This window comes from Phallusia mammillata, chromosome 4, assembly GCF_965637545.1.
Source record: "Phallusia mammillata chromosome 4, kaPhaMamm4.hap1.1, whole genome shotgun sequence".
Classification (NCBI taxonomy): domain Eukaryota; kingdom Metazoa; phylum Chordata; class Ascidiacea; order Phlebobranchia; family Ascidiidae; genus Phallusia; species Phallusia mammillata.
In genome coordinates this window covers 17409996-17478557 of record NC_137255.1, presented here as the reverse complement: position 1 = coordinate 17478557, position 68562 = coordinate 17409996, and the positions used below count along the sequence as shown (strand labels likewise).

General features: G+C 38.4%; 9 protein-coding genes across 12 annotated transcripts; 4 read left to right on the top strand and 5 right to left on the bottom strand.

Moving 5' to 3' along the window:
• The first annotated feature begins 11470 nt into the window (after positions 1-11470).
• LOC145222078 (evolutionarily conserved signaling intermediate in Toll pathway, mitochondrial-like) lies at positions 11471-13537 on the top strand. Its single transcript, XM_080088089.1, has one exon. It carries the CDS (start codon positions 11851-11853, stop codon positions 13333-13335), a length of 1485 nt encoding a protein of 494 aa, XP_079944215.1. The 5' UTR covers positions 11471-11850; the 3' UTR covers positions 13336-13537.
• LOC145222079 (solute carrier family 33 member 2-like) lies at positions 13534-14803 on the bottom strand. Its single transcript, XM_080088090.1, has one exon. The coding sequence runs from the start codon at positions 14801-14803 to the stop codon at positions 13535-13537; it is 1269 nt and encodes a 422-aa protein (XP_079944216.1). The 3' UTR covers position 13534.
• Positions 14631-15792, bottom strand: LOC145222081 (UPF0598 protein CG30010-like). The gene is made up of 2 exons (XM_080088092.1): positions 15285-15792; positions 14631-15163 (listed from the first exon to the last, which is right to left on the bottom strand). Exons 1-2 carry the CDS (start codon positions 15581-15583, stop codon positions 14806-14808), a joined length of 657 nt encoding a protein of 218 aa, XP_079944218.1. The 5' UTR covers positions 15584-15792; the 3' UTR covers positions 14631-14805.
• A 2581-nt stretch (positions 15793-18373) lies between these two features.
• On the top strand, positions 18374-39671 carry LOC145222077 (S-adenosylhomocysteine hydrolase-like protein 1). 3 transcript variants are annotated; one of them, XM_080088087.1, is made up of 15 exons: positions 18374-18633; positions 24962-25052; positions 31453-31508; positions 33250-33438; positions 33627-33729; positions 35423-35624; positions 35919-35988; positions 36127-36173; positions 36236-36388; positions 36902-36972; positions 37375-37469; positions 38415-38582; positions 38691-38769; positions 38911-39031; positions 39180-39671. In XM_080088087.1, the coding sequence occupies exons 1-15, from the start codon at positions 18511-18513 to the stop codon at positions 39184-39186; spliced, it is 1575 nt and encodes a 524-aa protein (XP_079944213.1). In that variant the 5' UTR covers positions 18374-18510; the 3' UTR covers positions 39187-39671. The 3 variants fall into 3 exon arrangements, with proteins under 3 accessions (XP_079944213.1, XP_079944212.1, XP_079944214.1); XM_080088086.1 differs by lacking the exon at positions 18374-18633 and adding an exon at positions 23907-24164; XM_080088088.1 differs by lacking the exons at positions 18374-18633; positions 24962-25052 and adding an exon at positions 27388-31347.
• A 156-nt stretch (positions 39672-39827) lies between these two features.
• LOC145222080 (GDP-D-glucose phosphorylase 1-like) lies at positions 39828-41498 on the bottom strand. Its single transcript, XM_080088091.1, has 4 exons — positions 41258-41498; positions 40735-41160; positions 40339-40544; positions 39828-40249 (listed from the first exon to the last, which is right to left on the bottom strand). Exons 1-4 carry the CDS (start codon positions 41454-41456, stop codon positions 39938-39940), a joined length of 1143 nt encoding a protein of 380 aa, XP_079944217.1. The 5' UTR covers positions 41457-41498; the 3' UTR covers positions 39828-39937.
• A 599-nt stretch (positions 41499-42097) lies between these two features.
• Positions 42098-51321, top strand: LOC145222689 (uncharacterized). 2 transcript variants are annotated; one of them, XM_080088870.1, is made up of 21 exons: positions 42098-42540; positions 43795-44007; positions 44083-44218; positions 44356-44535; positions 44758-44978; positions 45132-45300; positions 45364-45456; positions 45519-45616; positions 45799-45904; positions 45964-46055; positions 47142-47223; positions 47358-47536; positions 47600-47786; positions 47848-48023; positions 48196-48420; positions 48578-48708; positions 49010-49227; positions 49493-49713; positions 49885-50613; positions 50727-50838; positions 50900-51321. In XM_080088870.1, exons 1-21 carry the CDS (start codon positions 42251-42253, stop codon positions 51002-51004), a joined length of 3963 nt encoding a protein of 1320 aa, XP_079944996.1. In that variant the 5' UTR covers positions 42098-42250; the 3' UTR covers positions 51005-51321. The 2 variants fall into 2 exon arrangements, with proteins under 2 accessions (XP_079944996.1, XP_079944997.1); XM_080088871.1 differs by lacking the exons at positions 45799-45904; positions 45964-46055.
• LOC145222692 (transmembrane protein 232-like) lies at positions 48575-57236 on the bottom strand. Its single transcript, XM_080088873.1, has 15 exons — positions 56978-57236; positions 56682-56874; positions 56507-56612; positions 55972-56129; positions 55561-55779; positions 55307-55464; positions 55127-55223; positions 54761-54987; positions 54369-54459; positions 54001-54258; positions 53709-53840; positions 53468-53559; positions 52701-52898; positions 52084-52207; positions 48575-51875 (listed from the first exon to the last, which is right to left on the bottom strand). The coding sequence occupies exons 1-15, from the start codon at positions 57028-57030 to the stop codon at positions 51723-51725; spliced, it is 2259 nt and encodes a 752-aa protein (XP_079944999.1). The 5' UTR covers positions 57031-57236; the 3' UTR covers positions 48575-51722.
• A 76-nt stretch (positions 57237-57312) lies between these two features.
• LOC145222691 (cation channel sperm-associated auxiliary subunit epsilon-like) lies at positions 57313-63316 on the top strand. Its single transcript, XM_080088872.1, has 19 exons — positions 57313-57664; positions 57730-57949; positions 58013-58123; positions 58207-58327; positions 58403-58582; positions 58652-58813; positions 58872-58975; positions 59042-59237; positions 59362-59526; positions 59587-59733; positions 59859-60058; positions 60167-60310; positions 60370-60513; positions 60641-60766; positions 60911-60969; positions 61248-61282; positions 61343-61500; positions 61743-61813; positions 62703-63316. The coding sequence occupies exons 1-19, from the start codon at positions 57606-57608 to the stop codon at positions 62833-62835; spliced, it is 2535 nt and encodes an 844-aa protein (XP_079944998.1). The 5' UTR covers positions 57313-57605; the 3' UTR covers positions 62836-63316.
• Positions 63317-63858: 542 nt separating this feature from the next.
• LOC145222693 (uncharacterized) lies at positions 63859-68204 on the bottom strand. Its single transcript, XM_080088874.1, has 5 exons — positions 67635-68204; positions 67353-67473; positions 67053-67193; positions 64407-64595; positions 63859-64239 (listed from the first exon to the last, which is right to left on the bottom strand). Exons 1-5 carry the CDS (start codon positions 68091-68093, stop codon positions 64172-64174), a joined length of 978 nt encoding a protein of 325 aa, XP_079945000.1. The 5' UTR covers positions 68094-68204; the 3' UTR covers positions 63859-64171.
• Between the last annotated feature and the right edge of the window lie 358 nt (positions 68205-68562).

Here is a 68562-nt window from a genome sequence, read left to right as displayed (position 1 = left end):
GTGGCGCACGTCCTTGGGAGGGCAAAGTGAGGGGGTGCAAGGTCGAGAGGAGGGATAGACCTTTCCAACGGTACCCGGATTGTCGCTCTGCGCGTTCTACTTTTTGCGTAGTGGGCTCGCGAATTCTGGTCAAGAAAGTACACTTGGTGCAAGCATAGGCCTTTTACGTTGTTGAAGTCCGCGATTGCGTCACTTCGAGATGCCCCCCTTGGGGCAGCTCTTAACGACACACCTTTTGAGGTATCAATTCGAAATTTTGTACGAACTATCAAGAAGTATTACTCTTTCCATCGAGCGCGGTCCCATAATTTTACCATAATCCGTTGTGACGTCACAATGCGACGAAAATCACCTTTGTTTAAACAATCGCTGGGTGGCGCACGTCCTTGGGAGGGCAAAGTGAGGGGGTGCAAGGTCGAGAGGAGGGATAGACCTTTCCAACGGTACCCGGATTGTCGCTCTGCGCGTTCTACTTTTTGCGTAGTGGGCTCGCGAATTCTGGTCAAGAAAGTACACTTGGTGCAAGCATAGGCCTTTTACGTTGTTGAAGTCCGCGATTGCGTCACTTCGAGATGCCCCCCTTGGGGCAGCTCTTAACGACACACCTTTTGAGGTATCAATTCGAAATTTTGTACGAACTATCAAGAAGTATTACTCTTTCCATCGAGCGCGGTCCCATAATTTTACCATAATCCGTTGTGACGTCACAATGCGACGAAAATCACCTTTGTTTAAACAATCGCTGGGTGGCGCACGTCCTTGGGAGGGCAAAGTGAGGGGGTGCAAGGTCGAGAGGAGGGATAGACCTTTCCAACGGTACCCGGATTGTCGCTCTGCGCGTTCTACTTTTTGCGTAGTGGGCTCGCGAATTCTGGTCAAGAAAGTACACTTGGTGCAAGCATAGGCCTTTTACGTTGTTGAAGTCCGCGATTGCGTCACTTCGAGATGCCCCCCTTGGGGCAGCTCTTAACGACACACCTTTTGAGGTATCAATTCGAAATTTTGTACGAACTATCAAGAAGTATTACTCTTTCCATCGAGCGCGGTCCCATAATTTTACCATAATCCGTTGTGACGTCACAATGCGACGAAAATCACCTTTGTTTAAACAATCGCTGGGTGGCGCACGTCCTTGGGAGGGCAAAGTGAGGGGGTGCAAGGTCGAGAGGAGGGATAGACCTTTCCAACGGTACCCGGATTGTCGCTCTGCGCGTTCTACTTTTTGCGTAGTGGGCTCGCGAATTCTGGTCAAGAAAGTACACTTGGTGCAAGCATAGGCCTTTTACGTTGTTGAAGTCCGCGATTGCGTCACTTCGAGATGCCCCCCTTGGGGCAGCTCTTAACGACACACCTTTTGAGGTATCAATTCGAAATTTTGTACGAACTATCAAGAAGTATTACTCTTTCCATCGAGCGCGGTCCCATAATTTTACCATAATCCGTTGTGACGTCACAATGCGACGAAAATCACCTTTGTTTAAACAATCGCTGGGTGGCGCACGTCCTTGGGAGGGCAAAGTGAGGGGGTGCAAGGTCGAGAGGAGGGATAGACCTTTCCAACGGTACCCGGATTGTCGCTCTGCGCGTTCTACTTTTTGCGTAGTGGGCTCGCGAATTCTGGTCAAGAAAGTACACTTGGTGCAAGCATAGGCCTTTTACGTTGTTGAAGTCCGCGATTGCGTCACTTCGAGATGCCCCCCTTGGGGCAGCTCTTAACGACACACCTTTTGAGGTATCAATTCGAAATTTTGTACGAACTATCAAGAAGTATTACTCTTTCCATCGAGCGCGGTCCCATAATTTTACCATAATCCGTTGTGACGTCACAATGCGACGAAAATCACCTTTGTTTAAACAATCGCTGGGTGGCGCACGTCCTTGGGAGGGCAAAGTGAGGGGGTGCAAGGTCGAGAGGAGGGATAGACCTTTCCAACGGTACCCGGATTGTCGCTCTGCGCGTTCTACTTTTTGCGTAGTGGGCTCGCGAATTCTGGTCAAGAAAGTACACTTGGTGCAAGCATAGGCCTTTTACGTTGTTGAAGTCCGCGATTGCGTCACTTCGAGATGCCCCCCTTGGGGCAGCTCTTAACGACACACCTTTTGAGGTATCAATTCGAAATTTTGTACGAACTATCAAGAAGTATTACTCTTTCCATCGAGCGCGGTCCCATAATTTTACCATAATCCGTTGTGACGTCACAATGCGACGAAAATCACCTTTGTTTAAACAATCGCTGGGTGGCGCACGTCCTTGGGAGGGCAAAGTGAGGGGGTGCAAGGTCGAGAGGAGGGATAGACCTTTCCAACGGTACCCGGATTGTCGCTCTGCGCGTTCTACTTTTTGCGTAGTGGGCTCGCGAATTCTGGTCAAGAAAGTACACTTGGTGCAAGCATAGGCCTTTTACGTTGTTGAAGTCCGCGATTGCGTCACTTCGAGATGCCCCCCTTGGGGCAGCTCTTAACGACACACCTTTTGAGGTATCAATTCGAAATTTTGTACGAACTATCAAGAAGTATTACTCTTTCCATCGAGCGCGGTCCCATAATTTTACCATAATCCGTTGTGACGTCACAATGCGACGAAAATCACCTTTGTTTAAACAATCGCTGGGTGGCGCACGTCCTTGGGAGGGCAAAGTGAGGGGGTGCAAGGTCGAGAGGAGGGATAGACCTTTCCAACGGTACCCGGATTGTCGCTCTGCGCGTTCTACTTTTTGCGTAGTGGGCTCGCGAATTCTGGTCAAGAAAGTACACTTGGTGCAAGCATAGGCCTTTTACGTTGTTGAAGTCCGCGATTGCGTCACTTCGAGATGCCCCCCTTGGGGCAGCTCTTAACGACACACCTTTTGAGGTATCAATTCGAAATTTTGTACGAACTATCAAGAAGTATTACTCTTTCCATCGAGCGCGGTCCCATAATTTTACCATAATCCGTTGTGACGTCACAATGCGACGAAAATCACCTTTGTTTAAACAATCGCTGGGTGGCGCACGTCCTTGGGAGGGCAAAGTGAGGGGGTGCAAGGTCGAGAGGAGGGATAGACCTTTCCAACGGTACCCGGATTGTCGCTCTGCGCGTTCTACTTTTTGCGTAGTGGGCTCGCGAATTCTGGTCAAGAAAGTACACTTGGTGCAAGCATAGGCCTTTTACGTTGTTGAAGTCCGCGATTGCGTCACTTCGAGATGCCCCCCTTGGGGCAGCTCTTAACGACACACCTTTTGAGGTATCAATTCGAAATTTTGTACGAACTATCAAGAAGTATTACTCTTTCCATCGAGCGCGGTCCCATAATTTTACCATAATCCGTTGTGACGTCACAATGCGACGAAAATCACCTTTGTTTAAACAATCGCTGGGTGGCGCACGTCCTTGGGAGGGCAAAGTGAGGGGGTGCAAGGTCGAGAGGAGGGATAGACCTTTCCAACGGTACCCGGATTGTCGCTCTGCGCGTTCTACTTTTTGCGTAGTGGGCTCGCGAATTCTGGTCAAGAAAGTACACTTGGTGCAAGCATAGGCCTTTTACGTTGTTGAAGTCCGCGATTGCGTCACTTCGAGATGCCCCCCTTGGGGCAGCTCTTAACGACACACCTTTTGAGGTATCAATTCGAAATTTTGTACGAACTATCAAGAAGTATTACTCTTTCCATCGAGCGCGGTCCCATAATTTTACCATAATCCGTTGTGACGTCACAATGCGACGAAAATCACCTTTGTTTAAACAATCGCTGGGTGGCGCACGTCCTTGGGAGGGCAAAGTGAGGGGGTGCAAGGTCGAGAGGAGGGATAGACCTTTCCAACGGTACCCGGATTGTCGCTCTGCGCGTTCTACTTTTTGCGTAGTGGGCTCGCGAATTCTGGTCAAGAAAGTACACTTGGTGCAAGCATAGGCCTTTTACGTTGTTGAAGTCCGCGATTGCGTCACTTCGAGATGCCCCCCTTGGGGCAGCTCTTAACGACACACCTTTTGAGGTATCAATTCGAAATTTTGTACGAACTATCAAGAAGTATTACTCTTTCCATCGAGCGCGGTCCCATAATTTTACCATAATCCGTTGTGACGTCACAATGCGACGAAAATCACCTTTGTTTAAACAATCGCTGGGTGGCGCACGTCCTTGGGAGGGCAAAGTGAGGGGGTGCAAGGTCGAGAGGAGGGATAGACCTTTCCAACGGTACCCGGATTGTCGCTCTGCGCGTTCTACTTTTTGCGTAGTGGGCTCGCGAATTCTGGTCAAGAAAGTACACTTGGTGCAAGCATAGGCCTTTTACGTTGTTGAAGTCCGCGATTGCGTCACTTCGAGATGCCCCCCTTGGGGCAGCTCTTAACGACACACCTTTTGAGGTATCAATTCGAAATTTTGTACGAACTATCAAGAAGTATTACTCTTTCCATCGAGCGCGGTCCCATAATTTTACCATAATCCGTTGTGACGTCACAATGCGACGAAAATCACCTTTGTTTAAACAATCGCTGGGTGGCGCACGTCCTTGGGAGGGCAAAGTGAGGGGGTGCAAGGTCGAGAGGAGGGATAGACCTTTCCAACGGTACCCGGATTGTCGCTCTGCGCGTTCTACTTTTTGCGTAGTGGGCTCGCGAATTCTGGTCAAGAAAGTACACTTGGTGCAAGCATAGGCCTTTTACGTTGTTGAAGTCCGCGATTGCGTCACTTCGAGATGCCCCCCTTGGGGCAGCTCTTAACGACACACCTTTTGAGGTATCAATTCGAAATTTTGTACGAACTATCAAGAAGTATTACTCTTTCCATCGAGCGCGGTCCCATAATTTTACCATAATCCGTTGTGACGTCACAATGCGACGAAAATCACCTTTGTTTAAACAATCGCTGGGTGGCGCACGTCCTTGGGAGGGCAAAGTGAGGGGGTGCAAGGTCGAGAGGAGGGATAGACCTTTCCAACGGTACCCGGATTGTCGCTCTGCGCGTTCTACTTTTTGCGTAGTGGGCTCGCGAATTCTGGTCAAGAAAGTACACTTGGTGCAAGCATAGGCCTTTTACGTTGTTGAAGTCCGCGATTGCGTCACTTCGAGATGCCCCCCTTGGGGCAGCTCTTAACGACACACCTTTTGAGGTATCAATTCGAAATTTTGTACGAACTATCAAGAAGTATTACTCTTTCCATCGAGCGCGGTCCCATAATTTTACCATAATCCGTTGTGACGTCACAATGCGACGAAAATCACCTTTGTTTAAACAATCGCTGGGTGGCGCACGTCCTTGGGAGGGCAAAGTGAGGGGGTGCAAGGTCGAGAGGAGGGATAGACCTTTCCAACGGTACCCGGATTGTCGCTCTGCGCGTTCTACTTTTTGCGTAGTGGGCTCGCGAATTCTGGTCAAGAAAGTACACTTGGTGCAAGCATAGGCCTTTTACGTTGTTGAAGTCCGCGATTGCGTCACTTCGAGATGCCCCCCTTGGGGCAGCTCTTAACGACACACCTTTTGAGGTATCAATTCGAAATTTTGTACGAACTATCAAGAAGTATTACTCTTTCCATCGAGCGCGGTCCCATAATTTTACCATAATCCGTTGTGACGTCACAATGCGACGAAAATCACCTTTGTTTAAACAATCGCTGGGTGGCGCACGTCCTTGGGAGGGCAAAGTGAGGGGGTGCAAGGTCGAGAGGAGGGATAGACCTTTCCAACGGTACCCGGATTGTCGCTCTGCGCGCTCTACCTTTTGCCCAGTAGGCTCATATACTGCGGTGTTGGATTCAGTGTATACCTCTTTCGTACTTTGCTCGTATGGGATATAAGAGATAAAAGGAACCCAATATCGTCATAATTCGCGGATTCATGGAAATCATATACCTAATTACAAAATGAAGCGTTTTTGATGATTTATTTTGTATTAATAATATTTGTCAATGTCAGAAGAAGAAGAAAAGGCGAGAAACCTGCTTTTGTTGTGACGCTTTTGGGCAAAAGGAGGCTGTTTTGTCGTAAAATTTGTGTTGAATGGTACCTTACTCCTATTTTACGGCAGAGACGCGACTGTTGTGCTTGCGCTGGTCGCGTCACAGGGTTAACTTAGTTTAAGGTGTAAAAAAGTTGTGTTAATGATGAGCGATTGACGTCATTTTTTGCATGACGTCATCAGAAGGTGTGATGACGTCATGTATAAAGTTTGGGCTCGCTACGATGAGTATTTCACAAAACGGTGTTTTTTAGAAGTCCTGTAAAATTTTATGATGACGTCATAGTGACGTCATTATGTGTGTGACGTATCCGGGTTATGACGTAGTTCATTATATATCAATATCGTAAGGTTGCGTCATAGGGTTCGGAAGTTATTGCGTTTGGTCAAGAAAGTACACCAGACCCAACAAAACAACACCACAGTAAATCTATACTAAGCTACTAACGCGAGAAAGAAACTAAGAGTGAGAACTCACTTCACACAAAGTTTGCTAAATACCGATAGTGGCGCAAAGTGAACAGATTTTTTAAACAGGGATAAGGTTGTGAAATAAATAAAAGCTAAGGAACTAAGCGTTTAAAACCAAAATCCAGCCCTAATAGCCCTAACCATCAGCTATTTTATAGAACATGGGTCGACCACCCCTGGCAAGGTTGGCATGCGAAGTGGTTTTTCATGGCGCGGCAACCGATTTGCGTGTTTATATTGAAGTAACAATTTAACCTGTTAAACTGCTTGTTTTCAGTTTTTATCACGCCATTGTCTTAAAATTCAGCCTTACATGCACAAAACGCTCTGCTTTCTCTTTATTATTGATATCAGCTGACACGAGCCACTGTTATTTAGAAAACCGTTGGCACGCTTCGCCTAAAAGGTCGCCGACCCCTGTTCTAGCCTAAAAGAACAATATTAAATGGTGGGGCACGAACTTGGCCAAATATTCCGGCGCGTCCGGCTCAAACAAAGACATAAAAAATAAAATACTTTGTTTGTCCTATAGTTTCGAAACCCATGAACAGCAAAACATAGAAAGATACTTTTTATTCTATATGTTTCAGTATTCGTCCTGATTTCGAACCCCACGAACAGCAAAACAAGCTCTTATTTCTGTTTTTTTCGTCTCATATTCAAAGAGAAAGATGTTTGGAATAATTTTCTAACATGCTAAAATGTGATTTGGTGGACATATAAAATTACTAACGGCTATTGGGGCTGTTTTTCGCAATGAGATTTGCCCGCGAAGTAACTTTTAGAAGTTATGTGTTTTACTCAGGCGTAATACCCTGTCACACCAGTGAGTTCACATGATACAATCATTATCTATTAGTGCTATATGCCAGTGCTTTTCAATCGGCATAGGGTGCACCAAAATATGCATGGGGTGCACCAGTACGAAAAGGTATACAAGGGTGCATCATAAACTTTTAATACACCAATATTTGACTTTCAGAATATTAGAAAAAAGATGTAGGTTTCAAGTGATGTATAAATGAACCTCTGTATTTTTTACAAATGTTGATGTCTAACTAACACTTTCAGTGCGGTTGAATCAGGCCCCACGAGAGGGGGGTGCAGCCGGTGCGCCGCACCGGGGCCCATGAGAGTCTAGGGGGCCCATTATTATTAAGTTTTTATAATTGCTTTAAAACGAAAAAATGTTGCTGATTGTCGAATGTGGAGTTTGATTTGTTTGTAGTGCAACTCTATGCAACAAGTTTTATGATTGTTATACGTTGGTGCATGCGCGAATTGTAGCGAGATCTCTTTTGGATGTTTCTACGTTTTTGTGCCACAGTTTTTTTTTTGTCCGTTGTGTGGTAAGAATGCTGCACATTTGCGCTGACTACATAGTGCTGGTGAGTTTTATGGACGTTATAATAGCATTTGTTGTTTCGTTATACATTTGTTTATAATAGCACGTGTTTGATTTGGTTACAGCTTTGGTAGTAAGCGAGGTACTTTATTGCAGTGCTCTTCAACCAGTGTGCACGGTGCACCCTAGGGTGCACCAAAATATGCACGGGGTGCACCAGTACAAAAAGGTATACAAGTGAGCATCACAAACTTTTAATGGTCCATTATTATTTGTTTTTCCGGATATTAAAAAAATATAGGTTTCAACTAATGTATAAATGAACCTCTGTATTTTTTTAAATGTTGATGTCTAACACTTTCAGTGCGGTTGACGTATATCTACGTCAAAAGACGTTTTGTGTAGAGTGCGGATTGACGTTAATTTACGTCAAAAGTCTCACGGGCACGACAGTGTGTAATACTTCGGCAGTTCCGCTCGGTTTAATTGACATAATGATATGATAATAATTTTTCATGTCACTTTTTACCTTAGTTTACCTTTTGGGTAAACAGGGTGCATGAGTTCGTCACAACAACTTTAAGGGTTCACCAAGCCAAAAAAGGTTGAAGAGCATGCAAAAACAGGAGATATTTTACCAGATAACCTGTTCAGTTGGCTTTAACTAAACAATAGCAGAACTTTACTGTGCGATTTGTAGGTATTTTTGTTGGTATACCGAGTATATATATTTTATATTTTTGAGGTCATTTCATCCGGCCCTCGACCATATTTTTATGGTTTGCGAAATTGTATTGATAACTTTGTAACATTCAAAAATTAAACTACTTCCTACGAAAGTTTTCCTGTCGTGATATGTGGAATTGATATTGCCTATAGTTTCATGGGATTACAATGCCTATGATTGATTCAAAGCTAGTTTGTTACGTCACATACAAGACTACAAGTGTTAATTGTACACAAACAATTGCCTTCCTATGTTACTTGTGACGTAATATACAAGCATTGTTCGTCAGATGAGACTAACTATACCAGGGGTCGGCAACCCCTGGCACGCGTGCCAAGGTTGGCACGCTAGGTGTTTTTTTATGGCACGCCAACCGATTTGCGTGTTTATATTGAAGTAACAATTTAACCTGTTACACTGCTTGTTTATAGTTTTTACCATGCCCTTGTAGCGACTCTGCCGACCCGCATTTATCAAAGCGTGTTAAATGTGCCTTTTTCTCGCGTTCTCTTTCTTCGCTTGTATGACGCGTTGTATTTAGTCATTCTATTTTGGACGTCGCGAAATAAACAGTGAACGCTCGCTACATTTGGTGACCCCGACGCTTACAAACGGAATTTGTAAGAATACTATGTCTAATCCAGAAGAAGCCCAACAGCAACATGCAGTCACATTGAAATTGCCAACTTTTTGGACCTCCAATCCACGCGTATGGTTTCAACAGGCTGAAGCACAAGTTGCCCTGAGAAACATTACATCGGAAAGCACCAGGTATTTCTACGTGGTTGCAGCGCTTGATCACGAAGCTGCAAAACGCATTATTGATGTGTTGGAAAACGAAGAACACAACTACAAGGAGCTTAAAAAGCGTTTGCTGCACACCTACGCCATATCTGACCAAGAAAGGGCAGCAAAGCTAATTAACATGCCCGATCTCGGTGATAAAAAGCCATCTGCTCTCATGGATGAAATGTTAAGCTTGCTTGGAAACCACAAAGCCTGTTTTCTGTTTGAATATATATTTCTTGAGAAGATGCCAGACGATATACGCGTCGTTCTCGCAAATGAAGATTTTAGCGATCCTCGACGCCTGGCGCAACGAGCAGATGCACTGTGGCTTGCACGAAGCCCATTGCCACAATTAGTCTCGGAAGTTAGAAAACCGTCTTACTGGCAAACCAGACGACGAAGTGACAAGGAAAATGAAATTGGTGACAGTTGTTTAAAAATTCAGCCTTTGGCACGCCTCGCCTAAAAGGTTACGACCCCTGAACTACACAGTTTAACAGTCGCATTACCAGATTTTGGGATTTTAGAAATACCATGTCTTGGCGCTGAAAAAAGTTTGTGGTGACCCCTGGTTTAAGCAAACACAGTACATGTCAAGACCAATCTTTGCTTTTGAGCGTTTACTTTGCTGTACGAACGCTATAGTGCATGCAGTAAAAATGTAGGAATTTTAGGTTTCTAAAACTCTGAAGGTTTGACGTTATTGTCCAAGCTGTTAATGAGTGCGGCTAGCTAGCTTTTGTTTGTTCTTTTGACGAATAAACGTATTAAACCAGTGGTTCTCAAAGTATGGGTCGCGACCCAAACATGGGTCGCGCAGGGTCAAAAAATGGGTCGCGCAATGGTGATTCAATTCTGCCCAAACGAATTTTCTTAAAGCAGTAGTAAAGTCACCTCACTCGACCACGTTGTACAGTAAAATAAACCAATTATTACCACATACAGACAATAGCCTTCCAACTTTACTGTTACGGATGCCGCAAGCGCATGACGATTGTAACGTCATGGTACGGGAAATAATAGGTCAATTGACCTAACTGAAGTTAATCACGAGAAGCTAAACGTGGAGATGTAACAGCATTTGAGCATGAGTAAGTATTCGTACAAGGACAAATTTTCAGATTTGGGATTCACTTCTATCAATGATCATGGTGCTGCAAAGTCGCAATGTGTGCTGTGTTATGCAGTGTTACAACTGGTTGTCTGTGTCTTTTTTTATTTCATGCATATCAGAAATTTGTTTTTGATGTTTGAGGCTTGGGTCGTGAGATGTTCATAAAACTCAGATTTGGGTCGCGGTCAAAAAAGTTTGAGAACCACTGTATTAAACGCTTGATCATCAGCACATAAATAGTGTTCAAAGGGGGCCCCAGAAATTGACTTGCACCAACATATTTTTTTCTCTCCAGGTCCCTGGGTTGAAGTATATGTATATATACGTCAAAAGACGTTTTGCAGAGAGCGTGGATTGACGTTAATTTACGTCAAAAGACGTTTTTTTTATATCGCTTTTTACCTCAGTTTACTTTTTAAGTAAACAGGGTGAGTTCGTCACAACAACTTTAACGGGTTCACCAAACCATAAAAGGTTGAAGAGCACTGGTATATGCAAAGATGATCGAAATGACCCATCCTCAGAATAACAATTGCGATTGTTGCGTTATTGTATGCCATTGTTTTCAAACAAAGCAATAAATCACAGTTGGTTCTTTCACACTGCTACACTGTATATCTGTTTGTTATTTATGACAATTTTGTTTTTAATGTACTTAATAGCATTAATGAACATTTTACTTTTTAATCGTGCAATGTTTTTTGTTGTCATGTTACATTGTAAGTTGTAACGAATGTTTTATGTTTCGATAGTGCGGCCCTCGACATACTTAAAAGTTTGTTTTTGGGCCTCAAAGTTGTTTGGGTTTGACACCCCTGACATAGGCCGTGTTGGCTAAGTTAGCCACCTAACGGCACTTCAGTTTGTTGCGAGTAACGTGATAAAGGGTAGAGCTACTAACACTGAACTTTGGCTTGGACCCGGTCTGGAAATTTCTGGTAAGTGGCGCAACGGAGCATAGGCGTTTATGGTGCTGACTCAGCAATTTGGGTTTATGGTAAAATGATTGCCGAGTCAGCACCATAAACGCCTATGCTCCGTTGCGCCACCTACCAAACCGGGCGTAAGGCCGTAAGCCAAAGTTCAGTGTTAGTAGTTCTACCGTGATAAAGATCTATACTTCTATACCGTCTGCAGTGGTGAAGTGTACAAACGACTAAACGTTACGCTTACGAGTTACGACTTTCATTTGGTCTACAACAGCATGTCTCTTGAGACATGAGTCAAGTGTGGCGAGGCTAAGACCAAACTTACAGAGTGATATCTAGTATTGACTGCCTATTGGCCCAGGCAGCAGCAACCAATATTAATTTATGTCTACCTATTACATATTCTATTACTTTTGTTTAATTGCATGATTGATGTTTTTAATTTTTATCCAACATTTGCTGCTTAAATGCTGTTTTTAGTTCACAAACATTTGTTTAAAAATGTGATAAACAAAAAGGTAAACGTAACAGATTTACATCATGCAGTTACCAAAGGCATGTGAAGCCGTTTGTTGCAAGTTCTTCAGGCTTTTGCAACCACTTTGTAAACCTATTGTTGGAAATAAAGTTTTGGTTCAACATAATGGTGCACAAGTGTTTAAGCGAAGCATAAACACAACGCAGGTAACTTGGCAAAGATTACAAAAAGAGTCAACAGAGAACGAAATTGATGATGAATCGGAAATAGTTGCAAAAGATTTGGAACCAATTGACAGTTCTTTAGATATAGAAGAAGATGCAAGCTTGTTGGAACACTACATCAACAAGGCAAAACATGATTTGGGTAGTTTTGAAGACATTGAATATATGGATGTATTTGACCCAAACAAAAAATTGTACTACAAAATGGTGGACTTATGGTTAAAAGAGGCAGGAGAAACAAGAAGGGGTCATCGTGAGTTCATAGTCACTGTTATGCATGCCATGTCAAGGTTTAATGTGGAATCTGATATTTCAGCATACACAAAGCTTTTAGATTGCTTTCCACAAGGAGAACACACAGGCCTTAAAAGAGATCATTGGTTTTTAGCAGCCTTTAAGGATAAAATTGCTGATCACTTGCTTGGGGACAAACTGATTCGACTAATTGCAGAGAATGGTGCTATCCCTAATGAAGAATTGCATAACAAAACTACGGACCTTTTTGGGAAGTTCAGCCCAACCACATTTGCTGCACGGTCTATATTGTTTTGGTATGGTAGACTTGTCTCATTTAACAAATACCCAATGAGCGTCAGTGACTTTAAACAACTGTCACCAATTGAAGTTGCTTTCTACGGTTTACGGCAAATAAACCCTGGTCTGGACGGCAACTATCAGTGCTTCCCTGTAGATAAAACAAAATGTACAGAAATACTTGATGCTGGAAAAATTGACAGCATTATCAGTGTTCAAACACCAGAACAACAAACACTCCTTGCTAAACATGACCCTATGGTGCCTATTTTTATTGAGGGACCAAACCTTTGCTACTTTCGTGAAAAGACTGTTCAATATTATGTCATGAGAACTGATCCCAGAAACAAGGAACCGGATACTGCATCAAAGAGCCATATATTAGCAACAAAAGATTGGTGGACAGACTTTTATAAAACAGATTGGAAAACTGACAAAAAATTTCAAAAGGACAGTGGAAAGCTCTATTCATCAGAATGGCTATTTCCCACAATACACTGTGACAAAAATTTATCATCTAAAAGTGAGATTGAAAGAGATATTTGCCAGATTGAAAAGGACACTGAGGCAGTTGAAGGGCCTGTATATGCCATTGCTTGTACGGATTATAATTCTCCTGCCGCACTACAAGGCTGGATAAAGGGTCTTGTGCAAACTAATAAGAAACTTGCACTTTGTAGTGTGGTATTTAGGGAAGAGAAATCCTTTATGTTAAATGCTCCCACTACTGACCCTACTGAAATAGACATACATGATCCAAATTTCCTTGAGGATGCCGGATTTCAGTAAATTGTAAGGTCTGGTAATATATGTTTGTTGTGATGTGGCAGCAAAATAGTGTGTTGTAAAGAGGATAATTTCCTGCATTGCAAATTTACTCTTCTGATTTATCTGTAAGTATGCATTTTGTGGTGACTTTTGGCAATTGAGCAAAAACTACTACCTTTTCACTTTTTTAGAAAGTCCAGAATTACACATTTTCATACATTCATTCTTCTTTCCTTTTAGTTTCCATTAACACACATTTATAAAACCACAGTAAAGCAAACATAGGTAGTGTTACTAAACCTGTAAATGTCATGTACACATGTAACACACCTATTAATGTCACCAAATATCCAACAAAGCATGAAAAAACAAGCTTTCCTAGCACTTCACATGATGACAGAATTGCATATACTGTCGCTTTTTGTGTGTCTGGAACTTTGTGAGAGGCAACCATCATGAGGGTAAAAGTTAATGTAGTCAGCATGCCACCAAAAAAACTTAGCAGTGCACTTGCCAGTGGCCACAATGAATCAATTTGTGCAGATAATACCAAGTATTGCAAACCAATAGGTGCCACTCTTAACCCACATGCAAATGCAATCATACAACACAAGGAAAAATAGGGCTTTTTGGGCTGGTGAAAAGACCAAACGCAACCACCAATGATTGAACCAAGAAATGACAATGGTTCATTTAGTAGTGAACTATACATGGCCACATGGTGCCTACTTACATTTTTGTCAATGAGTAGCAGCGGGTAAATTGTCAAAGAGCCATTTTCACCAAGTTTGTATGTTAGTATAAAAATACAAAGATATTTCAAAGAACTTATTGAAAACATAGAAAAGCTGATTGTTGGCCTGGTAATAGCCTGTTCCTGCTTGCTTTCTGAATGTGGTCTGTCTGTAGCTGAAATTAGATAGGAAACAACAATTAAACCAGCTACATTTAAAATAGCAATCACAAGAAACCCATATGCAATGTTGACAAACAAAGACAAAGCTATGCCACCAAACATGGCACCAACTTTATATGCCACAACCTGAACAGTATTACTTATTCCTAAAAACTTTAAATCTGATCCAGATTGCGCGGATGTTATAGCAAGCCTATCTGTGGATATATCTACAGCCACTGAAGCAACATTAATGATAAACAATGCAAACATATCAAGGAACGACACTATAACATTATGTTGAGACCAGAACAGAAAAGTAAAACTCAGCAGCAAATTTAAAAGTATGTTTCCAGCAATTCCAGTGTATATTAGTGTGTTTGCTGCTGTTTCTGTTGTTACATAAGCACTTAGCAATGGCTTTAAAAAAATCCAAGGTGTCATAAGCAAACCAGTTTTGGTGACGGCATTCATTGTAAAATTTAAAGATTCATACAAGTACAAGGGTAATGCTTTCATCTGCACACCGTATGGTATTCCTTGCAAAAAATACAAAATACACAGTGAAGCCAAAGCTCTAATTTGGGACTGCATTGTTATTGAGCACGATTTTGTCCAGCCAACTCAACTAGTTCATTCGTTAGTTTGTAGACTTTGCCTTTCCATGTAAATGTGGTTGGCAAGTTGGCACTGCTTGTCACATCAGATCCTTTGTGGTAACCGAAGTACTGACTCAACTCAATCGCAAGTTTTGATTTAACTAAGCCAATACCACCACACTTTGCATGTGCAGGATGATAAACCCTTCCACTTTCAGACAGCATGCAAAGTTTCATAGGTTCAAATGCTACAGTGAGTTTGTCTCCTGTGTTTCCGTAGGACAAAAAGTATTGCTCCCCAGTTTCATTGACTTTAGTGATTAGGTGTGTGTAAACAATAGGCAAATCATCACACCTGCAAATTCAAGAAAACCAACATTGTATTTATACTTTACCTGTTTAAATCGATTTTTTATTCAAAAAACGAAAATGCAAAAGTTCATATTTTTCTTACAAATTATACTGTTCTTCTGTACCTTATGAAGTTTCTTTCCCTTCCACACGGTGAAAAATATGGAAATTCTTTTTCATAACTGCCTGTTTGATTTATTCGAACTCTACTAAAAAAGAATGCAAGGAATTCTTTGTCTTGGAAGCATGAAATGAAGTTTTTAACTTTTGCATCATCAAGGAATAGTTGGCCCTGATGGTCAATATAGTAGAAATATTCCCGGGTGTTTGGCTTTGGGGACTGCCCTTGAACATAAAAAAGAGTGGACTTCGAAAATTTCGTGGCTGATAGCGATAAAAATCGACTGCACCCCAAAATCAGCATGTTAAAAATTACCTATGCATAACTCAACAAATGTATGTTGTACAATCCATTAGTTAAGGAAACATATATTCCTACATATTTGATGCTTTCGGTCGGTGCGACATAATTTTCTAAAGGTTAGGACTCAAAAATGTCGCCGTGTTCACAACTAACACAAACATTTGTTCATTTTATCGCATTGTTTCCATTTTTGCGTTGCGACATCTACTGATACATTTATTGTTACGGTTACGGTCGAATGCTTCGAATCAGGTGATACGTGATAGTCGAGTGAACGCACCTAAAGCGTGTTAAGCGGGTTGTCGACTTTGTTCTCGAATCTCGATATTCAATGAAACTATTTTCCTACTGATAGTTTTGTTTGCTTTAACTACAGTATATAATCGCGTCCGTATGCAGATCACCTAAACAGCACTGTATGCCAATGCCACCGCATGGTGGACATATGTTAACAAATTATTTGCAGAAATGGTTATTTCGTTATTTTAAAATTCTTGTTTTGGGTTACTTGGTCAATTTAATTCCAAATTCTTGTTTGTGTGTTTTACGGTCTAATATGAAAACGATAAATACCATTATACTTTGAGAAATTGGGGTTTAAAGGTACTACAGACAAATAACCAGTTGCCAACTTTTTCTAAAGGGCCCAGCTCTAGGCTGTCCTTGAGTTTGAAACTGTGTGTTTTGTTTGCAACCACTAGAAAATTGCTGCGGATGGGAAACGAAACATTATGCTACCAAACACATCTGTAGTACTTAATGACTATTGACTATCATCATTTGTGTGTCAAAGCGCAAATAGCAAAAATAACATATGAGTGCAATTTAAGGATTTTCTCTTTTACGGGTTTTGTCTTTTCAGAGCTGTGAAAAAAACTCACCATCTAGATTAAAAGGTGTTTTTGCTTTAGGCATGTAATGTATATTTTGTTCCAATATATATATATATATAATCCAATATATAAATATGAAATCAAATATTTCCAGTATATCCTGAAAATGTCTTAAGGATCTCTGGGATTGTATATTTACAAACATTAAAAATTTAAAGTTATAAATATGCTATTTATTTAATGGAAATATTTTTTGGGTACTGTGACTACTGTCCTTTGGAAACTTTTAATACTTTTTAACTCAAACAAACATGTTAACGAGAAAATGTAATTATTTTGCTTTGGGTTTGGGTCAAAATTAATGTTTTGTCATGACTACAAAAACATAGAAACAATGTTTTGTTCTTGATCCAATTTAATTGTTAATATAAACTGAAAAAAATGCTTTTAGTATTGCATCAGCATGTATGTGACTGGTTTTAATAAACACAGCTAATTAATATGACTTGCAGAACTCCTCGTTATCACGGCAAATATAGGGTAAGGAACACTATACATGGAGTTAAAATGTAATTTAACTACACCTTTGCTACCCAAAAACTTGTGTATGTACAATATGTCTGTACCAAATTGTATACCACTACCACATATATGTACACAAGTTTTCTGGCAGTTCGGTTTTTAATCAAATATTGGGTAAATTTTACACATTCGCGGTTTTTTAAAGAGTTAATCATTTCAAGGAAACAAATTATTAACTTTCTTGTGGATTTGTATTATTTCATGTTCATGGTACTAAATTGAGTAAGTTAACAGGTATTGTCTGTATTATATTCCATAAAACTTTCATATTATGTTGCTTTTCTGTGTCGTAATATAATTTAAGGGAAAAAGGTAGATTTTTAGCATAAAGTAAGATGTCCATGACTATATTTTCACATTCTATAAATGTATTCATGTGTAAATATGTTTTGTAGAATTAAATACTTTACATAAGTTTTAAGTAGCCTACTAGCAAATTTTATGTAAATAAATAAAACAAAAGCAGTGGTAAATTATTTTTGTTACTGGATGCAGTTTATGAAAACGACTTGGTAAATTTACTGTAGTTTTGCACATGACTGGACTTGTTAATTATATGTGACAAAAACATTATGTATTTTCCTTAGGCTGCTAAGACTAAAATTAGCTTAGCTTTACCTTCCTTATGTGCATGCGAGTTTCCCCTGGGACAAATTATTGACATTTCCCTTAGATGATGCATGCACATTAGCTGTTCAAAGAAATTTAAGTGGCTTCAATTTTAGCTAAAATATGTTAAATACCAGTTACAGCAACTAATAATATCTAAAATTCATCATGATTGTGTTGTTTAAAATGACTAAATAATTACGATGTAAAGGAAGGTTTGTTTAACAAGCAATGTTCAAAATGTAATTTGTCTGTGTGCAAACCTGTTCAGTTTGTCTGGTAGCAGCTTTCCATTGATTTCTTTTAATGTGCTGCCATCAGCTATTTTATCTTAAGGTCAGATTTGTTTTGTTATAAATACTGGGAAATTCGATACGCTTTCCCTGAATTGTGCTGGCAGAACAATGTGAGAGCAAACAGTGACTTGTCAGCAGTAAACTGGGCCCAGGCATGCTATCCAAACAAGGCGGCAGGATAGCCCTGTCATGGTGATAAATTAAGTGTTCAGATTTACTGCTGAGAAGTTAGCATGTATGGTAGTTAATGTACCCAGAAGCACAAAAGGGTTATGGACTTATGGTTAATATTTGATGGTGCTGTATGTCATTAATTTTAACCTGAACACGACATAAGAAGTAGATGCTATAAACTATATGGCTAAATTGTTGGACAGCTCTTTGCAGTATGGTCTTGTTAGGCCACTGGCATGTTCTGGTGTATCAGTATACATCTATTTTACTGTTCTGTTTTTTTACATCGTCTTTGGTTTGTTGCAGGCAATTCTGGCTGCTTGGCTTACCAATCTGTTTATTTATTTAATTTATTAAAATATATAATCTGTATTATAAAATACACTTTTAAATATACATTTAAACTATATTGCTGTTGAGCTTATGCCCCATCATGTCAACAAAGAAACAGTCTCCTGAAACTCATGATGACAGACAAGTTCTGGAAGCACAAAAGTCATCCCAAGCAAGTTCCAATGTCAAAGGTCTTCAGCCGGAGATTGCCAATCGCATTCGGGTAAGTTTCCTTAAGCATGTGTATGAATGTGTGTTTAATATTCTGTGCAATCAGCAATAACATTCCAGTGTGGACCTGTGCTGGACAAATGCGTAGTTTAGTGTTTAAAATTTGGTAAGTTTTTAATACTTTTCTTTTTGAGATAAATTTTATGAAACAAATCTTTACGTTTACGATATATTAGAAAAAGTGCAAGCGCTTTTATACCACCACACAAGTTTTGAAAGATAAAAGTTTCACCTTAGTGGGTTTATTTCGTGGATAAAATCTCATGGGAGTTTGAAACGTTATTTTCTTGGTATTCGGTTGTTACCGCATGCTGGGAGTAGCGAGCTGGTGGTGTTTTGTAAAGTGTGATCTTTGACGACTTTGCTGAGAGTTTTCGACGAACGTTCACCTCAAGCAGAAACGGCGTTTTGAGAGCGATTACTATTCATTTGTCGCAGTTGCACTGAAAAGTTAGTGTCGAAAGATCGGATAGTCTTTAGTAGATTTAAAAGCGCGTTTCGATGTAGCACCTTTACAACTAATGAGATTTAATAGGTTCACCCGCAGCATATTGGTTGGTTTTTCGAACATTTATGTTTATCGTTTCAAACGAGTTAATACCTGGATATTTGGCTGCATATTCACATTAGAGTATTATTGCAATAGTAATACTTCATTGCTCTTTAAACCCTCGTCCAAATAGAAATGACATACCGTAGTTTATGAACCATAAATCCAAGAATTAAACATGTTAGGGAATCAAACGTAATTTAGGTGTAGCAAAACAGCCCATAATTTTCCTCAACAATCAAATACTTGCTATGGGTTAGTAAACTGTTTGCTTTCGTTTTTTCGCCACCCGACAGTCAAACGCTATATACACAGCGACGGCGCATGTTTGTCATCATGCTGGACTACGTGAACATCTCGCGAATACCTCCCATCGAACGCATAACACGTGTTTTTGTTTCTCCTTCGATTTATGTACGTCCATATTTACATTAATTTTTATCCCACGTATGTTAGATTAGCTAGCATAGTTTTGCAAGCACTCCCAATATTTGTATTACAGCTCGATAACCTCAATGGTTCTTACTAGTGATGCACCGAAGTTTCGGTTGGCCGAAACATTTCGGCCGAATCAGCTGTTTTTCGATGTTTCGGTTTCGGCCCGAACTTTTTTCGAAAATTCGGCCGAAACCGAACTTTTTGATTGCATGAAATTAATACCCAAACTTTCATTTTCGCCAATACGAAACATCATAAATTAACTATTTGTTGTATCTATAAAATACTTGCCACATTGTCTGCGAAATATTACAAGTTTAGTGAAGCTTTCGCATTGTGAAAGGGATTTTGGCTTGTCATAATTGAGTTCACTTGCATCAACTACACACGGTTCAGTTAAAAACACCCATATGAAATGCGGTTTTAGGTTCGGCCTGATTCGGCCGAAATTATTCGGCCTCGTGGCCGAATATTCGGTTTCGGCCCGAACCTTTTTAGGCGGGTTCGGTGCATCACTAGTTCTTACCACTGTTCTTGCCCCCAGTAACATTCTACGGTAAAACCTGCCACCCATACCAATTTGACACGAAACCAGTAAGCCATGCAGGTACAATGCGTACACAAAGTTATACCTATTGTGTCTAATTATGGGTAGAAATTTTAAACGTCAATATAATCAATATTGCGGCATTCGCGCTCGTACATTGTTTGATCCTCGGGGAAATGGTTTTCGCGTAAATTACAAATCCTGCTCCTGATCGATGTGACTTTGAAAAAGCCATTGTAATTGTTTAGTGAGTTAGAAGAACGTTGAAGGTTATGTGACAGGTCGCAGTCATGTGTTGTTTCGACTTTCGTAGGAATACGAAAGAAACTAAATATGGAGTGCAAAATCAGCGTATTACATTTATTGCATCTTTTGGTGAATTTTATATTACGTTGGTGCTTTATTGTGTGCCATGCTCCGCAAATGCGTTTTAAATGTTGACAGCAAATTTCACAATTGTTCCAAGGCTCCACCCGTATTGAAAGGAATTCGGAGCAAGCAAACACGTTGTTAGGCCGGAACGGGGAGTTACGCATGATAACTCTGATGTTATTTTCTTGTGAAATTTAGGTGGGCGGGCGTTGCGGTTTTGTGATAGAATATACTTCCAGGCCAGACGTAGAGCACGCGACGGTGTATTGTGTCAAATAGTTACGAGCGCTGGATAGACTGGGTTGGTGTAATTGCAAATCGCCTAAAACGCGCTCTCGTTTTAGGGTACATTACATCGAATTTATTGGTTCGAGAAACGACCTCAGATCGATATCTGTGGAACTCTTTACTATCGATTTAGACATGATAGTGCACATACACGTCAGGGAGAAAACATACGCCTTTCTTGAAATGAAACTGAAAAGCGGCTTGAATGTTGTCGGGGTAGTGACAATGGATTAAACACGTTCAATCAGTCCGGTCGCATAAAAGCTTCAGAAACTGTATCAGCAAATTCCGCAGATTGTGTGTGTTACGGTCTAGGACAGGAGTGACATTGACTGTGGGCTATCTGGTCTTTGGAGCTGTCGCCAGTGTTTTGACTAAAAATACGTTCGGTTCCCGCTTTGTCTGCACCGAAACGTGTTTGGAAAGACTGTGAATTTCATAGTGCGTTAAAGTGCATTGATGGGTGTGGAATAAAACCTCTGAGTTAATATACGTTTAATAGCAAGCGAAAGGAAATTTAAACGTGTACAACGTCCCATTGTATTATGGCCTGTATTCTTATGCTTGCGTGCGTGACTGGAAGAGTAGTACAGCAACAGCAACAGTTCGGTGATGAATTGAAGCGTGAAAGCGTTGGGGGCAAACGCCGGAACGATTCACATCCAGTCAGTGCAGGGCTTATGTCGCAGGTTTACAAAACGTCGTTGCCTCATTCAAATCAAAGCGCTCAGATGGATATAGATAGTTGTTTTGGCCTATTACCAGATTAAAGTCTTGACCGAACCCAAGGGACGTTTTTGCATTGTGATTTGGTTGTCAGCCATGATATGTAGTCGCCAGTGCTGTGGTTGCAGATCGCCCTATTAAATATTTAGCTGAGTTTATGCAGATAGGTGTTTTAATGTGATCTGATTATTTAACGTCGTTGTCAAAATGGTCTATGTTATAACAGTAATATCTAGTCTAGTCTTGTCTTTTGTTTTATCAGTGTCGACACGGTAAGTGCACAAAATATCACTTTAAAAGGTTTTTTGTTGCTGCCTACAAAGGGTTTTAGTCGTTTGTGTTTAAAGTGAGCATCGCGACCGAGACGTTTGTCCGAAGGCATACAGACTAAATCGTTGAAAAAAGACACGTTGATTAAATGGGATGAAAATCGTACTAAATACAACCACTTAATGAACGTAATAACAAGTTCCCAACAGTTCATTCACATCGAAAGCGAAAGTAAATACGTTTCCGCATATGTCAACAGGAGCATCTTAAGTTATGTACACAAACCCTAAACCCATAGTCGTTTAGCGTGAATTTGAGTTATTCCTACACAAATCCATCGTTAGCATCCGGTTCACACTTGGTTCAAGATGGAGTGTTTAGCATACAAAGTCGTTTTTCATTAATTCAACAAGAGGCGTTTTTAAGGCTTTTTAATTTTTGTTGGTCGCTGTAGAAATGTAACTGTCTACGGTGACTATTTTCAAATTCCGGATCACACGTCCGGTGATTTTAAGCTGTTGCCTATCCTGCAAGACACCATTAATCGTGAAAATGTGTGAGGCTTCTGTATGTTAGTCGTATGTTAGACTTGGGAATCATACTGTCTAGATTGCCAAGTGTTGATGGGAATAGCTCCGCTATTTTTGTCACATCCCGAAAAAAACGAAAGACTAAACTCTGCGGTAGACCGGAGTCAGTGGTATTTGCTATATGCCTCAAGGAGCACGGACAGACCATGTCAACCACGGTAAACGTAGCGAGGAGGCCGAATTTTAAGTGTCCCGATGCCTAGCTGTAAGGTTAGTTCTACTCCAAGCGAAACAACCACTAGAACAGAAAACCGCTTGTTCGCGAGAGCGCCCTTAAAAGTACTTGGCTAGCACACGAAGAGAGTGATTATTCGATATACTGTTGATATGTGTGTACTTGTGATAAACTAATAAGTGCACTATAAGTGACGAGTTTTTAAATCTGCAGGAGACTGAATTCGCTGAATCGTAAGTCAGAAATAGATTTTGAAGACCCCCCAACCATTCCTCATGCAAAATTTGTAGTAGGCAAGAAATACACCGCATTCAATGGATGTTTTAACGACTGCAACGTATTAAACAAATACGCTGTATTGTTGTGTTTAGTACTTCAGGTAGATGCCTTTCTTGATGTTTTTGACAAGAGTTACGTCATGTGACGAGGTGCAATTCAGACCACTCCAGATTGCCCATGACATCACAGAACAGGAAGGTCTGACAGTCGTCTGCGCCAGTTGCAGCGCGTGATTGAGCCCAGGCAGGCACTATTTGCCTCCAAGTTTTGGACAGACAGTTTTGGACAGTAGTTTGCCTTTACTTAAAATAAACAAAACAAAGCTTTTCTGATATGGGTGCCAAAATTTTAAAAGAATTGCATAGTTTAAAGGTATACATGTGGCAAACAGAAAATTGGTGTTGCAAATCACATTGCTTGTGTCTATTGTTACATGGATAAAATGACAGGTGTTTGATTTCAACTATTTCTGTTCATCTATTACAAGTTAGATTTCCAATAAAATATGTTTGTTGGCAGGTAAAACATCAGCATAAAATGTAATGCATCAGTTCAGTAAAATCCTATAGGTCACATTACTAATTTATGCAACACAGGTGTGAGGGGAATTTTGTTTGATGTATGGCATTTGGTGACAATAGTAGATTTGTATATGTTGTCAGTACTAATGCAGACTTTTTATAATCCTTACATGTATTAGTAGTATGTTGTATGTACAATGTGTAATGTTTTTATTTTATTTTAGTGAAAGTCTACTTAGGTTTTGTTTCATGCTGATTTGGTTACAACAAATTTTTGTTTTATTATGGCACTGGGAAGTACATCTATTTAGTGATTTGTGTGTGTGTTTTTAGGGTAACATGCATTGACTACCTCTATTTAACATAAACAAGTGGCAAACACCTTGACCAGGACATTTCTTTTGCTAACTCAGCAACTAGTCCATCAAAATTGATTTTGTTCATGTTATTTTTTTGCAATGTTATGTATAAAATATTAATAATGTGTAATTTTCTGGTTAACAGACGTAAATTGAATAATTGGCATTTGAAAAACCTATAATGCAATGAGTACCATGGAGGAGCAACACAGTATGGAACTGCGTCCATTGTCGCCAAGATGTGATGTTGCAGCAAAAGCTAATGACCAACATGTGTCTCAAGAGCTGGAGGAGAAAAGGAGACAGTTAAGAAGACAGATCAGCAAAAATCGGAGGCTGTTTTCACGTGGCCTCTCTGTAAGCAGATTAGACAGTATTGAGAGTACAGCTAGTGTAGACAGCACAGAGGTAATATACTTTTCTGGTGATGCTAAAGTATGTATAATAACTTAAGACACTAACAACTTAAGCTTGCTATTTGCCCCCCTTCTGATTCCTTCGAAAAAACTGCAGTTGATCATTTTGTTACCTTTTCTTATGTATTTTATGCATCCTGCTGCTGCAGGGTTATGAATTTAATACAGGTCATTGGAAGCGCATAGGGAAGTTCCAAGTCGTCCACAGTTGCTCATCTGCATGTCATTGACGATTGACTATTCCTATAGCAATACGTCATTAATGTGTCATCAAGTAGCACAAAGTTATAATAGACTACTTTAGTCTTGACAAGTATATCAAGTCATGACATTACATTTCTGCATAAAAGCTGGCAACCATATGTTAAGAATTGGACTACAACTGTTTAGGCTTAACATTAACAACACATATGTGAACGTACATTTTTAACGGATGTAAGCGCATAGTACTAAATAATGTCTTTTAGAAACTTTGACTACTGTCGTGTTGAAAGTTGTCTTACAAATCCTATAGTTAAAGTACATAACTTAACATACAAATGAGACATTGCCAGAGACTGACGCTGGTAATTGGGGGCAACTATGCGGAACGCGTGTTTTAGCCCAAAAGTGGTGGGCTGTAACTTTTGTGGTAAAATAAGTGTTATGTGCCTTTAGAGTTTCACAATACCTAATAGCCTGCTTAAGGATGATCTTCAGTAAACCCCCGCAATTCTCTAAACAATAAGAAGTAATCCTGAACAAACGCGAATTGACACCAAACTAAATTCCACATCTTTACTTTTGCAGCAAATCTCATTCGTTGAGGACAAAAAGGTCCGCAAGAAGCGATCTATGTCAAGATCTGTGTCTGCTTCGTCAGCGGACAGCTTCAGCTCAGGTGCGTAAGATTTCTGTTGCTGTAGTTAGCTACGTTTATGTTAACATAACTCATTAAGGGTAAAACATACATTTGGGTTAGATCACGAACTCTCACATAAAATATTATAACGTTAGCCAAATAGCTGCTGCAGCAGAAGACTTCCAAAAACTTTACAGTCGTATCTCAAATGTTACATGTTGTTTTTTGAAATCTGATGATATGTTTGTCCGCGCAATACTACGTGTCTCTCCTTAGTGGTTATAGAAACAGAGCTAGCATACCCACAAGGCGGCGCTACTGCGTCTGTTTACGTCGATCAGTGCAGCCTAAGAAAGATGTACTGGGAAACGAGTAAATGTGTCAAATCAGTGCGTCGACATGCAAGGCTCGTTAAATCAAGTCGTTTAACGATTTCCTTTGCAAATGTGAGATGTGCAGCTAGTACTGGTGCTATTTATGTTGGTTTCCAGTAAATATCTGTTAGTTTAGCCAATAAAATTCGGTTGAAGTTTTTGCCAACACATGAAAACAGGGCAGCGTTTTATTTAACCCAAAACTTACTGATTACAAACTGTAAGTTGCAAGGCGGCAGTTTGTGTCAAGTGAAAGTCAGCTTGAAAATTTGCTTCGACCTAGTACCATCTTACAACATCCTTGCTTGACTTTTCTTTTTCGCTCTACCACAATGGGTTTAAACTCAAATTTAAAGAGGCCAGTTATTGTGCACTTTGCGGTTATGTATTTGAGAGTACGTGCATATTTTAGTCTTACTTTTGATACAAGTTTTATTCTTCACCACTATTTCATTACAAGGCAAACGCTTGTTCCGCAACATGTGCAGGGCCTACAAAGTGAAATATGATCTTGATTAGTTATTACTATCAGTAGCCTACCGACTTCTTTGGGAACCTTCATCAGTGGTATTTTAGTTGTTTGCTAAACTATGTGTAAGTTATTGCAGAGAGAATACTTTGAAGCTTTTATGAGTTTACCAACTGGCAAACAAACACTCTCGAGTTGAGATTCCTTTAACCCGGCGTTTTTCTTGATGGCGACGCCCGCGTCTTACTGACGCTTAACTCGAAATACCAAGTCAAAGGCACAAAGGAGCATGGATTAATTTTTAACTGAAGGCCGCCCGAAGGCATTGTTGCACGGATTTCTGCTACAATCAGCACCTACCCAAACAGTTTCACAGCAAAAATATGTTTTTCTTGGTACTACAGATGAACTTTATTGTGGTAGTATTGCAATATTTTTGCCCTTGTTGCTGGAAAAAGATAATTACAGAGGTTTTGCTTAAGTCTGACCTGGTCACGTTTAGTTTCGGATCTAAATATTGATAACCAAGAGACTGATGGATATTTTCAAGTCCGTAGAAGTCTAAAAGACTAAAAGCTGGCATTGCGTGAAATCTACGATTGATTTGTTTAGTTTGTTTTTTCAGTCAGTTTGGTCAGTGCGTTATGACTCGTATTGAGGCCAAGTCTTTAAAAACAGGCTAAGCGAAAATGGAAGTTTTCTTTGATCTCATTGATATGAAAACTTTGTTGATTTTAAATCAAAGTCACGATGGTAGTGATGCGTGCATTCTTAAGAGCCTTTAGCGGTGGCCAAGTGGCAAACAAAGTAAACTGGATGCTTCTGTGGTATTTGCTGCTAAAAATTGTTTTTCTTGGTGGTTTATTCCCATACCACTGGCCTTATTTTCTTAGTCCTAAAACACTAATCTAGCACGTTTTGTAGTTACAATCCCGTTGCAATAATCACGATCAGTTGCAATTTGCAAAATAGGGAATTTCCCCCGTTGATTTCGTGGCTTTTCGCCCCGGCTTCGACCACACAATGAAGTATTGAAAGTGTGCCATGAATAATTCACCACAATAATTGCTGGCTGGCATCTTTGATCTTTTGCGTACTTGTAACCTCAAGGACGAACGAAATATGTGTACCGCGCCTTATATGAAAAGTTTTACATTGCAAAGATGTTTCCAAGCGCTGGTTAGTATTATAACACCCGAGTAACAGAATGTTTAAGGGTATCTGCGCACCCTGTGATACGCTTTGCTGCACCAGGGCGTTCTGCTTTTGCTCAGTCAGCGAAAAAGGAAATGAGCCTTTTGAACTTGATGTAGCTGTGGTTTTTGGTACGGTCGAGCAATTGAGTGTATTTCACTTTCAGCCAAATGCCACAACAGAGTTTGCAATACACACGTACATTGAACGTAAAGCATGGTTTAATACAAGAAATGTTAGTTGTTGTTACTTCTTGGCTTCAGTTGTGTTGACGCTATCGCGTTAACTGCGAGGCCCTAAATTGTAAACACACCTGTTAAATAATTTTTTTGTATTGTGAGAAAGATTACTGTTGACGTAAAGAACGTATTGACGAAACCTGATACTATATGGCACTTGGTCTTTTGTGTCTTCCTGTCCTATGTGTGCTTGTCATGAAAACAATATGCCCGATGACCTCAAAACATTGCCTACGCGTTGACACCAATCATCTTTTGACCACTGGTATGACCTGCTGCTTTCAATGGTGAATTCAACTTTTTACAGTTTACCGCTTGTACAAGGATCAGTAGAAATAAATGAAGCATGCATTGACAATCGATAATGCTAATTTCAATTCTTGCACTAGATTTGTAAATCGCGTCCTTCGGGGAACCGCCAGGTCACTTAAGGTTGAATTCTGGAATACGGCGAACTCAATGCGCCATCTTTCTCTAACTTTCTACTGGGAATTGGTTTGGATCGATATTTACAAAGAGGAAAGTCATGTTTAAACCCAATAAAAATAGCACATCTAGATTACGGTAATACTGTATGTAAGGCAATCTGCAATCTGTATTTCTGTATTTGTGAGATGCAAACTAAACGCAACGTTGGTTTTGCGAGGTTTAAGAGGAACTGAGCAGTTTTAAACATGCAGGATAATAATTACCGTGTATTTCAGAAGAGTTTTTATACTTCATAGTTTAAAGTCAATGCTTTTTGTGTTGTCACACTGGTGTGCTAGAATGTTGGATATTTGCAAAAGGTTTGTCCGTTTTCCATGAGTGCACCGTTTCATAAAGCTGTCAGTTTATTGAGGCGCGATTTATTGTCATTCGGAATTACGCTACATTCCTGGGCCTGATAACACCGAAAAACACGCGAGTGTGTGTTCTTACGCCCATCGGCTTGTACTGAAAAGCTAGTTTTGGTCAACACAGCTGTCGAAGACAAAACTCCTTGAGCTGATTTATGGGCGCACTGTAGCGCAACAGTGGCTTATGTGCCTACAACTCTTTACCTCTGTACTGTGATGGTACACCAGGCAAGTTATTGTGCGTTCCTTACTTGAACAGTGTTCAAATTCAACAAATATTTCTATGTTGCTTTTAATGCAAACTCGACTAGATTTTTACAGTTTTGGAAAGAATAAACGTTTTAACTTGGGAGATGGCAAAACTGGGTTTGTTTGATCCACCCATTGTTGCCTGGGTCGGTCTGTTTTGCTTCGTGTATTTTTCTTTTGCAACGTCAATTCAAGTTATGATTGAACAAGGGTCATTAAGTTCATGGGCAAACACCATTCGGCGCCCTAGAACGAAATGGATTTATCCGTATTGTTTCCATAGCCCTGCCTTTCAACCGAGTTGCACTACTTAAAGTTGGCGTCCCGCTGGTGGCATCACGCTGTCCGCCCTTGGGTATTTTTTATTATTTGTTGCTAGATTGGCCAAAGCGGATTTTTGCAAAGCCAAGTTCAACACAAAAAGCTGGAATTTCAATTGTAAATTGCACAATACAGGGAGTGCATTTTGAGTTCACAGATCGCTGAGTTGTGATAAATCTCTAGGCCTTTTCCCAAGCAACCCATGTCCGTTGGGCCCGTCGGCTTCGTTCAAATAAAAGTATGGGCAAAAAAGATGAAGTGACCACAATACACGGGTCTGTTTATGAGAAAGATAACGGCCCAAAACACGTGGTCGTGAAGCTATTACCAATGATGACAGAAGCATTTGTCAAGCGTCTGACAATAAAACTTGTGGCATTTCATCTAATTAAGTCGTTGCATTCCTTATTTGCCTGATGTGAAAAGGTAAAACGCATTTAGCAAACGTGTAGCGTTATGTTTTTGTTTGGCGATCATGACCGACGTTGTTGCTACTTACCGCATAACATTTTGTCGCCTACATGAACCCATATAACTCATAGGAAACATCAGCGCTTGTACCAATAATTTACGGCGGTGCTGACAAATTCTGTGAGTAATTGCCTCGTTTTACGACTCAATATTGCCTGCTGGGTTTTGGTGGTTGGGCATTTTCGCGAAGGCGTCACACTGTCTTGCATCGTTTACGTCAAAATATGCAATTCACACACGGTGTAACCATCCTTGGCGGGGTCAGGGCTTTACAGGTTACTGTTGGGTGCCTTAAATGTTCATTGGGACAATACTTACTTCATATTGACCCTTTTGTCCTTGTCAACTAATGCATACAAGGGGCGCCTAACCAACGAAGTTTGCGCAAACCATTGCAGCGATTTAAAGCAATTAAAATCCAAAGTTGATGTCGTTGCCCCGGGGCTTCTTTAGTTAAGCAGCGGACAAGCTCAACCGTTACTGCGCGATTGGGGACAGTTCCTGTTGCTAAGCAACATGTCATGTTTGCCTTTCTCACCAGGGTGGCGGATCGGCGCTGGTTATAACACTGTCCGGGAAGAACATGTTGACATTCTGTCAGTGGCATTTTTGGGGTTAAACGCACTTCTGTTTTGCTGTGTGCTACGGCCTGTAAGATTAGGTTGCGATTTTGTGTCGCTCCTAAGAAAATCTGCAAAACACAAAGTGGATGAAATGTTTTGGTAGAAGCTCGGTTCCAGTACAGATTAGACTAAGATCAATATGTAGAGCACAAAAATATTGGCGTTTGTTGCAATTTTCTGATAACCGTGGTTTAGATTATGGACAGTTTGATGAAGTCATCGATAAGATTTCTAAGCACACAGAGAGAAAGCCCTGTGCTCCACTAATATGCTCTAGTCCGTAACTTGCGTCGGCTTTGTGCTAAAAACAGATAATAGATCAACGAATCTACGCCCCTCAACCAATTTATCGCAATGCATCGTTCATAAAGTCAATTAGAAAAACGACACAAGGAAAATTGCATTGGTTCTGGTGAAGAGATCAACGCAGACGTGGCCCTTACATTTGTTTGATGGAAATCGCATTCCGGCCGATACGTACAGCGATAAAGCTTGGGCGCGTCTTTGATTTATTAGTGTCTGTATCTTCGTGTCGTAAAAACACATAATGGCGTTTAGCGAATGTGCAAAAATTGCCACAAAAACTTGAATTTGTCTTTTGTTGTAATAAATGTTTCCCAGTTCTGACCCCAACGAACTTCATTAAGACTGCATGTCTAGTCGATCTCAATTCGTCCCGAAATATTGATTGCAATCTCTTGCTGTGTTTATGGGCTTGGTTCCAGTTTTCTAATCACCCTTCAAATTTACAGTGTTCGAATTTGGTTCTGTGATTGGGTGCAATCGGCAGTGGACTGTTCTGTCTCCCAAAATTCCCACTCTGCCCTGTCTTTGAATCTAACAGCAGTATGCGCTATGAGATCGGGGATATTCTCAAACCCTAAATCCAGGCCAACAATGAGTATAATCTGAAAATTTTCATTTCAACGACCACCCTTGGCTGGTGATTGTATTGATCGAGGCTTTCTGGAGATAGTGAGTGCCTCGTTCGTCTCGGGCCACAACATTGAACAGTGTCTTATGCGCAAGGGTTCCATCTGTTCTAGCGTATTTCGTTTTAGCCATTTAAATGTGTGATAAGTGTACGTTCGTGTATGTGATTTTCATAGCAGAAAAAACGGAATATATGCATTAGAGAGCTGCTTGTCAATTAGATTTGCAAACGAAACAACGTCAGAATAGTGAAACAAAGCAACATCCGTTTTGGAGTCTTCTGGACTATACCGTTTTTTCGTTTCCTGTACTGTTGCTACTTGTCATCTTCTGGTCTGTTTTTTAGCATGTGTTTTAATTCTTAGTGTGAATAGCCACACATAAATGGCAAGTTAAAATCTAGAAACAATCTTGCTGTAAAAGCTACTTCCATGCAAAATGACAGAGGGGCAAAAAATTAAAAATGGGTTTCTTTCTGAACCGCTTGAGGTTCATTTTGACGTTGCAATATCTGACTCTGACAGCGATGAGAAAAATCCACTTATAAACACAAGACGAAAGAGCAAAGAAATTCGAAGGCCAAGTATAACACTATCCAGAGAGTTTTCAACAACGAGTACAGGTAACTTCAGGGATCATAAATCTAATTAGGGTCCATAATGATTCTTTTGATCCTTTTTAACACCCTATTTGTAGTGTGAAGTCATAGCATTTTTACTTTTTTTAGCATCCTACTCAAGTTCAGAAGATGAAGATGATGTTTCACCAAGAGAAAAAAGTCAGGTTCGTACTTGGTACTTTGCACGTTTAATTTTCATTTTAATATGTTTGTGCATTTTTAATTATGTGTTTTAATTGTTGTGAATTATCTGTCATCTGTATTAAAAATTTTATTATGGGTCCCCTTCCCTGAAGGGGACACATTGTTTTTGTCCGTATTTTTTTTTCTTTTTTTCTTTTTTTCTTATTTTCTTTTTTTCTTTTTTTCTTTTTTTCTTTTTTTCTTTTTTCTTTTTTTCTTTTTTCTTTTTTCTGTCTAACGCTGGTTTGTGAGACGCATTTGGTCAAGAAAGAGTGCTTCAAATTTATTCAAATTTGGACATATGTTAGATATTAATCCAAACTTGGTCCACCTGAAGTTTGACCCCAAATTACCCAGCGGTTCACCCACAGGCCCCCGAAACGTAAAATTTTTAACGCTGGTTTGTAACGCTTGTTTAGTGAAGAAAGAGTGCTTCAAATTTATTGAAATTTGGACATATGTTAGATATAAATCTGAACTTGGTCCACCTGAAGTTTGACCCCGAATGACCCAGCGACACACCCACAGGCCCCCGAAACGTAAATGTTTCTAACGCTCATTTGGTCAAGAAAGACACTGTAGGCAGAAGTCCCAAGAGAGTACGTTTACGAATAATAGGGCAGAGCGGGAGGGCTCAGCTTGACGTTGGACAGACGTTTTACGAGACGTCGTTTCGGTGATTAGAAAAATCAGCTGTTTTGCACAGCAATGCTATGTCGTTTTATTAAGTTATCACTCACATTTTCAGTTTTGACAAAGGTTTCACACCTATGACGTGATTTAAACCTAATAAGCGTGCTTCGGTTTCGTATATGTCAAGCAAAACTTTGTTAAACAAACTAAATATGAAAAAATAAACTTGACTTTTTTGCAAGATAAAAGTTTTTTTTAAATGCTTAGTGTCAGGTTGGCCGCTGCATGACCACGGGTTACTTATGGTCAATTAGTAGGTATTACTAACACAGTTCAGAACTTTCTTACGTCATAACGTAGCGTTTTTTTTTTTGAATCAAATACTCAAGGCATGTATATATTAGGTCAAACGGTGTTGTTGAACACCAAGGACGGCGTGTTATTGAAAACGGTGTCAAAAGGTCAAACAGTCGTTTGGTGTGTACACCCTAAAGGTTACTACAGGTCAATGGTACTCGTTTGCGAAACAAAGTTAAATGAAAAACTCGTTTTGCGAAACAAAGTTAAATGAAAAGTTATGTATACACTTGCAGCAAATCGCTTTTTAATTGTCTGTAACACAACTGTTACAGCTTTCTAGAAAAAAATTGTGTTTAAAACCCGACCTTGGACGACAATATCTGGGTCAAAGCAAGAGATTAAATTGAAAGTATTTGTTTCGTTCTTTTTTATTGTTTTTGTAATTATACGACAATAATAGTGCAAAAAAATACAAACAAATTTTTTTTATTGTTGGGTTAATGCTTTCTAAAAATTTGTCCTTAAGAATTAAAAAATCACCGCAACATTTGTTTACCATAAATCCGCAAAAACACGCATGTGGGGACCCATTAGTTTTTGTTTACAAAAACAATCATATGTGTAGATCAAATGATATGTATAGTAAATTGGTAAATAGCGTATAGAATATATAAAATGGAAGTATATCAGAAAGCCACCATTCTAGTATTTAAAAAAAGTAACTTTTGTCATAAAACCCTTGTAGGTATATTACTAGATTAAATATGCTGGTGACTTTTATTCTTCCAGAGCAACTCCAAAGGCTTTTCTGACTTCTGCATCAGGAACATAAAACATGCTGACTTTGGAAGGCGTGAGATTGAGATCGCTGAGCAGGAGATGCCAGCGTTGACTGACTTACGGCGCAGAGCACAGGCTGATAAACCTTTAAGTGGTGCCAAGATTGTTGGATGCACTCACATCTCTGCTCAGTCAGCTGTAAGTAATAACTATTTGAACGCCAAACATTTGTCCTAAATGAGGAGTTGACCCCCCTTGATATTTTATGAAATGTATATTTGGTCTGCATTAAAATACTCCCTTGGTACTTCATTATATTTATTAATATGGATAAGGGGTTTGTAACTGATTACCAATGACTGGCATCTCTATACCAATTTTTACAGGTACTTATTGAGACACTGACTGCCCTAGGAGCTAAAGTGCGGTGGTGTGCCTGCAATATTTACTCAACACAAAATGAAGTTGCAGCTGCTTTAGCTGAAGCAGGTAAGCTGATTGTGGTGCTTGAAAGGAGGTCAAGTTGTTTTAACTCTTTTTTTTCTTTGCACATTTTGGTCAGGAGTTTTTTATGCATGTTCACTGAGAACTTTTTGCTGAAGTTGGCCCATCAATAGACTTGCATGGTCTCAAAGTTTGAATTAAATAGACAAACAAGATCACTGTCTAATTACTGTTATGCTGGAATGGTTTAAATCAGCGATTCTGAACCTTTTGGGTGTAGTTTCCCTTTTCCACAAAAGTCAATCACCAATGTATAATTTTCTTAAATTTTCATGTTATTGTTTTGTGCCATATATTAACAGTACTCAACTTTATTCGATTTACAATACTTGCTTTGATGCCAAATAATCTGATTTATGACTGTAGCGACCTGCTAGCTATCTGTTTATTCGATTAGAGTGTAAGCTAATTAGCAAAACTGAGAGATTCTATGCATTAAACAACAGGTTGCCAGTGAGTTCTACCTTACCGCTGTGATGAGTCTTATTTATTCTCATTTGCCTATCCTGAAGTAAAGTGCAATGCCACTGCATTTTATATGGTTAGAATTATATTTAGCAAAACACCGGATCAGAAAATTCACCTAGAGATGCTGACTGGACAAATGCGCTTTACTACATAACTGAATATAAAAGGGATGAGGGTTCCGAGTGTTTATGGCTATTTGTGTGACCAAGTTCTTGTTGCTTATTTCAAATGTTCCTTTGACTTACCGTGTTATATCATAAAATGATGTAATCATGTAACAATGACCTTACATATTCAAGTAAAACTTAAAACAACAATTAAGGTACCATTGACTAATACATTTTTCCCCCATAATTTCCCACCTGTTAAGGACCACTGGTTTAAATATTCTCATTGCAACCATGTGTATTGAGACACACATTTGAGCCCACAGAATCAATTATGCCACAAAATGCTGAAAGGAAGTAAGGGTTCCTATAGTAATTGATTACCCATGGCCATAGTAGGATGTTGTAGTTTTGCAACATATTACCTACATCAGTTATTCCCTGCTACCCTTGAGCCGTAAATAGTTTACCTAAAATATTATAATTAGAATTAACTTTTTGTGAATATGTTTGTGCATATTATTCAGTGTGCATATCTGTGTCATATTTAGTTTAGTAACATTTCAAATGTTCATGATGCAAGAGTATGTAGTGATAGCTGTTGTAGTGTTGCCCTTTTCAGGATTGCTGATAATAGGTGGTACATAAACACTGTATGAAACCTCCAAATGATGGTTTAGAAACCACTAACTTCTGTGGTCTATATAAATGACAATAGAGTCATTACAGTTTTGTTTTTGTTTAATTGACACAAAAAATCATGTTTGAATGTTGGGTTAAATTGGGCATTGCAATAGTTGTCCATATCATAAGTTCAGACAGTAATTTCTGAAATATTGCATTTGGTAAATTAAGTTAGTGTGTTAAACAAAGATATGTGACTAATATAAAGGTTGTTGCTGCCAGGCATAATATCAACCTTACAGAGGTTTTCTGGCAATTGTATTTTTTATACCTACGCTTTGTTGTCCTATACAGATCGCCTTCTTTAGGGTAAATCACACTGAGTTATAATACAGTGACAGATAGTTCCCTATGCACAAAAGATTGCTTGTTAACAAAAAGTGGATTCCACAAACTTAAAAATGTTTTTATTTACCCAGGATATTCTGTCTTTGCGTGGAAGGGAGAAGAAGAGGAAGATTTCTGGTGGTGCATCGAAAAGTGCATCACTTCTGATGGGTGGCATCCAAACATGATTCTTGATGATGGGGGAGACTTGACACATTCTATTATCAAAAAATACCCGACCATCTTCCGTGGAATGAAGGGAATTGTAGAAGAGAGTGTCACTGGAGTTCACAGGTGAAAATAAATTGTTGTCACCTTTTATGCCTAAAACTTTAGAGAACTTTTTTGGCAATGTTTCACCTTTGCAGTTTCAATTTGCTTGTGTCATGTGCATTTATGACTATGATCAATTGACAATAGAACTCATGTCTTAAGTCATTAAGAAAAGTGCGTGAATCACCTTATGAACCTAATAGTGGTTGAGTCATATACTGTCCAGTGTTTCCCATATGCCTGTTTTGTTCATCATTTATACGATTTTATGTTTAAGATGGGAAATTAGTTCATAGACATTCTTTCATTGTGCAGATTGTATCAACTTGCAAAAACAGCAAAACTCAGCATCCCTGCTATGAATGTCAATGACTCTGTCACAAAGGTAAAAATAAGATGTAATTAATCCTTGAACATTTCGGTAGCCAAAAAAGTGTATTTTTTACACTGAAGTATTTTCAGGCACAGAATTGCATTTATGCACTAAATTTAAACATCTAAAATGTGTTCATTTGTTTTGTAGCAAAAGTTTGACAACCTTTATTCTTGTCGTGAGTCAATTTTAGATGGGTAAGTCATGATTAAGGTTTCGACCACAGTGAGCACCCTATTTAGCATTTTGTTTTCTACAGACTGAAAAGGACCACTGATATTATGTTTGGTGGAAAGCAGGTTGTGGTGTGTGGATATGGTGAAGTTGGAAAAGGTGTCTGCTCTGCGCTGAGAGGATTAGGATCAGTTGTGTATGTCACTGAAATAGATCCCATATGTGCTCTACAAGCTTGGTAAGGGTCCTATGAGATTGTCGCAAATATAATTTCTTCCTCAAGATGCAACACAAAAATATTTGTGTAAATGTAATCTGCAAAAAATAATTTTAAAATGTTTCAAATACAATAGTGCAAAGATAGATAAATTTAACTTTATTGAAGATTTTATTTTTTAACCTGCCATTTAGTTTTTCGTTACCTGTGTATGTGGTAAAGCAGGGGTCGGCAACCTTTTTTGCACTGCGGACCGTTTTTGAAACTAACATTTTTATCGCGGACCGGTCTTCAAAAAACTACAAATATTTAGCAATAAAAACGCCTAGGCAAAATGTTTTATAGCATTTAACCTAAAAAATTATACGGACTGGTAACGAACTCCTCGCGGACCGGTACCGGGCCGCGGACCGGCGGTTGCCGACCACTGTGGTAAAGGAAATCCGAAATTACTGGTTTACTGGTTTACTGGTTTTGTAAGTCAATAAAAGCGAGTTTGCTCTGTCAAAACTAACAACCACATTGTTTGTGCAGTATGGATGGAATTAGAGTAGTGAGACTGAACGAAGTAGTACGAAGTGGCGACGTTTTCATTACATGCACCGGTAAGAACCCACCTAAACCAAACAATTGTTATGATTCAACACACTTAAGTGTTACGACAGTTTTAAATGGAGATATTATTGACGGTGCATACAACTGAAGAAGTGTAGAGCTGTAGGATTTCAATTAATGTTTCAGTCATTGATGAACATGCATAAATCAAAGCCAATATCTGCTTTATGAAATTGAGGTTACTTTTTTGTTTGGGTGTCCATCTATCGCATGTTTTATTTGTTCGGACACAAGTTGAAGCGTCTGAAATATCGTGTATTTGCTTTTTCAAACACCACGGCAGTTTTGTTTCTCTTTAAGTTACTTTCGTGTCTGGCGTTGCTACTACAAAATTCTTTTGTAATGTTTGTCCATGTGAAAAATGTTATCCAATGGCTTTGTATTCCCACCAGGTAACAAGAATGTGATCAGCCGAGAGAGCTTGGACCGCATGAAGAGTGGAGCGATTGTGTGCAACATGGGACATAGCAACACTGAAATCGACGTGGTAGGTTGTATGCAGATTCGGTTTAAATAGATTTTGAAACCTACACTGGTCGTTTATGCGTTTGTGGCGCCTATAATTTCAAAACAAAAAAAGAACTTACAACTTTATAGGTTCGTGTTTTCTTGAAAAGATTTGCCAAAAGTTAAACCTTTTTAATATCCAAATACCCCCTTTTTGTCCAATACATCCAGTCCTAAATACCGTTGTATTGATTAAGGACGCCGCAAATGACAGCTATTAGGGCTTGTCGAGCCTATTCACTTTCCGAGTACTTTTTACCGAGCATCTCCGTGCTCCGTCGAGCATTAGACTTGTTGTTCTACAAAAATGCATCAGACATCGCATAGTAAAGTTTTTCATACTATTTTACAAAAATAGTTAAAGCGCGTCAGTTACGCTGCCTAAATTCCTTCGAAAATCTGACTTGACTTTGGTGGTTCGTCATGCAAGCGGGGGAAATCATGAAATAAGACTTGATATACAAATTGCAAATTTCTATTTTGTTCGCATTAAGGCATGTTCCAGGATTTAACTATGCAGACCGATGACTTGTAGTTTTTGACAATTTCAGTAACCAACATATTTTTGTCATAAATCGACGATTTAAGTCTGTCGTTACAGTAATTTAAGCGTCTTTGGCCAAACAGAACAACTCTACCCATCATTAACAGCAAGTAAACATTGTGTGCATTTTGATAATTCATGCTTAAGCTGTTTCGTCAATCTATTGCTCAGTAGGTCAGCAGCATACAATTAGCGCAAACAATGCGGTTAAAGGATTTCCTGGAAATATTTAGGTGAAAGCGTGCGAGTTTTTGCAAGCAGTAGGCCTAATTCTGACTATCTTACTTTAAGTAGGAGATAGTCAAACGTCCAAACTCTCGCCCTTCAATGTCATTTGCAGTGAAATACTTTGTGAAGTATATTGTCAACTTTTAATTACAGGCAAGCCTGAAAACGAATGACTTGACATGGGAGAAAGTTCGTTCGCAAGTGGATCACATAATTTGGCCAGACGGAAAAAGGGTAGTGCTGCTTGCAGAAGGAAGGCTTCTTAACTTGAGCTGCTCAACAGTGCCATCATTTGTCCTTTCCATCACTCACTGCACACAAGTATGTATTTTAAATGCCACCACTGTGCACCCTAAACTAGTTTTACAACTTCTTGCAGTGTCCAAAGCTAATTCGGGCAAAACTTGAAAATATTTTTTCGTTTTGTAGGCTTTGGCTTTGATTGAGTTGTTCAATGCCCCAGAGGGAAGATATAAACAGGATGTCTATCTACTTCCAAAGAAAATGGGTATGTAAAATTTGCTGTAACTACTTTTTCCCAATTACGGTATCTTACATTCATGGCAACACAAGAACCAAACAATTATTTCCAAACTCTGTGCTTTGGTTCATAAGCATTTTTGCTTTATACATTCAATCTTTTGTTTAGACGAATACGTAGCAAGTTTGCATCTGGCAACATTCGATGCTCATCTTACTGAACTTTCTGATGACCAAGCCAAGTACCTTGGGTTAAACAAGTCTGGCCCATTCAAGCCAAACTACTACAGGTAAGTACCAGCAAAATGCATCAAATCAGGCTATGGTATTAGACTTTAAAAGAGTTGCCTTAGTTACAAGTAACTGAAATATGTACATTGTAGATTAGAATAAAATATGACACCTACCTGTTTTAAATCCATGTTTTTTCTTATTCAGGTACTGAAACCAAGAACACTCCATGCTCATTTACCATATACTTGTTCCATACATTGGTGCCCAAGTTTCACTGTGTGTAGCCCCACATAACCCAACTATTGTAGGCTGCCTTTAAAAATGCTGACAACATAACGACCAACCTAGTGTCTAGTACCTCAATTAAACAATGTCTAAACATTACCCTGGAAAATACATTGGGCAGAACTGTTGATGCGTCAGCCATACATAGTGTTATCACAGTGTGTGTGGTATATATTGAACTGTTGGTTTTGTCATGTAGTTCTTGCATCATTGAATTTGTACGTAGCACACAATTTCATGTGTGTATGAGTGTGTTTAATTTTTTGTGTGCAATTTTTTTGATCAGAACAAAATAAAATCAAGTAAAAATGCTGAAATTGTTTTATTGTCACATGCGGATATATTAAAGTCTACTTGACGCTTTGGTTGTGTTTAAAAACTTGGTGCCAATAAATTTGTGCAGCTATCGTTCATATTTTTGTGTAATGCACAATGACAAAGTTTGAAACAGCAAAATTAGTACATGTGTAGTCTAGTGTGGTGGCAGGAGCTATTTGGTATGATAAACTGATATGTTTAATTTTGCATACTTTGTGGGTAATGTTTGTCATGTTGGTTCAGATTCAATTGTTTTAAATACTGACAGTATGGATTTTATTTTGCAGTAATATTTATTGCACATCAAAACTGCCACAGACACTGAGTAAAAATGCATATGCACCTACATTAACAACTCCCTACATGTTTTTAATTTCATCAATAAGTTGCATAAAGTCAGTTCTGTCTAATCCAGCTTCCATCAAAACTTTCTTGGCCTTTGCAAACGTAAGTGATGTAAATTCTGCTTCAGTTTTGACTGGAAATTGACCACCAACCTCTACACAAGCAACATCAAAACAGGGCGATGGTGTCAGATCTTTCATGGACTTCCGTGGCCATAGAAATATTCTTGTGTCAATGTTTGATTTGGTAGACCTTGTTATCTCTATATTGTATGGTACTTCTCGCTTATGGAACATTTCGGTAATGCTTACAACTTGTTTTGCAACCTGCAATGTTAGACAAATTAAATTGCAAAGATTTGCTAGTTTTGACACACACAAAGTTTCTACGACAAAAATATAGTTTATTATGTTACCTCAATTCGTTTCAACGCATCCATAGGGACATGGAACAAAAATCCCAAATTCATATAGCTCTTTTCGATGATAAAACAATGGTCTTGTAAAAGTGTTGATGAGTCCAAGTCATCAATAAAAAGTTTAAAATTAAACAACATTGCATGGTAGTGAAGGTGATTTACTGATGCCCATGCATAGAGGCTGTTGAATCCAACTCGAAAATCTATTCACAAAAATAATATTTTTTTCATGTTTAAAAAACATTTTTTGTCATTCTACAAGCATTGTTTTGATGAACTCCAAGCAGTTATTACTATATTATTCTACAAAAAAGAAAATTTGCATCACTGAAATAAGTTCTGGTGATGACAAAACAACAAATGAACTAAATGTGTTTTAAAACATAATTTTACCTGGTCTTGAACTTAGTTGCACAACATCCATTGCCATAAGAAGTGAAATAGTTGTTAACCTTTGTGGCTGACAGGTGGAACAACTTGGTATTACCAAAACATGGCAGTTGTCAATTGGGCTAATGTTTACAGCAACTAGGTTATCATTACTGTGATCAGTTGCATCAATGTGATTATTTTTCTTGTAAATTCCTACAGCTGTGTCATCTCCAGGTTTGAGGTTGAATAGTATTTCATTGTTTTTTATTTTGGTAAAGTTAAACTGATTTGGCGAAAATTTTTGATTCATAGAGTCAAATGCTTCTCGTTTTCGGCGATTAAATCCTCTTTGTGGATTAAGCTGGGCAACATAACTGGCACTTTCATCTGATATATCTCCGCTTAACACTTTATACTCACAGTCAGAAAGTGTGTACTTCAAAATACCTGCACAACAAGTAAAATATTGGATCGATTGATATAAACATGTGGAATAAATTACAACTGTCGGTTAACTCTTGCAATGTTAATTAAAGTACCCCACCTGAATCTTCTGCCTTCTTCCATTTCTCATGTAGTATTTTATCGAAGTTGCTACATGAGGCGTTTTGTCCATTCCAGTCATTTGGTGTATCTATCAAATCGTCGCCAGAATAGCAAAATCCAACAATGGTTTCACAGTCACTCTGTAAACCATTCATGATGACTGTACACAATACGTACTTCGCGGGTCGCGTCAACATTTGCGTCTGCAGTTACTGCTACGTCACCAAGCACACCGTCATGGTGCATGATTTTAGTTTAAGCAACAGGAACATGGTAAATAAATAAATAATTTTCCTGTTTTTAAGTGGAATTTACTGCTAACAATTTATAATCTTAAGTAATAGCAGTTTTTAAACTGTCAAGTCTGCGTCAGCCAATCTCCTTTGTTATTCAATTCATCAAATTACGGTACGCACTACGCAGTTAACGGTTTGTTAGGTATTCGCACGCATGATCGATCACAGTCGTTGAGGCCGGTAGACAGTTTTAGCGGTTTCTTCAATGTTTGTTTTGGGTTGTAATGTTGCAAACAATGGTTAATTTACGGTTATTGTCAGGTTACATAAATTCTGTAGTTAAACCGCATAGATTCATCGCTTATTGCATCTTAATAGTACCTTACACTGTGATAATCAACTGGGAAAACTGTATTACTGGAAAAAGTTTTTCAAACAAATCAACGAGATTTATTTGTTCCAAAAAGTCGTTTGTAACAGTTTTTTCAGGCATAATTAGTTCATTGATTTGTTGTTTATAGTGGAACATTAAGTTTGTTTTTAGTTTGAATAAAAATGATTTATTCAAAACACTTGGTTTAACACAAACGCTGTAAACTGTATAACATTTTATTTATAGACGCTGAAAATCGATTGAACTATGTGAAAGTGTGGTGATTAACCAACTGTTGTTCGAAAATTTTTCATTTCCGATTTGGAAATGTGGACAAACACATCTTACAGTTTATAATCTCAAACTTATTCACTGTTTTGTCATGTCTGGCAAAGATGAACAGCAGACTGATCTTCTTAAGAGAGATATGAAACTGGTTGCACAAAAGATGAAAATTAATAGCAAAGGAATGCTTCCATCTCCAGCCTCATCGAAAATACCAAAGTCTATTCAAAAACATGGAACATTTATTGTGGATAAATCAACAGTCAGAACCCCTTTAAGAAATGTTCACAATTCTGGTGTCAAGAAACAGACTCCAAATACATTGAAGAAAGGCATGCCAAGAAGGCGGAAGCTTATTCAAAGACCAGTGGGTTATACCTGGAACAGGTAAAGATACAACTATTTATCTTGGTGCAGTAATTCTTTTCTTATTATTGAAATCTCCTTTCAAGTAAAACGACCGCGACGATTCAGGGTCATTAAAATCAGATGAAGAAAATTCAGTGTGAAAAACCACTAAATCTGTCGCTATGTTTTATTTGTTTTATCAAAACAAATGCATTTCGCTATAAAAAGCATCATCAGTGTCTAAAAACAAAATAAAAAGCTTCTCCTCGCCTTTTTTTCGTGGTTTTTATCAGCGCCATACCTGCTGGTCTGCATTTGCAGTCCTGTAAGACAGAGGAAAGACTTTTTGTGGTTATTCTGGGGTTGCGTGTTGTTTGTATTTTTTGCTTTTATCCCGCTTTTTATTTTGTTTTTAGACACTGATGATGCTTTTTATAGCGAAATGCATTTGTTTTGATAAAACAAATAAAACATAGCGACAGATTTAGTGGTTTTTCACACTGAATTTTCTTCTTTATCTTGGTGCATTTATTATTTCCAAAACAGGGGTGCACAACCTGTGGTTGAACAATTAGGCATCAAAAACACTTTTTGTGCCAGTGAACATGTGTACTAAATAAGATGAACTGCGGTGGTGTATATATAGCGCTTTTGCCAGATATTTGACTTTTAAAACTACATTGAAAGGATTTATGGGGCTAAAAAGGTATACTCCAGATGAGAGTAGAGATTCGCCCAATACTTTCAGGCTTATTCCAGGCAAAATAATATAGACATCATAAAAATCAACAGTAGACTGGTTGGGAAATCGTTTAAGTAAATCTGAAGATAAAGTTAATCTGTATTTAACTGCACAAAAAATGGGTTCTAATGAGATAAATACCATTATTCTACAGCACACAGTCTTTTTATTATTATAAACAACAAACGTTGATACAGTGGCGAGTGTTAGTGAATATTAAACTTCTAAATTTAATCATTGCAGCAGATCCGGTATAACCAGTGTTTTTTTTAAGGTGTTTTGGGGGACCGAAACGGTCCCCCAAATTTCTCCAGCGGTTTCCCAAAATTTGAACTTGCAACTACAACTACAGTTTTTGGTATTTAAATGAAACACTTGCGGTCTCTTAAAACTACTTAGCAGTCACCCAAACCAAACCTTAAAAAAAACCTGGGTATAACGCCTTTAATAGGCTGGGCGCATTATGATTGCAGCAGATGAGATGATTTTGCAAGTTTACTTATGTTTGGATGTGGATCACAACTTATTAAAATGTTTACTTATGTTTTTAGGGGAGGTCGTTTGAAGGAAATCAGAATTCGAACACAAGCAAGAAAGTTCCTATTTCTGTGGAAAGCAAAGACTTTTGGAAGAATGACATTTTCTGAAGCTAGTGCTCATCACAAAAGAATGTTGGTTAAAAAGTATTTTAAAGAATGGAAAGCTGACTGGTGGGAAAAATGTGGAGAGTGGAGATTAAATGCTAAAGCTGATATTCATTTTAGGTTGGCGTTTATGTAATATTTGGCATGAACAGTTTTTACTTCTATTTCTCTGGTTGACAAAATGTATGTTTTAAGATTTAAGTGTTGCAACAAAGTTTGGCAGGACTGGATGAATTTTTGCAAAGCTCAACAAATTAAAAAAGAAAAAATGATTGTGGCTGATCACTATTATGCCTCAACCACTGGAACAAAGCACTTCACCAAATGGAAGGTATCTTGAGATCAATATATATCCACACATTTTTCAAAACAATTCCCTTTAGATTTATTAACATACTTATGCAAATTGCATTTTATTAAATGCTTGTTAGTCAACAAAATGTAGTTGAGTATTTGTTTTACCGACAGATGTACATCCAGTTGCGAAGAATGAAAAAGGCAATGTACAATCAAGCTTATGGTATAGCAGCTACTTCAAGAACCAAGCATGTATGGCAAGTATGGGTGGAAAAACAGAGACAGAACAAAAAGGACAGGGAAAACAGTCAGGTTGCTGCTTTGCATTGGGCCACTATGACCCAAAAAAGGGTAAGTTTTGTATACTTACAACACCACTACTACCTTATAATATGTTTAGTGTTTGTTACTTGTGTTTACATTTGGTGATTGAATAAAGAATTCAGAAAAACATTATATTTTCTAACTTATAAATTTGTGGAATTTGGAATTGCCATACAGTCATATAAATAAACCTTACATTTGCATAAGATCTGTGTGGGATGTGATATTCTGTAACATCATTTTTTCTAGATGTGGAAAACATGGAAGGACCACTTTTCTGCCCAGCTTGAATTTAAAGAAAAGAAAGAAATTGCAATTTCCCACTATGATACATTTCTCATGCGAGAAGCACTGAATGGATGGAGGCAATATATTTTGGAAAGAAGGCATAAGTCCAGGAGAGTTCGAAAGGCAATGAAATTTTATATAGTCAATCTAAAATATTACACTTTACTTCAATGGAAGCAAAGGTAAGTTTCCTGATTTAGATCTTGTCTTGTTCATTCCCTATCTGATGTTTTATGATTCTTTCTGGTTTCAAATAATGATGTTTGTACCTTGTTGTATGTAGTAGGTGAAATAGAATGTTCTAAATAAAAACACTGGAACTTTTGTTTTAACAGGTTTAGTGATAGATTGAACCATTACAAGAAAATGGAACTATGTTTAAGCCTTTCTGTTATGGTGACAAAGAGAAAATTTTTCTTGTATTGGATGCATTATGTTGATCTGATTAAAATGAAAAGAAGAAAAGAGGCTATGGCAAACATTCATGACAGAACAAGACTTCTGGTATTTAAAATACATTTTATGTTATGTTAGTAATACAGTCATATGCCAGAGTGTTTTTTGTAGAAACTTGGAATTGCTGCATTATCAACCAACGTGACACATCAAGTTTGGAAGATTGAAAACAAGTCTAAAGCTCTTCTGTTTTATAAATTTAAGGTAACACCATGTATCATGACAGATGGTTTGTAAATACTTTTTGGTTTGAATTTGTTTTTTAGCTGGTTGAAATTTCTTGGATAACTTGGAAAAATAAAATGGAAAGGCAAGAAGAGACAGATCTTCAAGAGCTGACTTTGATTGCAAGGGAACATTATCGGTAACATTTCTAAGTACTTTATGTTTTCAGATTATATTAACCAAATAACCATATTGGAAGTGCTTTTCTGTGCCAAATAAGTTTTTGACAAAAAAACCTTACAACTAATAATAATAAGAGCAAGCAGTCAGTTTACACTCTATACCTAAATTTTATTTTTTATCACATCATTGCATTTGCAGTGTTGCATTGCAAAAAATGGGCTTCTTAGGATTTATATCTAATTGGAGAAAACAAAAGGTATTCAAGCAAAAGTTTGTCAAAGCTGAAGCCCAGTTCATGGTCAAGGTATTTTAATGTTATCTCTTAAAATTAGAAGATAATGTAAAATTATAAAAAACTTGCAGGCTCTCCCAAAATATTTTTCACAGTGGAAAAAATATGTTGAAAGTGCCAGAAAAGTAAACAAAATGAAAAGACTTTCAACCACGTTTCACAGGTACATAATTCACACATAATTCACACAGTTCTGGTGTTAATGCATGTACTGAAGATCTGCTGTTAATGGTACTGGAAACAACTAAACTAGTAAAAAGAGAAAACACAACAACTTTAAAGTAACACAAGATGTTTTATTCCACAATTAACTTTTTTCATATAAATTGGAAAAAATCACTGAGGAACAGTGTTGGTTGCCAAATAAACAGGTTTGAAACAAAAATTAAATAATGTTTTAATTGCTTTGTGTTTTCAATGCATCTTGTCTTGGAAAATGCCACATGGCAGGTGGTTCTTTGCGATACTCCCACACATTTGTCCTGTTACCGAGAACCACTTTTTGTCGATGAATTTCTTGTTGAACCAATTCTTTTCCAGCTTCTGCGTTTTGGTGTTTTGTCCACAATAGGCAATTTTCATAATCTAGTTTCCACTGCTTGCAGTCAACTACTTGATCAGTTGAGCAGTAAATGCGATTAAGTTTGCTGAACACACTGGTGCAATCTTTGTATTCTGCTTTGTATTCTTCACATGGCCGTATAAGAACTTCCTGCCCCTTTTCAACCATACTTAACAAAACGATCTGCCCAGATTATACCTGGTGATAAAACTGTTTTTATTGAGAAACGACAAAACATTATTAAAAGAAAATTAGAGCCAATAAGCGGAATTCAAACTAAAAAGTGAGAAACAAACCCTACCTATTTAAGATAAACATGTCCTCACAAATGTGTTTAGCACAAAATTGAACAAAACTGACCGCATGCCATACTACGGACCACTAGAGTTTCAAACAGCAGGATTACTCAAAAACAATGTTCCTCGTCAATTTATTGTTTTCCAAACGTATAAAAACAAATAAAATCAATTTAGTTTTCTAAGATATTTTGGTGCTCAGCATAATACACGGACAAAAGAAAAGCGTTTAACTGCAAAATTTTGCGCTCGGTTGTAATGGATTATTTATACAAAAAAATCCCCTAAAGAAAAACCGTTTATTTTTTCGCCTGGCAGTTTTGCAAAGCAAAGCTGGCTTTTGGAAAACTACTTTGATAGGTGACTTGCAACATGTTATTTACATTTTTAGTGATGTTTTATTGTCCAAACATTTTTATCAATGGTGGAATCGATTTGATCAATCAAAAGAAACGAGAACGTTGGAAAAGATGGTAAGTGTTTTAGTAAAAAAAGGTTTTGAACAGTTTTTAACATTTTTGGAACTATTCCGTTTATAATAAATATAGTAAAGTTGTTTTGTGGTTATAGCATTTGTTTGCATGGACCAAATGTTTTTGTATTGCAGGCCATACTGCACTACAAAGAGACCACTTTACGGACATGTGTTGAAATTTGGCACTCATGCACATGTCAGATTTTGTCAACTAACAAAAAAGATGCGATTGCAAGAGTTCACTACAGAAAAGCATTACTATGCAGTACAGTTAGATGCTGGAAATCATACACAAAAAGTTGCAGAGAAAAGTATTTTTAACCTCTTTATTTTGTGTATATTGTAATAAGGTAAACTGGTACGTACTTGTGCAGAGAAAAGAAATTTCAATATGCCGCATCGTACCACTACAATAGCCAGTTGGCTGGTGTCTGGTTGTCATGGCGACAGTACATAGAAAACCAAAGGGATAAACATGTGAAGTTTACCTTGGCTGTGACATTCCACTCCAAAACAGTAACTAACAAACACTGGGAAGCATGGATGAAATATATTGCTATGGTAAGTTATTCTTGTTTGTGTTAATTTTGTACTTTGTTTCCAATTGTTTTGCTTGCTATAGGTGAAGCAGTCTAAGGCTGTGGCAAGTACAAAATTACGATTGCATCAAGTGAGCACAAAAAGGATTGCATTTGATGCTTGGAGATCTGGTGTTGCATTGTTGAGAAAAGAGCAAATTCAAAAAGTTCAGGCACTTTGCCACAGAAATCAGTTTTTATCAAATCTTGTTTTTCAAAAGTAAGACTTGTAAATTAATTTTATGACTCTTTTGCTGCCTTTTGAGTAAACTTTAATGATTTTCTGTTTAACTAACTTTAACCTAACAAAAATCTTTGTCAAGACTAGGTTCCGCTTATAGTGTGTAAAAAAAACCTTTATTTGTGTGTAATTTGAAATCTTATGTTTTCAGATGGAGGGATTGGTCGACTGTGCATTATTACAAAAAGCAACAAAGCCAGGAGAGAGTAGACAATGCTGTTCAATTCTTAAACCGATGTAAACTTCAAAGATTCTTTAAAGACTGGAAATCTGCCACAGAAATCGCAAAACATAACAAAGTTTTAGTTGAACGTGCCAGTCAACATCACAATAGAAAAGTTTCTGCAGTTTCTTTTCAGGCATGGATTCTTTTCAGGTGTGTCCATCAGTTCTTCTAAATATTCAATATAAGAGTAGACTCATCTTGTTTGAAGTAATACACAGTACTGCTTTGGTAGTAGATCTACTATGTGTAAAATAAAAACAACAACTTTGGCTTCTGTTTTATTCATAATACTGTCATATTGCAACAGGTACATCAAACTTAAAAAAGCTCTTATGATGAGACAAGCTAACTACTTGTGTATGCAAAATCTTCTGAAGAAAAGCTTTAATCAGTGGCAAGTTGCACTCGTAGACAAACATGAAGAAGAAGTTAAAACTGGTAATCTAGAAGTTTTGTAATAACATTGTTTGTCACACTTAACTTGCATAATAATCTTGTAGCAACACACTAAACTCCGAATTGCAGTTTCCGAATTGTGATTGGTGCACCAATAGATCTGTTTGACATTGTTTATTTATCCAATAATACCTTTAGGTTGTAGTGTAGCCTATTTTGTGAAAATATGTGGTATGTAAAAAGTTTGGGATTCGTGTAACGAATACACAGCTTCCAATCGTGTGACTGTTGAGTTTTCTGGTAACTGCGATCCTGACCCATTAAACTTTCAAATTCCTATCAGGTGATGCACTATGGCATTGGGCGCTCACACTCCAAGCGAAGTGCTTTGACCAATGGCGTGAATACAATGTGGAACGAAAACGAAAAAGGGCGCGGTATGCTGATGCAATGGACCGGAGACGATACCTTAAGTTAAGAGAGGGCTGTAAGCAAATGCTTCAGTATCACAGTGAGAAATTGAGAATACGAACGAAACAAGATGCCATTAAACAAGCTCAGGTTAGAAAAAAAAAACTAAAATTTTGTTTTTTTGGAAAAAAAACTCGTCTGATTTACTACTGGTATATGATTTGAGGCAAGCTTTTCGTTTTAAACAATTACTCTTAAACATGGTCTTATTTAAAAAGATCGTCTGGCTTTAAAGAACGTGGTTTTTACGTTTTCATGCACATATGTTTGTACAAAAGCTAAGATTCTGTTCATAAAAAAACTTTTCCAATCTTCCCTGTACATAGAAATGATAAAAGTTTTGATAACCACGCAGATTCGGTTTGGTGCTTATCACTTGGCGTGGAAATATGGAAAAATATGGATCGAGAAAGTACGCAATCGTCTGCAAAACGCGGAACCAACGCCTGATTTCCGCTTTGATCATAAAGAGTATCTCCCATCCAGCAACCTTCGTTCCCACACATCAGTCAACCTGCATCCCTGGATTCCGCGACCCTTTGAGGTGATTGAGCGCACCACGTTTGAAACAGAAAGGTAAATTGAACACTGTCGGCAAAAAACATCATTTTTTATTTGATGACTAACTTTTAACTTAATATTTGTCTATACTTTTGGTAAATTGGCGGGATAGAGCCATGGTATTGGTAAGTCAGACAACTTTTCACGCAAATGAAACGTTATTACTCTTATTGCGTTTAATTGCAGTATACCCATGAGCACACATCGTCCAGCTCCCAGACTTCCACAGTTCCTTAATGACTCACTGCAACGCGAAGGGATTTATGTTCCTGTAGTAAGCACATGCACAACTCATGATTACCCGCATTCACCAGAACGTGACCATCACTTACAATTAGAAAAGCCCTCAACTCAATTACCCATTCAGTCTTTTCCTACCACTCCTGAAAGTTCTCCACCTAAGCAAGTTGCCATTTCACCTAATACTGTGCCTGGTTTGATACCAATTGTGTCCTGTGATCTGGGACCGTCGCAAGCCAAAATATACCAACCTTGCCAAAACCACAGTTACCAGCCAGCTACCAGTGCAGACCAGATGGGAATGGTGTTACTTCCTCCATCTGCGTTCACTGTAAACACTCAAGAGGATGTAACGCCACCAGCATCCAGTTTAGGTTCCCCGCTACCGCCCAAACCTCATTGTCTTGACCTATCACCGTCCATGCAAACCCATGACAACCTTCGACCGCCGGAACATCTGGTATCCCAGTGCGATCGGTCGCAAGACGTTGAAGTTGGTCAGGTTCCTGTGTCTTCTCCTGACCCCAGACGAGACGTGCCTCACATTGATGACATGGAAAGGAGTCCGGCATCACAGACTTTTATTGCTTCGCCGTCACGTGATCCGGTAAAGGACGAGTTGGTGAAGATCCACGGAAGATTAAAGGAGTTTCAGGAGTTGAAGAATCGCCTTAAGTAAGCCAAATCTTTCTGTGTGTTTTTTCTTGGTACAACTTGGATCCGTTTCACTCTTTATTAGGAATGTTATTTATTCTTGGAATTTAACGAGCGTGTAATTGCGTTAACAGAGTTTTAAAACAACAAAAGATCGTGCTTGAGAGTTGGTTGGATGATAACTTGTCCTCGACAGCGGTGTCTGCATCCCTAGACATAAGCTCTGTTGGAGACGAAATTAACCAGGTGGGTGGTAGAAAAACATGTCGTTTAAAAATATGAATACTTAAATCGCATATTTCGCCAGGTCCAAGACGAAATAGATAACGTCACAGCGGATTTAACCCACCGAAAACCGGAAGTAGAAAGACTCGCTTTAAGAATTCGTGTGCTTTGTTCCCAGCCCACGTGACATTAGTTGATGTAGAGATTTTACATATTTCCTTATTTTGGAAAACCTTATGGTAATGTTTATTGTAAAAGTAGTTGAAACTGATGCTAACTAAAGCGTTCGAAACAATCCTTAAAAGCCGAACAATCCATTCTTTACATGTGTTTTATATCTTAAGACCTTTGCAACTCTTTGACGTTTTTCTTTTTTCACAACGATGTGTGTACAGTGTCCAAGTTTCAGTTTAGCTGTTCATTTCTTTAGTTTTTTACGAATAAACGTTGTGTCTACCTTTAAAATAATATTCACCCAGTGCCATCTTCCTTGCGGGAACTGTTGGTAGTGTTAAAATTGCGTGTCGATGCGTTTAGCGTGCTGCGTTCATATATTGCGAATGTTTTGTATTTTGCCGTGAAGTGCTGTTTGAAATATACTGTATAACTACGATTTGTGCAAAGATCGTTTCATGAATAGACGGTTGAGAAAAATTTCAAAGTGGAAGTTGTAAACATAATTTTTACTCCCAAGCTTTGGACTGAATTATTTCTCCAGATTATTAGTAATCAACAACATTCGTCTCGAGGCCAATCACCTACAAAACACTGGAAGAGTATGTCTTGAAAAAATATGTACGAGTCTCGTATATTAAAAAGAAACAAAACAGGTAAAACTAGGCAAAGTTAACGCAGAACAAACGAGCACGGAAAAATCGAGCGAAAATATGTTACTTGCGATACTGTCACTCTTCAGATGAAACGACCTGGTAAGGCAGAAGACCAGCAGTAGCTCGACCCTTTAACTTATTTTGTCTTTTTCTAATTTTCTCCTCTTCGGCTCGCTCTTCCATTTTTTGCTTAATTTGCAAATCTTGAAGCATTTGTTCTTCCTCCTCCTGCATCCACACACAAGCCCGGTTTATTTAGTAAAACCCATAAAGTTTTTGAAATGTAGTGATCAACACATTTTGCGTGAACGAGTACTTCGTATAAGTTTGTACAAAAAGCAAGAATTGCGATTGGTTCAAAACCTCAATGGCTTGATTGGAGTTACTATCAAGTAGTACTTTACCTCAAAGCAAAATTATGAGGACATTAACTCACTTTCTGTGCCTGCACCATGTCTTTTCTCCACTGGTCCGCAACCACACGCGTTAAGTCTAAGCTGGTCCGAGTCTTAAAATCGGGGATGCAGCGTTCGCTGGTCGTATGAACTGCAATGTCTTCTCTGCATACAAAGATAAAGTTATTCTAAGTCTTTTTTTTTCACGGGGTTCGAACCCAGGACACTCCCGGGGACGAATCCCGATCAAGATTTTTTTTATGTCTGTATGTGGGTCAGGCGCGCCAGACCATTCGGCCAAGTTCCTGCCCAAGTTATTCTAAGTCTTGAAAAACAAAGTTATTGGGCTTTTTATAGCGCCACCTATTTACATTGCGGTTATTTAACTAAGTTTTGTCTGTACACTAGACCAGGGCTTCTCAAACTGTGGGTCGCGGAATATAATTTTGACATCATGCGCTATTATGACATTGTCACATTAAATGGTATACGTGCGTAAATTTATGGTTTAAGCACCATTCACGTGTATAGGCTACACCCATCAAGGGGTCACGTAGAAATTTCTTTTCTAAAATCGGGTCGCAGAACAAGAAAGTTTGAGAAGCCCTGCACTACACTAAAGAAACACATTAACGTACTTTGATTCTGGCAGGTTTACCTTATCGTCGGTCTGTTAACTTGCGCCTTTTTGGGTGATGGAGTTTTTCCCCTAGGACTTGGAGTCGTCCTGGGTTCGTGTCGTTTGGGTGAACTGGCGGGGGTTGGTGTAGGGGACGTCTGAGGAGGTTTACTGGGGCTTTGTGGTGTAGTGACGATATACGATTCGCTTAAGCCGTGCGCAATACGTGACCAAATACTGCAAAAAGAAGTTAGGCTATAGGTAACATTCTAAAAAATGTTCTCATTTAGAGATTATTTATCCGAAACACCATTTCTTTTTTTGGGATAGCACAGCTTACCAATTATGATCATAATGCTTTAAACTTAAAGGCACGAATACTTAGGGGCAGGGCTACTCAAATCGGGTCCAGATCCGGACCTTTGAGGCGTTGGATGTGGACCTTGACGGATTACATTCACTATCATTTGTGAGTTAACTGCTTAATAATAGCTATGTAGCAACTGGGGTCCGCAAAAAGATTGATCTGCGAGGAGCCTAAAGTCTTGCAAAAAAATTAGTTCAGATTGTCGAGCTGTTACGTACAAATGGGCGATTATTTCACTATACAAACGGCTCCCCATTAGCTATGACCAAAATTGGCTGGGACATGCTTCTTTTGTATTTCTGACAAAAGTGTCCGGACCTTTGGTATTTTTTATCTTTTCAATCTGGACCTTTGACAAAACTAATCGAGTAGCCCTGCTTTAGGGTATCGTACACGAAATCGTATCTGCACATACACAAATTAGGTGCTTCCTGCTTACCTCATTCGACGTTTGCTGTCCCAACTTTGTAACGTTTCAACCTGACCGACTCGAATTGCTTCCAAAACACGATCTTCGGTGACAGCGCATTCCTATAAAAAGTATCATTCATAGCAATGACATTTATCACTCGAAGCAACATTTCCTTTGTGTATCTAACTTAACAATAATCTGAAGTTGTTTTAAAAAAAAGACACGAGAAGTTGATGATAAAACATCTTGGTCCAACTGTAAGACTAACCTGTAGCGCCGTGACCAGGGACCATGCAGCTGATCGCATTCCATCCCGTTCCTTGTTTCCATGTAAACTGTGAATCAGTTTAATAAGGCCCGACACAGCGCCGTACCGCACTTTCCAAGTCCATTCGTATTTCTGCAAACACACACACATTCAAAAGATACATAAAACAGGTTGGTTGTGTGAGAAGCATACCATAAAAATACATTTGGATATGTTGCAGCGTGCAAATTGCGAGAGAAATGGACTAAACAATTTCAAATCAAGTGTATACGGTCACCAGGCGACGTATTACCTGCATGTACGCAGCTATATCCACAGTGGCTGCTGGTCCCCTATATTCCAGTAGATCAACAAGACCACAGCTTTCAGCACATGGGTTGGCAGCACCAGCACGAAACGTCGTGACGTCAGCATCCTGCCATTTGCCCAGGAGCGCCATCTTCTGGATATAGGACGACGATCCGTTGAGGCAAATGTCGGCAAGCACTTGTGTGTATTGGTACACAGTTTCCCAGCACCAAGACCCAGCTCCAGAAAGAGGCTGGTTTACCTAAAAAGTAAAACATCATAACTAACTTGTTAGTGAAACAATTTTGCTAAACAGTTTGTTCACATGGTATGCTATAGGTCAGGTTTCTGTTAGATTGAAGTATGACATACCATTTGCGGTCGGTTCAGATTGATGGCCTTTGATTTGGAGGTTTCAAGTTGTGATGCAGTGGTGTTTCTTGTCGTCGCAGTGGATACGAGTCTAAACATACCAAAATGTCAACAAAGTGGTACCTGCACAAGTGTCCGGGTTCTAATCCTGTGTCGGCATGTTTTTTTTTTTTTAGAATTTAACCTTGAGCAAAAGTGTCCAAACCCAGTGGATTGACTGACCAACAACATTCCCAATCCCCAAAAAGTCAAAAAAATCAAAGATCAATGCACAAACACGCACTTAGTTGCAAACACTTCATAGCATGAAGTAAATATTTAGCTGAAGTAAGGTTTCAGAATTGGAGACAGCATCAAATTACTGCAATAGGTGTAGAACGTGGTTTACTTACTTGCTTGTGGCTGGTTTTTGTTTGTCAGTATTTTGTTCGGTTTTTAACGGCGACTTTATCAAATTGTCAAAGTCGGAAACCAGTCCATCGATCTCAGCCTGGAACTTCTCATCCACGTGAGGTTGGGCTGAGTTTGTCGTTTGTTGCGTGTTGGGGACAGTTTCAGTGTTTGTTGAAGGAAAGTGATTCACTGCAGATTGTACAATCCCGTCTGTGCTGATAGATACCTGAAAAAAAGTGTTTTATTCTATAAATTGTTACTAACGAAACATTTACTTACCAAAACTTACCAACGAAACATTTACATACCAAAGATTAAATATTCTACATGTACTAAAACTTTGCATAATTTAATAACATGCTTACCTGAACACCTCGAGCTAAGTCCTGCAAGGCTTTGCAAACTGCTGGTTCTAATTTAGCTGCTTCACCCAGTAGGGAAATTGATAGGTAGCCATTTATCCTGTAACAATATGTTACTGTGCATTTTCTAATCCTGGTATAATGCTGTTCTTTCAAAATACGGGTTGTTTAAGATTTACTCACCAATCCTGGTCTTTCAGTTCATGAGAAGCAAGAATCATTGCCATGATTGCCTTTTTTAAACCAATTTTTGTTGTTGAAGTGCATCTCCACACACAAAGAGCTCGGTAGACACATGCGGCCAAACCAGGAACAGATTCACTCACACGATCAGCTTCTTGCTAAAAAACATTTTTTCCAAGTTCTAGACATATGTATGAACAATGCCAAGTGTAAATGGTTGTTTATTATTATCACTAGAAAACAAGTATTCTTACAGCATTTCCCTTAACCGCAGCATATGGTCCAATGACAATTTCTCCCACTCGACTGACAAATCTCAATGATAACCATATTCCTGGGTAGGATTTGTAGAGCATTTGTTGGTCTTTAATCCCATCAATATACACATGCAACCTTGTTTTGAACTCTGCCAAACCTCGAAGATGCCCAGACAGATGATGGAATAACAATCTTGCAAACACCAACTGGCCCATCTGGGTAAAAGTGTACATTTGCTATTAATTTTGCAAGTTAAATTCATATAAGTTACACCATATAATAAAAAAAACATTACAATCTCAAACAGTACTTAATTATATATGACAAGTACATGTTTATTCCAGTTCTTATTTAAATATTGTGTATAGTATCTGATTAAATTATTACAATATGACAACATCACTTACTTTTAAAAGTTTAACCTCTGACCCTCTTAGATGTGGTTGTTTCAAAGCATCTGTCCTTAGCCAGTATAGTGTGCTTTCAGCCAGAAAGAAGAGAGTTGGAATGTTGTCTTCTGCCAGTGGTGCTTGGTCCAGCGATGTGCACAAAATGGTAAAACAATCTAAAATAGGAATCAAGTTTTCACCATAAGTAGGTTGTATTAATCAGATTTTGGACCTCAAAAATATTCAGCAATTTATAAACTTTGGAGGTAGATAAATAAGCTGTTGCTGCCAGGCATAATGTATAAACAAGTATTGCTCTTTGAGCAGTTTTACAACAAATGATCGACATTTTGACATCCCATACAAGATGACTTCATCAAGATAATGTGACATCTTTAAAGACACATTTGCGACAAAGCCACAAAAGCATCGAAACACAAAAAACGGCGATTAAAAACTCACACAAACAGAGTGATGAAACATATAGTTCAATGGTGTAAAAGTAGTGGTGTATATTCTTGAAGATTTTTTTATTTGCTTAGACAAAACCCACCTTCTTGCAGTTTTCCTTTGCACTGAGCAAGAACAGCAAGTTCAGACCAGCCCAATGGAAGATCAACATGATTTCCTTCACCACAAGTTGGCAAGCCACATCTTCTCTAAAGTATATATTTATATATTAGACATTTACAAAAAACATGCACAAAAATGCTCATAATACTGTTTACTTTTGCTCTTTCTAGCATTTTCATAGCTTTATCTTGAAGAATTTCCTTTTCTTTGAGTCCTGCCAAATTGTACTTTTGTACAAATTTCTCAGAGACCTCCAGTGGGTTCTTTTGACTGGGAACATGACCATCAGTGGATTTGCCTTCATCATAAGCTTGGCGAATAAGACGTTCTTGTAGTTCTAATCTTTGGCTGCAATCATACAAAAAATTAGTCTTTTTATTTAAATATAGAAAAAAACTAGTAATTTAACGGGGCAAATTGGCACAATAGCACCACTACCTTATAGCTTTACCTTTGTGAAATGATACCAAATTTATGAACTACGGGGACTTTCAAAACAGGCATGTTTGCTCTGGTTTAGGAGGTCATATGTGTCAAGAACCAATCCAGATGTTGGATGATCACACTCCTTCGTTATTTCCTCTGCCGAATCAGCGTCCATACCAACAATAAGAACGGTGGAAACATTAAATGTGCCGTTTGAGGTACATAAAGGCGTTGCTAAGTAGTGTTAAAACAACTCATCCTGAAAAAACACTTCCATATTAAAAACTCATGTAGCTAAAATTTAAGGAGGAATGATTGTATTTTAAATTATGACAACTTTTGCCATAGAACAACAAATTTTGAAATTACCATCTGCAGGTACTGTCATTGTAATTTATTTATTTTCGATTTGGCGGGAGGCAGTTCATTGTTTTGCAATCAGGTCGTCTTGTATGGGCTGTTGAAGTCGCGCAGCGGACAGAAAGGCAAGTAAAAGTAAATTGGTAAAAACATGCCAGATTTTTGATGTTGTAAGTTTAGTAGGGAAAATACTGGATCTCATCTTTTTGAAACTGATTGTGTTTGTTTAACGGTCAAATTGATTGTATTTTTTGTTTAAAATTACCACAGAGCTACAATTGCACAGTTTTGATATGCTTCTACCGTTAATACTTTTCTTGCTAAAGTTTGGAATCGGTGCTGCATTTTGGAGGTAATCTGCTATAGCTCCTACCAGCATACTAAAATAAGAAAATAAAACATTATTGTGTTATTTAGAGCATCAATCCAACCACCACTACATTATCATAGTGTTGTGAAATCTATGGACTATGGAATGAATTATATATCTGGATTTGAATCCCTAATTTTAAAACAAGACTCACAGAATAATCGAGCTTGGTTTGTTGATGACACTTGCCATCAGGATGTTGTCAATGACAGTACTATTAAACTACACTGCCCCAAAAATGGAAAATACAACCTAGGAGTTCAGAAGGTTATTTATTTCTATCCAGAAGGTGTATCCATTTTATTATAAATTATTTTGTGTCACTAACAGAGCTGTCCTACTTGTGCAAATGACTTGATTACAATTAGAATAATTGAAGTGCCCCAATGTTACTTTTGGCATGTTACAGTTCTGAAACAAGACAATGGATACTTAGCTCAGGTTAGTATAGGGTAAAATACTCAACATTTATGTCCCTTGTTTCTTCTCCTCAAACTTCACTTCTCTTCATTGTGACATTTTAGGTTAGGATTAAATCTTTAAACCCCAAAACAGCTGATATGTCATCTGTAATTACCAAACTCTTTCATTCTCGTGGCCAAAAACCTGTATTGAAATCCATTGTAACCACACCCTACTTGGCAAGTAGGTTTGTGTATATTTTTGAAAATATAAATTTTTTTGTGCATCAAAATATACAAACCTTTTTTTGCACTTCAGTCGACCTCATTTTCAATACAAGTACTGTTCGTTGGTCAACATGGTTGTCACATGCAGCGATTTCAACATCCCCATATTTAAAAGTCGATTCTGCCATTCATGTTCCAATAGCTGGATGCGTGATTGCACCTGTTGTTTTCTACATCAAAAAGTTTCCTCAACACAGTGAAATGAGGCAGGGTTAGGATCAATAAACAATATAACACTTGGATTCATTTAGCTTTTTACAGTTTGCCTGTCAATGTTTAGTACCCTTGCAAGCAGGAACATCAATCAATGGACATGTTTATTATCACAGTTGTTTTCCGAAAACAAGTATTTTGCTGACAACGGATGCTGTATTTTTTACAAATGATGACTTTTTGTCATCTACACAACTTTTTATCAGTCAACTGTACAGTGATCAATACTGTAAGTGGCAGTGGATAGTAATTGTGTTTATAGTGTTTAGTGATTTCTATGTTTTTAGCGAACAGGGTAGATGCAGCTGCTATCAGTCCTGATTCAATGTTTATTGTTGTTGGTGGAACTATCTTAAGGGCACAACTAAATCAGCCAAATTTGAATTTTGAGGTATTTACAATCATATACAATCACCATTTAAATGCTTTAAGAATATCTTTTTCACTAAAATTTTAGAAAGAAACAATGACTGTGGAAAATACAAACTTTCTTGGAATCACAATTACTTCTGGCTGTTTGTTTAGCAGCAGATTAAGGAATTTAGTTGCATGGGAGAACTCATTTGTAGCAACATGGAACACATCACATCTGCTTATAACAAATCGCCATGATGCAAATTGGACTGTTTACAGTCTTCCACCAGAATTTATGGGTAACAACTGTTATTTTCCAAATGTTAGGTTAAATAAGTGTTGACATGATTATTACAATGCAAAACCTAATAAACTTAATTATCTGTTGCTTACTATTGTTTCATTACCTGTTGCATTTTACAGAATCAACAATTGTTAGTGCTCAGCTTGGAGCGATGCCAGGAGACATAGCTGTGTTCATTAACACAAACCATATCAAAACTATTTTGAATTGCTTTCATGGTACCGATGATACATCACTAAGCAACTGCACTGCTGTGATACCACCTTTTGGGGGCAGCACCACAGGTACCAAGGTTTTGAATTGATTTACACAAAGCACTTTGATGAATAAATGTTGTTTTGTAGAGAATGTCCAGTTTGAATTTCTACCCTCTGCAAACCCCTCTTTACTTTTCTGGACTTCAACCAATGTTGGCCATATTTATGACAATGGACAAGTGATTGGCAATTTTTCTGGAATTCATTCGGCAAAAACGGTTTCATTCAGTAATGGTAAAAAACAATTTTACTTTTTTTGTGTGTTGAAAATGGGACTTTTGCTTCTGAGTTTTGAACTTCTTTTAGCTATTAACTAGGATATTCATTCATTTTAGAATAATACATTCTCATTATTTTAGATCACAGCAGATATTTAATTCAGTCATCAGACAACAGATTGTTTTATGGCAGTGGAAAGTGCAGAAAGTTGTTAAAACTCAGGCAGGTTGATCCACCAGACGCAACCAACATCATTTACAAGTTTCAGTTAATTGGTGATCGACCAATAAGAATCGAATGGACAGTTTCCAATTCCAATTCCCTTATAGTGAAAAGAGAGGTTGTTACTTGTTTTTTCAATATACAGTTTTGATTAACAACAGCGAATTTTTTGTAAGTTCAATTGTTTGGTTGTAAAAATCTTGCCTTCAGGATCATTTATTCATAGATTTTTCCATTGGAAAGTGAAGTTTATGCCAAGATGCACATGGACAATGACGGAATGGTTTGTGACAACTTAAGGTCATTGTCCACCTTTTATGAATATAAAGGAAATGTTAGAAACTTGGAGTCAATGGCAGATTACATTGAGGTAAATTTACTGTATTGCAACAAAGAGTTGCTAAAACTGATTTTTACTTATACTTTTAGATTGATTATGGTTTGGTGTACCCATCGACCCACCCTGTTTCAGTAAGTTTCAAAATCAATTCTAGAAATATTATTAAGATGTCGACACCAGTTGAATCATTGCAAACCAGAATCTTGGAAAACAACGTAACACTAAGAGTGAAGGTAATTTCCTGTTTCAGTTGTAACTTTTCCAGTTTTAGTCCAGCTACTGAGGAAAAAGGTATTGTGTAAAAAGTAAAACAATAACAATTTACATGTAGATTACTGATTGACCCCATTTGTGGTTTAGACGTTGAAAACACGTTTAACTGGATCATGTAACGACACAGCTACATGCTCAACAGGCCTCGCAGCTGTGGAGGTTGAAGCCATGACACTTAATGGAAGTGCCATGTGTATGTTGCCTCTCACTCAGGTAATTAAGAGATTTATTGCCTCGTGATTGCTTCAACTGCTTAAAATATTGTTTTGAATATATAAGAATATCGCAACAGCCAACTAAATATTTTTTTGCAAAACCTAAAAATTTCTGTGCTGGCTGATTATTTTCTCATTTTAGCTGATGCATATAAACGTTACATGTCCCGATGGACTTCATATCAGAGTTCGCAACTCAAGGTATTTTATCAATCTTTCAGTGTGGGCTTTCGGATGAGTTAAAGCTTATGTTCTATATTTTAGCGTGTGCGCATTAACACCATGTTAAGCACGTGTCTGTATAAAATTACACAATTAGGTTCCGTTTTAACAGCACCCTATCCATATTTTAAACATACGAAATAAACCCTTCATAAGTTGTGCTTTGGTATTTTCAAAATTACTTTTTCGCACAAAACTGATTTAGTAGTGCCGAAATAATTTTTTTTATCACACAATAGAAAATTAATGTTTTTCAGTGGAGCAAGCTGCGGAAGTTTCCAAAGTGATAATGGTAAGTTCATCTGCAAGGTTTTGTTGCGCGTTTTGCAACGAATTTACACTCTTATATCAGATTGCATGGAAACGATTGTCGAAAACTGGATGTTCGATCCCATAGTGGATTTGTATAGTTTTGACGACCATCTATACACGATACGGGACGACGTAAGCTTCCGCGAAATAAATAACAAGGCCGGCTTCGAACTAGAAGACAAAAATATATTAACAAAGGTAGTATATATTAACTTGATGTGTGCTTTGGTACTTTTTACATGTGGGTGAAAATATGCTTCAGATAGCAGTGAGAAGTTTTATAACACATAGAACAAAACCCTTTTTTACCATACGACGCCGCACACAACTCCAATTTATAAAAGCTTACACCAACCAAGCAAATAAATATATGTTACTTAAAGTTTAAATCTTATTATGTTTCTTAATAATTTAAAGCTAAACCTACTGCATTCCTATAGGATTGCTATCTCTGCTCTCAATTTCGACAAAGCGATTCTCCCAGCGTACTGTTTATGCAAACAACCGAAAGGTAATTCACATTACTTTATCGAATCTACCAATACTAGATACGCAGTTGTGAAGTAGTTTAATGAAACACAACATAGCTAGTACTCTGTAACATAAGGAACTTACTGCATACAAGTTTATTGGCAGTTATATTTTGTAATCTACTTGAACGAAAACATCGCTACTTGGCATGAGCATTCAAAACATGTTACATTACTTGGCACCAAAGCCTGCAAAGTATCGAATGTTCATGCAATCCAATCAAGTTTATTACACTGCAATCTCAATATGCCCTAACCCAGTGGTTCTCAAAGTATGGGTCGCGACCCAAACATGGGTCGCACAGGGTAAAAAAATGGGTCGCGCACACAATAGCCTTCCCACTATACTGTTTCGCACACGGCGATTGTAACGCCATAGCACGGGAAATAATAGGATAAGTTAATCTTGCGTTAACTGAACTTGGCCATGTGACAGTTAGCGTTAGAGTATGAGTAATTATTCGTACAAGGAAATAAAATACATTTTTTGTTGTTTGAGGCTTGGGTCGTGAGGTGTTTATAAGACTCAGATTTGGGTCGCGTTCAAAAAAGTTTGAGAACCACTGCCCTAACCAGTGGTTGCATGCAAAGCAGGTCTTTTAAGACATTTTTTAAATCTCAGTTGATATGATTTGGTTGGACGACACCGCAGGAAAACGTAAAGATGCTATATTGCCACGATGAACGCTATGTTTAATACTAAAATGATGTATATTTATTGTAGACTGATAATGTAGGCTAATTATAGATAGCGAAATCCACCAACGCGACGCGAATCGGCCTGTTTTACTTGCCGATGCTTGTCACTTGAGATATTATATACGTGGTGTATTTAAAAAAGAATCTCACAAAATAACAAGCTTTCGGCAGCGCTTGCCCTTGTCAGTTGGAGAAGTACGGTCAAAATAAGTGGATCCGAAAAATGACTTTCGAAGATATTTTGCCTGCACCCGGAACGGACGAAGACTATGTTTTCGACGTTACTGTACTTGGCAACAGGTAGGGGTAGGATTAGCTGGACTTTTCCGTTATATCCCATTTGCTTTGACGTATATTTTAGTTTTTGATTTTGAAATTGGTTTAACTGGTGTTATAGCTTAGGAGTCGTAGAAAGTAGCTTTTGAGTGTTGAGTTTTTTTAGCCGTTTGAGTCCAGGGTATCAAAAGCAAGAAGTTAGTTAGAAAAGTTAAACAGTTTAAAAAGAGTTGAAAGAGTGTGTCGTATTGATTGACAACACTGTTTTTGGGGAAATAGCTTGGTGTAAAAACATGCTTATCAGTAAGGTACAGTTAGCCTATTAGTAGGAAAGGTTATTCAAAACAGTCGTTAATTTTTCCAATTTGAATGGCTAGAGCAGTCTACTCAAAACAGTTTGCTATTTGCTTACTTTCTAACAATTTGATTTTAGTTACTGTCTGTTGAGTACAAGATTTACAATCCGAATTTCGATGCGACCTGTGGTGTAAGTACTTTCTAAGCATGAAAACCCTCACTACTCCGTACCACCGTGTTATGTCTTGTTTCAGACCTTTTGCCTTCTGGGAATACATAGTAATATTGGTGTTCGTGATGATCAGCATAGTTGTGCTTATTGTGTCCTACTACAATTACATGAAGTTCATGAGGGAAGCAAAGAAAAAATTAACCTAAACTGTTATTTGATGTGTGCTGTCAAAAAATGCCACCGAACAATGTCTTATTTGTACTGTAAATTCTGATTTTGCTGCTGTTAGAAATATTTTAGGCCTGACACGAATCCAACAAAGTTTAATTTTTTGCATAACTAGCCTTTTCGCGAAAACACGGTATGCTGCCCTCAACGTAAACTTCGAACTATTTCTGTAATGGAAAATATGTTTGTCACCGGACTGCATTAAATCTTTCAGTATACTTGAGCGAGTTGTACCACCCACACTAGTCTAATATCACCTAAACCAGCTTGAAATATTCAGTTCCATTTTGAAAATGTACTTGTAACTGGTTTTATTTGCCCTTGTTGAACAATAACTTTGTGTTGTTTCTTAATAATATTCAGTCAATTTTTGTGATAATTTCAACATAATGTCAACTGTCCCAAATGCATTTGAACCATTTCGTGCTATTTCATGGTAGGAAACACACAATTATAAGAAAATTATATGCTGCATGCACTAAGTGTTTTACAAATATGTTTTTATCTTTGATTTATTTGAAAGACCCTACTACATCAACAGTAAGGAACGAAAAATCAAACAGAAAAATGTCGTAAAATCATTTGCTAGTTCACATAAAAATCCGCCAACTTGGATTGTTTTTGGTGTTCGCTGTAGAATTGCACATTACTTTAAAAATGGTAGAATTCATTTCTTTTTCTTTGCTTTCACCAGTTGAGTTTCCACCATATGCATGTACTTCTTGATATTTAAATCTGTAGATAAAACCAAATGTTTTCTGTGTGTTATATATTCTATCTATATTACAACTTTTGGAGACAAAGTGAAATTTGTTTTGAAATATACGTTGGAGTTGATACTGGAAATGGACGGTTTTGTCCTTTTTTGTCTTTGTCCGCAGCATGCTAACAATTACTCTTACCGACTGGTTCGTGTGAGTAGTCCTTTGCATTCTGTAGGTAGAAACGCGACAGTTCGTATTCTCGCAGGTAGTAGCAAGCCATACCAGCTCTCATTAGCGCCTTCACGTGGTCATCTCTTATGTCTAAAACCTTGAGGCAATAATCCTTGATGCGTCGGTACGGCACACGCTCTTTGTGGGTAAGGCATACTGAAAAAAAGTAAAGATAAAGGAAACACAAAGCATGCATTGGTCTACTCCAGGGGTGGGCAACCTTTTTAACATGAGGGCCACTTAGGACAATGTAATGCGTACAGGAGGGCCGCACATCAAATAAACACAAATTCATATTTTAAGCTTTTACTGGAAGATCACAAGTACGATCGTATATGAAATATCATAACAGATACATGGATGTTCAAATAGAAGTTAGTGAGAAGGTTGATGCTGGATTTTTTGAACTAAATTGTCAATGTTTGGTTCCAAAATGTTTGCATTAGTTTAGCGGTGTAGCCTATGGGTTACATCGTACTTTAAACAGGAAACTGAAAGAGCAAAAGTTCCAGCATGATAAACCCTCAAATAGCCTTACACGAAAATAGCTGGAAGAACATGAAGGGCCGCACAAAAAGTCTCAAAGGGCCGCATGCGGCCCGCGGGCCGCACGTTGCCCGCCCCTGGTCTACTCTATCGTATGATCAAGTGGGGGATTTCGTGATGGTGGCCATTACAAGAGTTGGGATTGTCAGACTCGGTCAAGGATACGTCTTTTGTAGGAATATTTGCTTTTCTATGTGCTTTATATAATTGGTTAAACTCCAACAAGGCACGTTAACGTATTTGTTTTCAGAGAAATATCATACTCAATGTAAAAGCATATAGAGCAGCTTATCATTTATTGGCTCTATATGCTTTTACATTGATACTGTGACACTGAGCCGACTTCACTGTGGTTCCCAAGCAGTTGCTTGGCCACTGTGAGCCAGTTTCATTTGTGCTGTATGCCCGGTTGTGGCATCGCACAGACTAGGTGATGCATGGGGTTGTACCCTGTGCTCCCAACAAACTGGAGTGCCGTTGAATGGCTACACTAGCCAATGCGGCCGATCTCTCGTCACCAGCTGCACTGATGAGACCTTATAGGTCGAAACAGTGTGCACTGTCTGCAGAATATCATACTCATTTGGCAATATCAAGGCTATACCCGATTGCGTTCGTATCTTGTCCACTGTTTTTGTTGCAAAGACTTACAATGCGTGGAGCCAACTGCCTGTTCACTTCACAGTAAGCTATTTTAGTCATGTACAGGTTTTTTTAAGGTTTGGTTTGGGTGACCGCTAAGTAGTTTTAAGAGACCGCAAGTGTTTCATTTAAATACCAAAAAATAGCCATTTCCAAATTTTGGGAAACCGCAAAACACCTTAAAAAAACACTGGTCATGTAATACAGATCGTATCGTTTCTCCTGAAACTGTAACAAACGCGCATTCAACAACCCTTTATTGCGTCACAGCGGTCACATTGAGGTTACAGTTTTGTCGCGTTGAATTGCGACAACAGATTGTCAATATTGCGGGATCAGTCTCGGGTTTCCAGTGTGATAAACGCCTTGTTTTCATATCAAACATTCCTGAGCGTGCTGCTTGTGTACAACGCTACCCACGCCACAATGGATCAGTTCTCCATTATTTGTGATGTCAAAATAATCTTCTCGCCGTAGTGTGGTTTATTCAAAGGGTAATTGTGCCCTTTCGTTTGGTTTAGTTTAAGACTTAAGAGTATAATTCGATTTCTTTCTCTTTCTACGATATTTGAATTCAATTACATCTACAGGCTTACACAAATGGGCGACTTTTTACCTTTAGTTTTTAAATAAAGGCGTTTTATTGTTTAAAAACCGGAAGTGCCTTTGAAGCTTTGACTTAAAACTCACGTGGTATGGTGATATGTCAACAGACTCACAATTGGACAATGCTATACGTTGCCAAAATACGCAGCTTTTGTCGAACAAGGTGTGCATTCTTTTGTTTAGCCCCGCGCGGTATCTTTAAACCAATGTCATTACATTTTCAAAAACATCGTTCTAACGTCATAACGTTCTTTATGACATTATCGTTCCAACATAGTTGATTAGAGATTGTTTGCAGTTCATGATTTATTGTCCTTTGGTTTTAAATTGGCCCTCCTAGAAAGGCTTTTTGTTTCAACTAATGGTTTCTGCTTTCTTAAGCATATAAACATTCGGGCATTTGAAAATAAAAACAGTTTCAAAATTTGAAATAATTTTTTTGTGTTATTGGAAATGATTACCGGCCATAAACCACACACGAGTTTAAGGGTGAGAAACCCTGGGCTAAAGTGGCAGATTATTGATTTTGTAGCAATACATAACATAAGGTTTGTTGGAACATGTTTAGTGTTTCAAACGCTGTTTGAACAAGGCTTTGACTCCTTTCTTCAATTAATCCCGTCCCGCCACCCAAGGACCTGAAGGGTACAAGCTGTTCAAACATTTTACCGTCCCGAGAAGGCGATGTTGTCGGTCAAGTGGTGGCGTTTCAAAATTACTTTCGTCTCAAAAAGCAACATGAACTTATCGTTTTAGCCTACTCTGATTGTACGGGTATCGAAACTAAACAACTTTGATTCGGAATATTTGTCTTTTTACCTGCGAGGTTAAGGTAACAGTCGATTTCTACTGCTTCTTTTATTTCCTTGAGTTCATTTGGCATCACACGTAGTGGCATTTTATCTTTGTCGATCGAGTCAAACTCCGGATTCCACATCACACCTTCGTCTGGATCCAACCCTTAACAGCAAAATATGCAATAAAGGGTGTTCAAAAACTCTCCCCCTTAGCATTGTTCCTAGTTGTTGTTTTTTGTAGTAAATTTCTGCGTTAACCACCGTGCTTTTCTCTTTTAACTACAACTTCAGTTTTGTGCCTCGCCGTGTGGCAATAACTAACCTTTAATGTATAAAAGAGCTTGGTGGAAGTACTTCGTCGCTTCTCGGTAGTCTTTAAGTTGTAACTCTTCAACACCTTTGTTCTTCAACTCCATAGCCACTCCAACTTTTGCTTTCATGTCCTGCAACATAAAACTGTTTTATTTGGCAGGACAGCTAGTGTTATAAGGGTAGTAGGTTTAAACAAACTTGATATAAACTTGGATACGATTTGTAACAAATGAGCTTTAATAACGAACGACCCGCTTTCTTCCTTAATCCTAAAATGAAGTAGTGTTCATACCTGAATAAAATTCACTTTCGGTTTTCTTGGGCTGGTGTTTAGGTTGGGATCTTCGTAGTCTGCGCGGTTTGTAATCACGGCTGTTTTACACCGAAATTCCCGTTTTACAACGTCGAACAGACCGACCTTTCCACCCTTGTGTTCGTCCAAGTCACCTGACGTCACCAGCAGCTCATCGTCATCATCAAAATCATCACGGTGACGTCGACGTGTCGGGGCCGGTTCTTCGAAGACGGGGGCGAATGTACCAACCCTTGTTTGATGAGCGGGTATATCAGGCTCTGATTCGGATGCCGATTCACGAATGGAAGCCATGCTTTCGGCGGGCCAGTGTTGTGTGATTCGGGAGCTAGTGCTAGGCGTGGGAGAGGTAGAAGACACTTCGCTTGGAGTTGGCATTTTTTTGTCGGTCCTTTCTATCGACTCGGAGTACTTGTGAACTAATGGTACCTTGATCATCGCAGCTAAAGGTTTTTGGGCGTCGAAATAAAGTAAATAAAAATGGTCGCAATTTGCACTGAAAAATAAGCTGTATCAGTGACCTTATTGGTTGCTTAACATCTTCATTGACTGGTGTATATGAACAGAAATACATGGATGGTAAATTGTCAACCGAAGTTTAACAATATTATCCGATTTAGTAAATTTCACCTAGGTAGGTTATGATGATGCATTACTTTGTCCAGGTGTGCGTAGCCTAATCAACTAATAAAGCAAGGCTTATCAAAAACCAATTTTGTAAATTTCAAAATGTACGACAAAAGGTTTTTTTAAATCGTAATTGAAACGTTCTTGCAAATGCACACCGACCCAAGCAATAGCTGCTTTACGCTTGCCTATATCCCAAATCTATACTAAACATTATGCCATTACGCACCTTACTCTGAACTCAATTTCAGTTGGACTGCAATAACCACATATTAAACCT

What these genes read in the sequence shown, in the direction of transcription:
- LOC145222078 (XM_080088089.1), top strand. Translation starts at nt 11,851, where the DNA reads ATGCAGTTACCAAAGGCATGTGAAGCCGTTTGTTGCAAGTTCTTCAGG.
- LOC145222079 (XM_080088090.1), bottom strand. Translation starts at nt 14,803, where the DNA reads ATGCAGTCCCAAATTAGAGCTTTGGCTTCACTGTGTATTTTGTATTTT.
- LOC145222081 (XM_080088092.1), bottom strand. Translation starts at nt 15,583, where the DNA reads ATGCTGATTTTGGGGTGCAGTCGATTTTTATCGCTATCAGCCACGAAA. An exon ending in AGGGAAAGAAACTTCATAAG is followed by an intron (nt 15,164 to 15,284) that starts GTACAGAAGAAC and finishes TTGAATTTGCAG; the next exon opens with GTGTGATGATTTGCCTATTG.
- LOC145222077 (XM_080088086.1), top strand. Translation starts at nt 23,943, where the DNA reads ATGAGTACCATGGAGGAGCAACACAGTATGGAACTGCGTCCATTGTCG. An exon ending in TCAATGACTCTGTCACAAAG is followed by an intron (nt 35,989 to 36,126) that starts GTAAAAATAAGA and finishes TTTGTTTTGTAG; the next exon opens with CAAAAGTTTGACAACCTTTA. An exon ending in CGTGAGTCAATTTTAGATGG is followed by an intron (nt 36,174 to 36,235) that starts GTAAGTCATGAT and finishes TGTTTTCTACAG; the next exon opens with ACTGAAAAGGACCACTGATA.
- LOC145222080 (XM_080088091.1), bottom strand. Translation starts at nt 41,456, where the DNA reads ATGTTGACGCGACCCGCGAAGTACGTATTGTGTACAGTCATCATGAAT. An exon ending in GCAACTAAGTTCAAGACCAG is followed by an intron (nt 40,545 to 40,734) that starts GTAAAATTATGT and finishes TTTTGTGAATAG; the next exon opens with ATTTTCGAGTTGGATTCAAC. An exon ending in ATGCGTTGAAACGAATTGAG is followed by an intron (nt 40,250 to 40,338) that starts GTAACATAATAA and finishes CTAACATTGCAG; the next exon opens with GTTGCAAAACAAGTTGTAAG.
- LOC145222689 (XM_080088870.1), top strand. Translation starts at nt 42,251, where the DNA reads ATGTCTGGCAAAGATGAACAGCAGACTGATCTTCTTAAGAGAGATATG. An exon ending in CCACTATGACCCAAAAAAGG is followed by an intron (nt 44,536 to 44,757) that starts GTAAGTTTTGTA and finishes CATTTTTTCTAG; the next exon opens with ATGTGGAAAACATGGAAGGA. An exon ending in ACCACGTTTGAAACAGAAAG is followed by an intron (nt 49,714 to 49,884) that starts GTAAATTGAACA and finishes GTTTAATTGCAG; the next exon opens with TATACCCATGAGCACACATC.
- LOC145222692 (XM_080088873.1), bottom strand. Translation starts at nt 57,030, where the DNA reads ATGCCTGTTTTGAAAGTCCCCGTAGTTCATAAATTTGGTATCATTTCA. An exon ending in AAATGCTAGAAAGAGCAAAA is followed by an intron (nt 56,613 to 56,681) that starts GTAAACAGTATT and finishes TATATACTTTAG; the next exon opens with AGAAGATGTGGCTTGCCAAC. An exon ending in ATATAGCTGCGTACATGCAG is followed by an intron (nt 53,841 to 54,000) that starts GTAATACGTCGC and finishes GTGTGTTTGCAG; the next exon opens with AAATACGAATGGACTTGGAA.
- LOC145222691 (XM_080088872.1), top strand. Translation starts at nt 57,606, where the DNA reads ATGCTTCTACCGTTAATACTTTTCTTGCTAAAGTTTGGAATCGGTGCT. An exon ending in ATCAGAGTTCGCAACTCAAG is followed by an intron (nt 60,970 to 61,247) that starts GTATTTTATCAA and finishes AATGTTTTTCAG; the next exon opens with TGGAGCAAGCTGCGGAAGTT. An exon ending in ACAAAAATATATTAACAAAG is followed by an intron (nt 61,501 to 61,742) that starts GTAGTATATATT and finishes GCATTCCTATAG; the next exon opens with GATTGCTATCTCTGCTCTCA.
- LOC145222693 (XM_080088874.1), bottom strand. Translation starts at nt 68,093, where the DNA reads ATGATCAAGGTACCATTAGTTCACAAGTACTCCGAGTCGATAGAAAGG. An exon ending in CGAAAGTGAATTTTATTCAG is followed by an intron (nt 67,474 to 67,634) that starts GTATGAACACTA and finishes TTTATGTTGCAG; the next exon opens with GACATGAAAGCAAAAGTTGG. An exon ending in CTGTTACCTTAACCTCGCAG is followed by an intron (nt 64,596 to 67,052) that starts GTAAAAAGACAA and finishes ACTTTTTTTCAG; the next exon opens with TATGCCTTACCCACAAAGAG.